The sequence below is a fragment of the Danio aesculapii genome, chromosome 6 (assembly GCF_903798145.1).
Source record: "Danio aesculapii chromosome 6, fDanAes4.1, whole genome shotgun sequence".
Taxonomy (NCBI): Eukaryota; Metazoa; Chordata; class Actinopteri; order Cypriniformes; family Danionidae; genus Danio; species Danio aesculapii.
This window is the reverse complement of record NC_079440.1, coordinates 8,113,708-8,185,796: the sequence shown is the minus strand read 5'-3', so window position 1 is coordinate 8,185,796 and position 72,089 is coordinate 8,113,708.

The following is a 72,089-nucleotide window of genomic DNA, read 5'->3' as shown; positions in this document are numbered from 1 at the left end:
TTAATTAAAGGGCACATACAGTATGATGAAAATCAACTTTTGTAAGCTGTTTGGACAGAACTGTGTGTAGGTATAGTGTGTCCACTCTCATATTGGAGTGATATAAACACAACAAGTTTCTTTTTTTTATTTCCTGATGCTAAAATAGGACCCAAAATCCCAGTGATTTTGAGCCCAACCGCAACGTGATACAGGAGTGCGATTTTCCCAATCACTGATTTGATAGACAGGCATCATGTTTCTATAATAACATGTATACCCTGTCCACAGAACATTTTATTGCAAAGAAACTGGGATTAAAAAATCTGTTCCAACTCTCTTTTTTATAAGTTTTATAAGTTAATAAGTTAAACAGAGCATGTTTGTAATAAAGACAGCTTCATCCATCTCGATCACTGACTGCTGTTTATCTGATGTAACGAATTGGAAGCAGACAAGCACGTGGTAATGGTGGGCGAGGAGAAGCAGCTCATTTGCATTTAAAGCTACAGGCTACAAAAACAGCTACACTGTACTCAGACACCAAAATGGGCAGATTCTGGAGGCTAAAATAAATAATCTGTGTAAAAAAAATGAGTATTTTGAGCTGAAACTTTACAGACACATTCTGGAGACAACAAAGGCTTGTTTTAAATCTTGTAAAAGAAGTAAAATAGGTTACTCGCTTCAAATGTATCACTCGATTAAACGGCCATTATCAGTGGTTATCAGCTGATAGATATGGGCCAGTAGGGGTTATCATCATGTTATCCATCCACGTGCCTATTTGAACCCACATGGACCCAAGATTCTCACATAAATCAGTCAAGTTTGGTGATGGAAAAAGTCACGGTTTGGTGTTACATTCAGTATGGGGGGTGTGCAAGAGATCTGCAGAGTGGATGGCAACATCAACAGCCTGAGGTATCAAGACATTTGTGCTGCCCATTACATTACAAACCACAGGAAAGGGCAAATTCTTCAGCAGGATAGCGCTCCTTCTCATACTTCAACCTCCACATCAAAGTTCCTGAAAGCAAAGAAGGTCAAGGTGCTCCAAGATTGGCCAGAAAAAAAAACAACTAAAGTAAAACCTTGCATTACCCAAAGAGGAGCAACGTTCTAGCAAACCATTTGAAATATAAGAACATTAATGATTGCAGCATTAATTCCAGAGTCTGACATCAGAGAACAAACAGGACAAAACCTACATCTCAAATTAGTCTCATTCCTGTTGATAAAGCTATCCCATGATCCCCGCGAGCGCCATGTGTTCTGACAGAGTGGATGTGGATCTAAGCTCTCAGCGAGCGGAGGTCAGTGTGCTTGTTTAGCTCTACATTATCACCCGGCTCTGCTAATGAGATGAATGATCCGTCCTGGAGTGTCTGTCCTCTGATAACACGGCGGTGGAGGTTTTTTTTTTTGGGAAAGGAGTGTGCTTGCAGACATCTGCCTTGGTGATCTCACTCATTAGAAGGGGACAGAAGATCAGGCCGTGACCAGCCCTGCCAGCCTCTCCAGTGGGCCGTGAAAGGACGAGGACAAGGATAGCATGGAGAGCACATAAGCCCAAGTCTATAACATTTGAAGTGAGAGCACTGAGAGTTGCTCCACTGAATAAAATGACATTTTATGGGTTGGGAGTGGCATAGCTGCTTGATGGAAACACATATACAAGACATGCCTTTTCAAAACATTGCTACTTTTAAAAAGCCATACAGTATGATTCTTTGTGATATTTTCCTTTAGTGTGCAGTGCATTTGTTAGTAAATGTATACAATTTGCAAAGTAACACTGTACAAAAATAAATAACATAACACTAATATTATAACATAATAATAAAAACATAATAATAATAATTTCTATGTTCACCAGATCTTCAAAATATATCTTCAATCAAGAAATTATTGAATACAAAAATAAAAGAATGAAGAAAGCATGTCACCGTTTGTTCAAGTAATTCAGATAGAAAGACTAGTGACTAGTAAAACATCTTCTGAAACTCGTTAATACTCGTGTGTAAAAAAACAATAAATCGGTATTTGTTTCAAATACAAGCACTCAAAATTTGTAATGATGTAAAAAGTGTAGAAGTGTACTGAAAGAAGTAACCCAGAGCTACATTTTAACAGATTGTTTACATTGGCTGTTTAAATAACTAAACAAAATGAGTAAACAAAATAAACAAATAAACAACCAAATAATTAAATGAATATTATTAATATTATACACTGTTCATCTAGTCCTCAAAAATATTTTCAGTAATTATATTATTTTAGTTGGGCCAAACTTTTGAAATATTAAAATACAGACTGAATTTGTGTTTATTGTTCCAACCCCCATTATTTAGTCTAATTTAATTTATTAAATAAATAAACAAAAAAATAAACAAACAAATAAATAAAAATAAATTAGTTAATTAAAACTAATGAATTAATTAATCAATTAAGCAAGCAAGCCCTAGAGTATGAATATTTTCGGGCTTGACTACAGTACATACATATAAATATACCATGTATGTATGTACTGTAGCCTCTCACATTTATAATAATAATAATAATAATAATAATAATAATAATAATAATAATAATAATAATTATTATTATTATTATTATTATTATTATTATTATTATTATTATTATTATTATTATTATTATTAATATATTATTATTATTATTATTATTATTATTATGATTATTATTATTATTATTATTATTATAAACTCTTCACCCAATCTTCAATAATATGTTCACTTATTATTTTTTAGTTGGAGCAAACTTTTAAAATATTATAATACAGAATAAATATGTTTATAAATCCAATCACCATTATTTAATCCAATAATTTAATCAAATTTAATTGAATAAATAAACAAACAAATAAGCAAACACATAAATAAAAATAAATTAATTTATTAAAATAAATAAATTAATTAATCAATTAAGCAAGCAAGCAAGCCCTAGAGTATGAATATTTTCGGGCTTGACTACAGTACATACATATACCATGTATGTATGTATGTATGTATGTACTGTAGTCTCTCACATTTATAATAATAATAATAATAATAATAATAATAATAATAATAATAATAATAATAATAGTAATAACAATAATAATAATGATAATAATAATAATAATAATAATAATAATAACAACAATAATAATAATAATTAATAATAATAATAATAAAAATAATAATATTTATTAGTATTATTATCATTATTATTATTATTATTATTATTATTATTATTATTATTATTATTATTATTATTATTATTATTATTATTATTATTATTATTATATTCTGTTCACCCAATCTTCAATAATATGTTCACTTATTATTTTTTAGTTGGAGCAAACTTTTAAAATATTATAATACAGAATAAATGTGTTTATAAATCCAATCACCATTATTTAATCAAATAATTTAATCAAATTTAATTTAATAAATAAACAAACAAATAAGCAAACACATAAATGAATACAAATACATAAAAAATAAATAAATAAACAGCAAATAAATAAACGCATAAATAAATAAACGCATAAATAAATAAATAAATAAATAAATAAATAAATAAATAAATAAATAAATAAATAAATAAATAAATAGTTTCCTCAAAATTGACTATTCAAATAATTTAAATATTGTCTGAGTTTGTATTTATTAGTCCAATGGACATTAGGTCTACTGAATGTTGACTGGATTTGTATATAACCTTGCGTGTGGCTAGAGTCAATATGCAAAACACAGTACATTTTTCTGTGAGATCAGACTTAATATTATTAGTTCAACAGGGTCGTCATCATGTTTTTAATAGTTACAAAGTAAAAAAAAAAATAATAATAACAATACTAAATAGCCAATCTGACTGCACTGAACTCTGTAGAAACTGGAACACAACTATGGGTGTTTTTCCCAAACTTTACCCAAGTACAATGTTTTATAGAAGAAACTATCTAGCTATGACTAACCAACCTGTGCCACACATACAGTACATTTTTTAAAACCACATTGGTTTGAACTGTCATTATTGACATTAAACAGATGGTAAAGTGACAACTTCTAATTAAAAATCCTGACATCAAAATAATGTCAGATTACTTCAATAAACAATTACTTCGGTAAAGAACAAGGCATCTAAGGATTGCTTCTCTACTTTCCTCTCTGTGATAATAAAATAATAATAATAAAAAAAATAATAATAATACAGGTTCTATTACATCAAAACAGAGTTCCACTGTGGTACTAAAACATGCACACTTCAAAACGGACACTAACAACCTAAAAGACTCAGAATTAAAATTGCATATGTATAGAATAAAATGTATAATTTGTACTGGATGTTAATGTGCTTCTTTTGCTCATGTCATATTAAACAAATCTATGCATAATCACAGGTAGAGAGCTGCAATTCTTGGTTTCAGTAAATGCTCCTTTTAGACCAGTGAGAAAGTTTTGAGTTTTCAAACTTACAGTATGCACATCAAGCCCTTTTATCCCAATAGATCAAAGAAAATCAGATTCTTCGTGATATGACCTCTTTAATAATGTATGAATGTCAAAACATCAAAACAAGGGGATTTTCAAGGAAACATTTCACAAAAACACTTAGACTGGTAATATATTAAGAAACAAAGAGCATTGTGACAAATAAAAAATTAAGATACAAGTTGCGGAATAAATCATTCTGAAAAAAAGAGAAAGTATTTAAAAAAAAGTTTCTTAAACATTTATAACAGTATGATAGGATTCTTGAGCAGTAAACAACCATATTAGATTCAAGGGTCACGTCTTGTTTAGAATTTAGATTTACCATTACAGAAATATATTTCACTTTACAATATAAAATAATATTAAGTCATTCAAAGTTTGTCACAAACATGTCTTGAACCCTGGTTGAACCGCTGCGCCACAGGTACAGTTGTGTTGGACCCAAACGAAACATTCAAAATAGGGATCCAGAAAACTAGTATTTATTAAGAAAAAAAAAGTCAACTTAGATTCTTTTCAGATGAGAAACACAAAAGGATTTAACAGCATAATAAACACACAAAGAATACTCCACAATGGGAGAAAACTAAGGATGACGTCAAACTGAACTTTCGAAACAATGTAGAGATCCTAAAGCACAAGTGTTTGGAAACAGTGCACCAAAGCATGATCCGAAACACCTAGGTAAGTCACGTGACTAAGGTTATTAGAAACACCAGGTCACATGACTAAAGCGATTCAAAACATCGGCCATTTCAGAAGCATTTCGAGACCTGCTTGATTTAACAGGGTCGGAAAAAAAAGTAACTGCTGCAAAGGTCTTGAGTTCGAATACCGACTTGTACACATATTATACATATATTTTTTTTATTTATAAGCATAATTTTTATTTATTCATATATATAATCTTTTTATTTATTTATTTATTAATATATATTTTTTTACTTTTCTATTCATTTTATTAATATATATATATATATATATATATATATATATATATATATATATATATATATATATATATATATATATATATATATATATATATATATATATATATATATATATATATTTTTTTTTTTTTTTTTTTTTACCAAAACAAGACAATTTATATACAAAGTGTTCATTCGGATGTCAGACCAATGTTTTATAACAAAACACGTCACAAGAACAGAGCATTTAAAACTAACATCTATAGCTGCATCACCCTGGATTCTGGAACTCTCACCGCTCCACTAAATCACTTGCAACCTCAATTCTACAATGTGAAGTATAAATCCTCGAAATGTATAAACAAGCATATATAGAACATAATTCACATACAACTAGCGATCTTATGATCATAAATTTCACATGCTCTCGCACGTGAATGTGCCAAACGCGCTAGATGAACTTAACCCCGTCATTTCTGAATGTCCTTCTAATAGCGTATAAGCGCCAAATCACTCGATCATTAAATACTGACATGAGAACGATTGTCCTTTAGATCAGAATGTGTACTCACAGTTCGTTTCTAGACGCACACAATTGCACACAAAGGCACATAGGATGATAGGATGTAGCGCTTCTCTACATATCTCTGCTTTTTGCTGCGTCATGAGGATGATAGACAGGTATGTCAAGTCCCGCCTCTCCAACATTTGCTCCTTTGTTTTTTCCAGCTTCTCCTTTGTTTTTTCACGATTCACTCTCGCGTTTGTCTGTTTCTGAAAGGATTGGATGTCAGAAGCACTTCAATAATCTGCGCACATTATTATCATCAGCTCAAGAAGTTCATTATTTAAAAAATAGATGCGCAGCGAGTTCTCTGGAGAAAGTGAAACCGTTTTAGGCGGTCTCGTAAAACAAAAACAGGACACGGCAGATTTTGTTCTTCTTGGCTTTGTGTCCGTTCATCAAGACGACGACAAGGTTTGTTTGAGCTCAGGTTGACCATGGCTCGTTATTATATGTATATATTATTACGGTGTAACGTCTCGACTTTGTTTTAACAAAAAAAAAAGGTGTTTTTTTGTTTTCATAATCCTGGCTTGTTGCAGGAGCGAGTGACGTATCGCTGTAAACCAATAGTGCTCAGCTGCACGTCTCAACCTTTTGGTACGCTTTTATTGTGCTAGGCACCCTTTTGAAAGGATATCCAAAAAGTGGTACGGTACAGTTAAATTACAGGTACCTTTTGACAGTGGAAACGGCCATAAAAGCGTACCGAGCCGTATCATATCGTACCACTCAGTGGAAACGGGCCATAAGTGTAGCAAGGTCCACTACATATTGGACCAGGTCCACTAGGTCATCGTGATACAGATTGCAGCAAAGACATCTTGAGGAGGATGTTGACAAAATCCTAATGGTGTGATCACGCTAGACGTGGATGAAGCAGCAAGCGCAAGTGATTTATTCAATGCAAAGACGTGATTTGACGCACTTAACATTTGAGTTGGAAAATCTTAACTTTAGTGGACATTCGCGCCACGTTAAGCAATCAGAAGCTTGCTCTAGTATGGGAGTGATTATGACATAGCGCCTGTTCCCCAAAGGAAAATCCTTTTGCTGACATCAGACAACAACTCAACAAACTGGGCTCGGCTCAGTTTTAAGCACCGGTGAAAGCTTTCATCACCCAGGCACAGTTTCTGGAGGAGTTGATGAACTCACAGAGCTGGGTGCACTTCTGAAAGGATCTGGACTTAAACATGGCGCCGAATGAATCTACATTGTTTTTCAGCCTTCCTAAAGCAAATAAAGCTACACTCTCAATAAAATTCATGTAGTAGAGTAAACTAAAAATGTTCATGTGTCTATTTCGTAGACTGTAAAAGATATGGACGTATTATCCGTGATGTCACCCATAGGTTTATAAAGAACCCAAAAAAGCTACTAGTAGGCATGGCCAACTGTCGCCATTTTGTTCTCGCGTCGTTGCACCAATCGGGGGATACCAAACAAGGGCAAAGAAGCAGAGCGTGAGCAGAGCTACAGACACATGCTAACATTTTGCTTAGAGACTGGCTTTCCTATGGGGGAAATGCTTAATACTTAATTACCTGCGACTCGTTTGTGTTCTGACCACATGTGCTTGGTTGTGCACTATATCAATAAAGTGTTTAATTTTTAAAACACTGCTGTGATACATCGAGCATTGTTCTTGTGACGTTTGTCTACAGGAGGAAAACGTGAATTACTTCCAAACGCTTCAGATATAGTCTGTGTTAGTAAATGCAAGACTAATTATGAAATCCAGGCCTAACACTGTATGACAATGCTTCAGATGACTGTTCTAGAGTCAGATTCTGGAGTACATTACAGGTTTAAAGAAAAATATAAATGATCTTAAATAAAACAAATCCATTTATAGAGATGGTATACAAGTGTATAATTTCACTCACCTGGGAAATGGAGGCCACGTGAACGTTTTGTGAGCACAATTAAGTGCACACAGCATCCCATATCATCTGATAATTGTAAGAAATAATTCCAAAAGGCAACTGACTGTGTAAAGCCACATAAAACACAATGAATATGCCGAGATCAGCGGCTAATCAGACGGAATCAGCTGAGGTGAAGTGATGGTGACCAGCAAGACCTAGCTGTCACTCAAGTAGCCACGCCCTTAATTATGCAGACCTAATAAACCTTAATATAAAGGAAACGGATGAGTTATAAAAAAATTCACCCCCCTCACCTTTTTTTCTGCTGTAAAGTTGGCCATTTTAACAGTGGGCTCAATAGAAATGTGCTCCATATGGAGCCAGAACTTGCGGAATTTCAATGAATTGCAGTCTCAATTACTTCCATATAGGCTTCCTAAGGGAGAGCAGGAGGTTGCCACTTGGTCTATTTATGCTCAATGTATTCGTCTGGTGTAAGCACAGCATAATACACTTTTATAATAGTATTTCTTACTCTATTTCTGATTAAATAAATGCTGTTTTACTGAGTGTATAAAACATATTCATATGAAATAAATCTTACCAGCCTCAAACCTTTGAATGGTAGTGCATACATGGAACGTTTTTAACTAGAGGATATATATTCCCATGTACAGATGTACTCAAGGTCATTATATCAATAATGCAGCTCTGCATAATTCATCAGTGGACTTTATTCCAAAAGGGATATCAAATCATAATCCTGTTAAATCTTTTACTTTCGGAAACTTTGCACATTCCGAAATGGTTGTAATCTTAACTTTCTGCAGAGTGTTGTGATGAAAAGTGTGAGTAAAAGTGGATGAAGAAATAACGCAAATAAAAGGCCCCTTTCGTCTTATCAGAAGGACAGATGAAAGCACTTCACAGACAAGAATGTACTTTTAATGGCCTTCAACATTTGTTGTTGATTGCAGGAGTTTGCTGAACTCATCCACTTTTAGTTTCAAAGTAACGCCAACTAACAAACAACTCTTTTGCTGCACCTCCTCCAATTATCTGCTAATATCCAGATGACACATTAACGACCATAACTTGTTAATATGCATTCCCCGGTGAACTAATGCACGAAACGCTCATTTGAAAACCAACAGAAGGGTGAGATATAAGTTATTGCAATATTTCATACAGTTTGAGATTCACCCTGAGGCAAAACTCATGTGAAGGAAGCAGATTTCCTTTTCCTCTCAAATTTCTCTCTCTCCTTCTTTCTTTTTTGGCTCTCTTATCATCTTTTCAAGCATGCCAAGTGAACTGTCGGACCGCAGATTTCTCTGTGATAGAGATCTCTTGGGAGACACGCAGAGGGGGGAAAAAATGTTACAAAAATAAAGCAACAGAAGGATGGGGAATCCAGAGGGACGGAAGTAAGAAATGTGGACAAATGAATGTGTTACCCGACACGGCCTTGGCATCGCTCAGAGAGCCCTCCAGCCACACTACAGCAGTCATGAACATCCCTCCATGCCTCGCAATTCCTTTCCTTTTTTTTTCTTCCTCTCCCCCGTTCTCCCTTCTGTCTCTGTATATCCTTCGTCTGGTTGTAAACTTTCCCTCAGCACCCGAAACAGCTTGTTATCTAAACTGCTGTTCTGTTAGACAGAGCTCACTTATTACAGTTAAAATCTTAATGACCCAAGTTTAGCATTTCTGGCTGAATTTTCCAGACGTTGTTTGAGGGCAGTGTGATATCAGATAGGGCTTCGCTTGACTGCTCATTTTAAAGCAGTGGAGGAGTTGGCGGGTTACTGTTTATCTCATGTAAATGACTCAGCCGATGCTGTGCTGCAGAGAAAGCGTATGTGCAGCTTAGATGCTGCAGTGAGAAACAAACTTGTGCATATTCTCCACTGCCAGATTCATGCTGCGTGCGTTGTCAGAACTGGAGACCAACAATAAGGATCTCCTGGTGGCTCGAGGCCAGTGTGAATGAGTTTTTACATCTTGCAAACTTAATATTTACAGACTCTGATGATTTAAATATGTTATCAGAACAGACATATGGATGAACAACATGTCGGATAGGTTAATGAATTCATCCATTAACCCAGACGGATGTATATATATATATATATATATATATATATATATATATATATATATATATATATATATATATATATATATATATATATATATATATATATATATATATATATATATATACATATTTTTTATTATTATTAAAAAATATGGATAGATGCATGGATGGATCATTGGTTAAAATGAATAGATGAATGGACAAATAGATGGATGGATTTATGGATGGATGGATGGATGGATGGATGGGTGCACAAAAGGATGTAGGTAAAGATGTATGGATAGATGCATGGATGGTTCATTGGTTAAATTGATAGATGGAGGGATGGATGGATGCACAAAAGGGTATAGGGAAAATGTATGGATAGATGCATGAATTGTTCATTGTTAAATGAATGGATGAATGGACAAATGGATGGATGAATAGATGGATGGATGCACAAATGCATAGAGGGATGAATGGATAAATATATGAATTGATGCATGGATGGGTTATTGGTTGAATGAATGGATGGAGTGATGAATAAATGGACAGATGGATGGATGGATGGATGGATGCACAAAAGCATGGAGGGATAAATAGACAAATGTATGGATAGATGCATGGATGGTTCGTTGGTTGAATGAATGGGTGGAGTGATGAATGGATGAACAAATGGTTGGATGGATGCACAAAAGCATGGAGGGATGAATAGACAAATGTATGGATAGATGCATGGATGGTTCATTGGTTGAATAAATGGATGGAGTGATGAATGAATGGACAAATTGATAGATGGATAGATGCACAAAGGGATGGAGAGATGAATGGTAAAATGTATGGATAAATGCATGGCTGGTTCATTGGTTGATTGAATGGATGGAGTGATGAACGACTGGACAAACGGATGGATGGATGGATGGATGGATGGATGGACGGATGGAGGGTTGAATGGACAAATATATGGATAAATGAATGCAAGGATGGTTCATTGGTTGAATGAATGGATGGAGTTATGAATGAATGGACAAATGTGTTGATGGATGGATGGATGGATGGATGGATGGATGGATGGATGGATGGATGGATGGATGGATGGATGGATGGATGGATGGATGGATGGATGGATGGATGGATGGATGAACCGATGGATGGACAAACTGGTGAACAGAAGGATGGGAAGATGATTGGAAAAAAGTATGGATATATGCATTAATGGTTCATTAGTTAAATGAATGGATGAAGTAATATATGAATGGACAAATTGATGGATGGATGGACGGGTGGATGGATGGATGAATGCAAAAAGGGATGGAGGGATGAATGAACACATTTATGCATAGATGCTTCATTGGTTGAATCAATGGATGTAGTAAATAATGAATGGACAAATGGATCAACAGTTGTCTGGATGGATGAGTGGACAAAGACATGAACAGATAAACAAACGGATGGATGGATGGATGGATGGATGGATAGATAGATAGATCTCCCTGATGTACTTTTTAAGAAACACGTTCATTCCCACGACAAACTCTCTCCAAAAAACTCTTTCTCAGACCACAACATTGTTTAAAGTAACAGAATTGAGTGATCCGCAGCCCTCCCTCGCAACAAGAACTTCTACATCTTCGCAGCAGCCAATAACGCTCTTCATCCATCCTTTCTTTCATGTTTCACATTCAATCCCTTAAGTGTTTATTACCACGTTACTCTTCAGACGCTCATTTTCAAGATGGATCTGATCAATGTGAGGCACGGTGCCAAAAAACGAGCCCGGAGTGGACCAGGACCCAGATTTGGCTTCAACCTCTAAACTATTGATCGCTTCAGTGTGCGGGCTGACAGCAGCGAGTCATCTGTTGTGCCGGCCGAGCGAAGTTTGACGTTTTGTCAGTTATTACTTCTGCTTGCCCGTCCAGAGCTGTGAATCTACGATGTCACGAGAAAGCCAAGCACCCCACACAAAAAGTGTAATGAACATCAGCAGGACTCTTCATCATCTACCTAGAGATTGATGGACTTTAAGCTGCCCTCCAGAGACCCTTTTTTAGGAGGTACTACTCTTAGAAGGCAAGGAGAAGAGCATAGTGAATGCAAAATAAATATTTTACTAGGTTAAAGAATACAAAAATATATGATTGTTTTCCTGGGCCTGCAAGAAAAAAGTCTATACACTACAGTGCCACGGGCTGAAATCAATGTCTCGGTGGAGACCTTTAAAGTGGATTATACTGATAATAATGAACAGGTTTTAAAGTTTCATAGAAATCTAGTGATTGTGAAACTGTCCATAATGATTCTCTTAAAGTTTGCCATATATTTTGTTGTTAAAGTCTGTTATTGTGTGTTTAGTACCTGTTATATTGTGTGCTGTAGAGCTGCAGGCAGGGCAGATTGAAAACAACATCATCTTCTTTTAAACCTTCATTTGCCTTCATTTCACCTCTCCAGATGGTCCATTAACTCCTGTGTAAATGTAAATGTTTAGCCTAATGCAGCTATAAGCTTTTATAATCCATGCTCGCTTTTTTTGACGTGAACCCTGCTGGAGAAAAAGTGATTTCACAGGAGCGTTTGGAGCCACTATAAAAGTCCAACTTTAAAAGGTGTCGTAAGTGAAACAACAAGAACCCAAAGCCACTAAGGCCCAATCCCAATTCTACCCGTTAGCCCTTTCTCTTCCCCCTACCCCTCGTTTTGCGCATTCATGTAAAGGGGTAGGGGTGTCCCAATTTTCTTTAGCTTAGAGGCATAGGGCTAAGGGCTAAGGGGAAGGGGTAGATGGCCCTTCGATAGGAAATTTTTAGGACCACACTCGAAACCAAGGGGTAGGAAAATTTCCCAGAATACACCAGCCACAACGGTAGTATAGCTGCACCCGGAAGTAAGGAGATGTACAAATTAGTATTTTTTGTCATTATTATGAATTTTTACAACAAACAAACACGTTTTAATATATTCATAACCGCGTTCATGTTTTACCGTCATGCTTAAAAAAAAAAAAAAAAATAATAATAATAATAATTTCTCTATCTATAATCCATAATAATAACTCCTGTATAGCAGTCCCACAACATTCTGTCACTCGATGACACTCGAATCCCCTGTCAGAAAAGTTTAGTGGGGGGAATGATCATTTTACAGTGTCTGCTATAATGTTAATGTTGTTTTCGTGTGTTTACATTGATGAATATGTCCACTGTGTAAATGTCTAGTATAGTTACGATCTTACGATCTTTTCTTATATCTGATCATATGATGACGTATGCAAGAGTTTTAGTGCTGTGCCAATTCTTAGGGGGAAATTTTTAAGCCCTTCCCCTTTACACTCGGTTTTAAGGGCCAAGGGGAAGGGGTAGGGGTACAAAAATAGAATTGGGATTGAGCCTAAATCATCCAACACAGGCTCATTGTGAAAACGTACACAAATTGTGTAGCCAGAGTCAGGGGTGCAAAAAGGTGAATGGGAGGGCACCATTTTGCCAAAATAATTTTTTAAATTATGATTATTAAAAGTTTTTGTTAAAAATGTTTATTTAGCATTTTACACTAGTATAATATTGCATTTTGTTAACCCCCCTGTTGACCAGTTGATTGATCCGTTGCACTTGGATATTATTGTGTTGCTCGGTTATGTTCAAAATGGAGAGAAGAATGAAGAGACGTGGAGTTCAAAATAGAAAAAGAAAAAAAAGAACAAATAATGCCTTAAAATGAAAACGGCCATGACAAATAGGAAAATAGGAGATTGTAAGCTTAACCCACACTATTATTACTGTTGTGACTCACAACATGGAAACAAAAACAGTCCGAATATGAATGTTGAAAATCAGGCCCCATAGTGTCTCAGTCATTTAGAACTGGCTCGAGGGCTTATACCATCAGGATAACAGAGAGCCAATTAATGACTATTAATTATAATTATTAATTATATTATATTAATCGATAATATATTATTTATATATTATATTATATATTTATTTATTATATTATAATATTAATAATTATAATTAATAGACTATCTTCACGAATACTTTGTGCGCAGATGTTCGAGAGATCCTGTACCAAATTTGGTAAATGATTTAATCACTTAACAATGGTGAAGTATACAAATATGAAATATACTTCACTTGAAGTGTTACAACTAAGGCAGATGCACCTCTGAATAATATGCCATAGTTTTCCTCATATACTATGTTTATTGCAACCATTGCAACCAATCAAATTAATTAATGTGTTTTTAACCGTCATAGCAGATGAAACCTTCTGTGTGTGTCTGAAATGTATGATGTGTAGGGTTAAACGAAAGCTAGTGGCATTTGCAATACATTGGTGAAAATGAAAAACTAGCAGTACAAATAGTATTCGTCTTGTAACATTTGATGTAAGAGAGTTACAAAATTGCAAGAGATTTCACCACGTGAAATTAACAAACAATCTGTTAATGATTGACCCTTGGATCAATGGTACAGGGCGTGGCTCCGCCCTTTATGGCAACCGCTCATTGGAAAACAGTGCCATGGGAATTGACCAAATCAGGTCACTTAAAAACACCCTGCAGCACCTTGTTGCATTAGCTTGCTAGTGCTAGCTGTGCTCTCTGCCCCCTTTCTCCCTGCTCAGACACCGTTGCCGCCACAAACTTTCGGGAACACCCAAACAACAAGAACGTCCGCAAATTGACTCTCAGCATCACCTCGGTAACCCAAGATGACTGCCACTCACAAGCAAGTGAATACCAAAGATTTCACTGAAGCAAGTCACCACCCAATCAGGAGCACCGTGCTTCCCCGAGGCCAGCTCGGCGAGGGAAACTGAAGACTTCAGCAAAAGTGCTAGTAACACAAACCAACGTTGTCTCTTGCTTATTTGGTGCAGATTGATCTTAAGCAGTTAAACCAATACTGTGTTATGTTATTATCGTGGCCACGGAAATAATATAAACAAGATTGGTAAGATACGATGTCCTCTATTTGCTGAAAAAAATGGTAGGTAAAGTGTGAATCTTTTAATCTGATTCAGTCTGACTCAATTGAGTCGAATCAAGTGATTAAAGTTACAATTTTCATTTAAACATTAACAACAACTGTATTTGGCAATTAATATGTGCAACATTTGGTGATTCTCAGACTCTGACAAAAAAAAAGTGCAGACTGTGCAATTAGCAACATGCAGACAAGCTAGTTAAGACTTACTAAAAGTGAGGAAATGAGAAAGTAATTTGTTATGGAAATACAATGAGGATTTATCTAATAAATGTGAAAAAAAAGACAATCAGTTTCATTACAGAGCTGTGCTCCTGTAGAAAAGACTTCTGCTCATAAGCATACATAACCCTTGCACGAAAAAAAATGAACAAAATAAGAAAAAAATCAAAATATATTTGTGTATTTTGTATAGTCTTAACTAAGGTGTTTCACATAAACTTTATTAACAAATACACAACAGTACTATTTATGAAAGGGGTCTCGAACTCAAATTGGCGGGGGGCCATATCAGTGACTGACAATTAATAGGTGGGTATCAAAGCACTTTTTTGTTTCTTGTTGTACATATTAAAGGGGTAGTTTAAATTGCTATGAAAATACTACAATTTAATAATAGGCATAATGATAATAATCATTATGTCCCAATCAATTGTTGCTAAACCAAAAGTTTAACAGATAGCTTAAGACAGTAGAGAAGAGTTTGGGTAACTTTGTTGACTTTACTGGCAATTGTTCTTCTCAAAATCCAATTTTTTTTTTTATAAAACTACAACAAAGGGGGAAATATATTTACATTTACTTTAACATGTTCAATTCAGCCAGCAGTAAAATGTTACTAATGCACATTTTTATGCAAATCTTTATGCATATTAGGAAAATATATTAATAAAACCATTCAAATCGAATGTTAGCAAAAATGATATTTACACCACCAGATTAACGTGTAAGCCATGAAGAAGTGTTTGTACAACAAAATACAGGTGGTTTAAAACTGATTATAATCAAATCACCCTTAAATATTTACAAAAATAGAGCATAGTAAAAATAGAGCACTTACGGACATTTATTTCAACGTTTCAATCGACCCCAGAAATAATCTGCATGTGTATTACTCTCAACCGCACGCTGAGACAAATCGAAAGTAACCCAACTATATAGTACATTACCGTAAATGTCCAGAAAAATATATGATTTGTTGGGCCAAATCTCGTTATATTTTTGACTTCATTTGCGGGCCAGAAGGAGGAAGAGGGGGGCCACAAATGGCCTGCGGGCCGGCAGCTTAAGACCCCCGATTTATGATCTATATTTAAAGATTACAGAATGCTGATTAAGAAAGTTTTAGTTGACCAAAGTTTTAGTAGTTTCATTTTGTTCACCTGAAATGCTGAGATAATAGCAAAAACCAACAACAAATCCGTCAAACCAGAGATGTCTTGGGTCTTGTATATTGACTTAATAATCCTAAAGAGATCTAAATATACTGTAAAACATGGGTCAAATTATTCAACTGATCTGTTCATAATTATGTCAGTCAACCCAATATCCATTTTAAACTTCTAAATAGAGTTACTGCCCAGCAGGCACACAATTCATTCATTCATTCATTTTCCTTTTCTTAGTCCCTTCATTCATCAGGGGTCGCCACAATAAACTGGCAACTTATCCAGCAAATGTTTTACACAGTGGATGCCCTTCCAGCTGCAACCCTGTACTAGGAAACACCCATACACACTCATTCACACGCATAAACTATGGCAAATTTAGTTTATTCAATTCACCTATACCACATGTCTTTGGACTGTGGGGGAAACAAGAGCACCTAGAGGAAAACCACGACAACATGAACCAGCTCGAATCAGCGACCTTCTTACTGAGGGGCAATCGTGTTACCCACTGTGACACCGTATCACCTGCACACAAAGTCAAAAGACATTAATAGTAGGGTAGATTTAGGTCATGACATCAGGTGACCAAAATGTAATGTCTAGCCAGCGTCTAAGGACAACGTTATTTTGACATCCAATAATGACGTCAAATGCACTTGATATTTAACTGATTTTACTTCGGAAAGTGACCAAAATCCAACATCAAGCCAACATCTTAAATCAACATCATATTGGTGTCAAATTCTGCCATGGATTTGTCAGGTATGGCATCCAAAATTTTACGTCTGATAGACGTCATAATGGTAACGTCCACATAACGTCAAGATGTAACATCATTAGACTTTGATATTTGGTTGATTTCAGGTTTAACGTTGTACATTGATGTCGGACTGACATTGGGACATTACCTGATTTTCATTTCCATACAAAATGCAACGTCCCCATGACGGTGGGGTACACGTCAACCTGACGTCATGTTGACGTCTTGTGCCTGCTGGGTTTATTTTCAAAGCACTAATCACTCAAGACTAGTCTCCCCATAACTGAACAAACCTCTAAATATAATAAAGCCAATGAGAGACAACAATGTATTACAATATAACTAAACTGTCTCATTTCAATTAGTCCAAATTATTAATGGATTAAACAAAATGAATAACAAATGAAACATAAAATAACATATGCAGAGCACATGATCTTCAATAGCACACATATCCAGAAGTCAACACACTAATGTGCTTATTACCTTTACATAACTCCCATTTTATTTAGTTTATCATGCTTTAACAGGTTTTCCCCAAAGCAAACCTTCCTCTGACAATACCCTTCATCATCAGAAGAGAAATATGTATTTTTTCACAGTTTTCACCAGTGCAGCAAATCTTAACACAAGCTCAATATAAGAAATTTAACAGCTTCTGTTTGTGTTTGAAGAGAAATAGATAGTGTGAGAGGGAGTGTGTGTGTGTTGGTGCTGTCTGTTTCTCTAAATGTTTCATGTGTTATTCGATCTCCAGCAAAGCATATAGTCATGAGGGGGTGAGAAGGAATTACTGCAAATCCAACTCTGCGCTGCAAAAAGAGCCGGAGCCCATGGAGACTGAATTAACCTAATCAGACAGCCAGCGATCCACCCCTCCAAATTTTATGCTACATCAAACCATAAAATGCGCAATAGAACGGATCACAGAAAGCAAAGAAAGCAACAAAAGCCCTTGCTTACATTCACAAACCCCTGCAACCCTTCTAGAACACTGCGAACAGCCTCCATGCGGAGCTTTAGATGTTCACTTAATGCCACACAGCACAAATCGTTTTTAGCGTATAAATAATGTGCCTGCTAGGCCAAAATTTACATTCGGAGATTTTTATTTTTTTAGTCTGCAGTCCACTTGTGATGCAAAGAGTAAGCAAGATGTTGAGGAGATACAAGAGTAACTTTCAAATATATATTTTCCACATAAAAATAGCTTTTATAGTAATAATGTCAAAATATTACTACTATCTAAAACTGCATTTTAAAATGATATTTATTGCTCTGAATTTTCATCAGTATTTTGAGTTAAGTGATTCTTCTGAAATCATTGGTTATTAGCAAATGTATTTTAATTGTTAATAAAAAAATATTTTTTTTGTTAAATAAATAAATAAATAAATAAATAAATAAATATTTATCTATAAATATTTAGTGACCAGAAATGTCTTTACTGACACTATCGATGTGCTGCATTGCTGATTTAAACATTAATTTTATTAAAATCATAAAAAATTACATATAAATCTCAAATTAGTATTGACCTCAACAAATCATATTGATATTTATTCACTCAGTCATAAAAAATAAAAATAATAAATTTAAATAAAACAAAATTAAATAAAATTTAATTAATTAATTAATAATAAATAAATAAATATAGGATGCCTAAATGTCTTTATTGACACTACCAATTTGCTGTATTTCTGATTTAAACATATTAACTTTAATAAAATAAATTATAAAATAATAACAAATAAATAACATTTCAATGAAATTTATAAAAAAAAAATGTAATCTTCCTGATCTCAAATTGGTATGTACCTCAAAAATTAATTTTGAAATTCATTCATTCTTAAAAAAAAATAAATACATTTTTACTTATTTAATTATAATTATTTAGCGACCCTAAATGTCTTTTCTGACACTATCAATTGGCTGATTGCTGATTTGAACATATTATTTTATAAAAATCATAGAAAATAACATTTAAATCTTCCTGACTTCGAATTGGTTTTGACCTCAAAAATTCATATAGATAATCATTCATTCATTCATATAAATAAAAAATAAATAAATAAATAAATGAATAAATGAATGAATTAATTAATTAATATTCATTGACCCCAATTGTCTTGATATTCATTCATTCATAAAAATAAAATTCCTTTAATTGGTTTATTTATAAATACCTTAGTGACCCTAAATGTCTTTACTGACACTATCAATTTGCTGTATTGCTGATTTACGAACTCAAATTGACCTTAAAAATGTATATTGATATTCATTCATTCATAAAAATAAACAAATAAATAAATAAATAAAAAATAAATAAATAAATAAAAATAAATAAAAAATAAATAAAATAATAATAATAATAAATAAATAAATAAATAAATAAATAAAAAAAAATAAATAAATAAATGCATACATACATACATACATACATACATATTTATAAATATTTTGTGACCCTAAATGTCTTTATTGACACTATCAATTTGCTGTATTGCTGATTTAAACATATAAATTTTAGTAAAATCATAAAAATTTTAATAAATAAACAAATAACTATTTAAGTGACCCCAAATGTCCTAATATTTATTGATTCATAAAAATAAAATAAAATTTCATTAAAAAATTAATCAAATTTCATACAAAAATAAATATTAATTACTTAATTAGTTTATTTATAAATATTTAGTGACCCTAAATGTCTTTACTGACACTATCAATTTGCTGTATTGCTGATTTACATACTCATTCATATAAATAAATACATACATACAGATTTATTTATAAATATTTAGTTACCCTAAATGTCTTTATTGACACTATCAATTTGCTGTATTGCTGATTTAAACATATTAATTTTAGTAAAATCATAAAAAAATTAAATAAATAAACATACAAATATCTATTTAAGTGACCCCTAGTGTACTAATATTCATTCATTCATAAAAATAAAAAAAAATCATAAAAAAATTTATAACATTTCATACAAAAATAAATATTAATCAAATAATTAGTTTATTTATAAATATTTAGTGACCCTAAATGTCTTTATTGACACTATCAATTTGCTGTATTGCTGATTTAAACATATTAATTTTAGTAAAATCATGAAAAACATTTAAATCTTCCTGACTTCAAGTTTACATCAAATATCTATATTGATATTCATTAATTTTTCTTTCGGCTTAGTCCCTTTAATAATCAGGGGTCGCCACAGCAGAATGAACTGCCAACTTATGCAGCACATGTTTTACGCAGCGGATGCCCTTCCATTCGCAACCCAACACTGGGAAACACCCACACAATTCACCTATAAATACATATTTATTTATAAATAAATATTTAGTGACCCTAAATTTCTTTACTGACACTATCACTTTGCTGTATTGCTCATTTAAACATATTAATTTTATGAAAATCATAAAAAAAATAACATTTAAATCTTCCTGACCTCAAATCGGTATTGACTTCAAAAATTGATATTGACATTCATTCATTCATTTCACTAGTAGCAGTGTTTTAATGATAGTGACATAGTGATAGTTTAAGAAATGTGACCACAATTGATCTGAGGTAAGGTAATCATGGCAATATTTAGGCACTACCGAATTAGACTGTAAGAGATACAAATTAAGAAAATGAAATGTATAGATGACAACAGCCACCACACATAGGCAATAAGGTAATTAAAACTACTAATACTGCACTAGGGGATAACGGTCAGCCAAAACGTTCTTCATTTCTGGCCACATTAGGAAGCTTTCGAGTCAAGGGACAGGATCTGTTGAGATGTGAAATTCCCTTCCACTTTTCTATTCCACACACGGAAAAAAAAAGACAGGTCTCTGGAGGAGAGACACACACTCTGCATTTAACGACAGTGGAACATTTACATTTTTTAATTGCTTTACCTGCACAAGTTACTTATGTAAATGGTTTTCTCTCAAAAAGCAACATAAAGAGTAACACTGTTGCTGTTTATTTATAGAGAATGTATGGTGACAGACTAAATGAATGCCACTTGAAGTGCCTATATTCACAAGCCACCTTTAATATATCGTATAATGTAGCTGTTTGCGAACGTAAAATGATTTCAAAGTTTCAAAGAGCATGATGAATGGAGTGCATTTCTCTAAAAAGAAATCTGTTTATGAACTACTTGAAATGAATCTATCAGTTTATGGCCTTCAGCGGCTGCTGAAGAACAATGTTTAATTTAACTCACACAAGATATAGCCAGTGTTGGGTAAAGTTACTTTTAAATTACTTACTTAAATTAAAGTTACTGTCCAAGCAAGTAATTGGGCTTGACAATCACCTGTAGGACACACTCCTCCTGTATTAATTCAATTCAATTCATCTTTATTTCTATACCATCACAGCAGCTGTTTAGGATACGTCCTGGTCCAAGATTTTGGAAACCTCGGGAATAATAAAAAAAAAAAGATAAGACTAACATAAGCGCAAATGCCATTCAAATTATGTCTTTTTGTTGTCTTTAAATTAGAGACTAAGCCGAAGGATCAGCACTGTGGGAGGCGTATGTTGCCTTAGTGTCCCACCAGTGCCAATATACAGCCATATCATACTGCTATGAGTGTGATATTGCGTTTATATAACAGTTCAACGGCCTAATTATGTCTATAAAAAAAGTAAATCAAACACAGAGTCTCAAAAATCCTTTTGTACAAGAAAATACTTTCTTCTGCCATTCAATCACATCTGCAGCTGAGGGTCAAAACAGCAGAAACCGTTGCTTAATAACGTGTCACTTTAGTATTTGATGATTCTATAGTGCAGTGTTTCTCAACCACGTTCCTGGAGGATCCACCAGCACATTTTCAATGTCTCCCTAACCAAACACACCCGATTCGGATTATTAGCACAGACTGAAAGACGTGTAATGGGTGTGACAGACAAAGGAGACATCCAAAACATGCAGTATTAGTGGCCCTCCAGGAATGTGGTTGGGAAACACTGCTCTAGTGTAGTATCTAAAGTGGTGACAAAACAAATTATTTTGTTCACATTTTAAGATTATAACATGAAATCCTCTCCTTTGAGACTTTCCCATTTCTTCTAATAAGGGGGTGTAAAGCAGCAGCTCATTTGCATTTAAAAGTACAGTGTGCGTTTTGCCTTTTATCCAAAAAAGTGGCCGATCAGTACAACTGATCAGTACAACTGATCGGCCAAAAGTACAACTGCAGCGCAACAGCAGTGTATAGAAGTATAACTGCAGTAAAATTAAGCAAAATTGCAATTCAATGAAGTATAAACACAGTTCAAATACAGTACAAAAAAGTTTAACAGCAGTATGAGCTGCAGTAAACTGGAGTAAAAACAAGTAAACTCTTTCTTTACTGCACTTGTGCTGCTGTAGTCTAATATGCCAATGGTGTGGTAAGAACTGTACTGCACTTGTGTTCCAAGGGGTTTGTTCTTCAACATCTTCCAAGAATATTTTTTACTTTTTTAGGGATGTTTTTTTTTTTTTTTGGATTCAGGTAATTTTGTAATTAGAATTAAAAGAGTTTATTTGCAAAAATGAATAATAAAAACAACTGTAGTGAACTGAACAGTACAACAGCAGTAGCTTATATACCAGGATACCAGGAAACCAGGATATACCAAATTTGCAGTATAATGAGGTATAAACACAGTTCAGCTACAATGTAATAAAGTTCAGCAGCAGTAAAATCTGCAGTACAACTGAAATAACATTAAATACACTGATAGGTCCAATATAGTGAAATGTTATATAATTTATTGCACTTAGGAACCTAAGTATTAAATTTGCGCCTTAGTTTTATTATTTATTGCAGTATTGTATATGCATTTCTGTAGTTAGGTATACTTCTGAAAAGTGCAATACAATATACTGTGGTACTTCAGCAATACAACTGAAGTACTAAAACCTCATTTGGAAACCATTTTCCACCGAGCAGGAAAAGTAGTAGTTGTACTGCAGAAGTACTTCAGTTGTATGACAATAGCGATATGGCAGTTGTACTGTAGTGGTACTTCAGTAGCAGTACTGCAATATAGTAGGTGTAGTACTTCAGTACCACTGCAGTAGCATGCATTCATTCATTTTCTTTTTGGCTTATTAATCTGGGGTCACCACAGCGAAATGAACCGCCAATTTATCCAGCATATGTTTTACGCAGCAGATGCCCTTCCAGCTGCAACCATCACTGGGAAACACGCATACACACTTATTCACACACATGCACTACGGACAATTTTAGCTTACCCAATTCACCTATAGCACATGTCTTTGGACTTTGGGTGAAACCGGAGCACCCGGAGGAAACCCACGCGATCACAGGGAGAACTTGCATACTCCACACAGAAACGCCAACTGACCCAGCCGAGGCTCGAACTAGCAATCTTTTTGATGTGAGGCGATCGTGCTACCCACAGCGCTACCATGATGCCGCATTGCAGTAGCAGTACTGCATTATTGTAGCTGTAGTACTTTAGTACCATTGCAGTAGTTGTACTGCATTATAGTAGTAGTATCACATCAGTACTATTGCAGTAGTTGTACTGCGTTATAGTAGTAGTATCACTTCAGTACTATTGCAGTAGATGTGCTGCAGTTGGTTGTATTGTAGTACTTCAGTTGTATTGCAGTAATACTGCAATATACCTAAATAATGTAGTTTTTTGTGCCCAAAAACGGCAATATTCCTTTAAAAACCTGCAGTATTCTTTAAAAAAACTGCAGTAATTTTTTGTGTGGGATTATACATGCCATAATAAGCTATCTGTAAGGGCGGTTTCACACCTGTTAATCGATTCATTTATTACGAAACAGGGATTAAAATTGTTACATTGTTGCTCTTTGCTCTTGGTGCAGTTCGCTTTAACACGGCAAAGGTTCTAAATGGACCAAAAGAGCTCAAACAGGTCAGGTGTGAGTAAGGTCAGGGGGGGGGGGGTGTTTGACAAAGTACACGCGACGTGACTGAAGAGCAAGGAGGGATGCGGTGGGGAGGGGTGAGAAGGGTGAGCGACGTATTTGAGGACCGAGAGGGAGACGCACGATTTCCGGGAGATTATCACTTGTTTGCGAGCATCTGGGAGGGAGACTCCCGAAACTTCCGGGAGACTTGGGATGTCTGGAATGACTTCCCGCCCTACTCATAATTCTCTCTTCATATAGCTGTATGCCTATTACATATCCATAAAACACTGTTATATACCCGGGTTTGGATCGTATTGCTTTCTCACTACAATCAATCCGCTCCAGAGTTCGTTTCAATCGAGCCGAGAACACCTCATTCAAGCGATCTCGGAGCGATTGTTTTTGTTTTGGCGCAGATCTGAGCGCGATTGCTGGATTCACATATGCCAAAAGAACCGTGCTAACTGGGCAAACGAGACAAAAGGCAAAAGTCTAGGTGTGAAAGCACCCTAAGATAACTTGACTGACACACCCTAGGGACACCACACATCAATATTACACACCTCCAAAAGGTGTCATCACATTACCATGTTTAATAATGCAATCCACCTCATATTTACAAAGGACCTACATGTTTCAAAAGACCAAAGAAAGTTCTGCCTTCTATAAAAAGATCCTCATATTTCACTCTGGCGTATTTGTGTACACATGGTATTTTGTGACATTTCATGTTCAACGTCCCAGCCTGGGCGGCCATCTTGAGCACAGCAGTCTGCTTGTTTACCAGTATTTTTGAGAGGCACCGTGGGGCGACTCCAGCCTGCCTATAAACCATTAGCGCTGAAAGGATGATGTATGGCCCCGGCTTCAGAGAGCAACTTCTGTATGCATTTCAATCCTCCCCAGATAGTCCCCCCGTTTAATTGTGCATTAAAGTCCATGCGTTGCGCCATTTGTTACTCACGTTGTTTACCGTCCTATTTGAGTTCTAATTAATCCGAAAAAACACAGAGCTCGACTTCATTAACTTGTGCAGCTCTGGCTCATCGGAGGTTAATTAGCATCGGAGGACAGGATGGCTCGCTGAAGCCCAGGAAGAGTTTGTTGACCGTCATCAGATAAAGAGAAATACCATTAGGCTCTTTATGATCTTGTGATAGCCGGATGAAATGAAAATGGCACATTGTTTTTTCGTTTTTTTCTCTTTGTTCTGGGAATCTCATGCTGTGACAGTTGAAGAAAGCTACGGAAATAAAAGGTGAGATCATATCTGTAATCAATGAAACGCATGGCTGACGTTGTTGTAATTATAACTTATCAGTGTATCGATGAAGAGATTATATTATAATGATGTGGCTTGTCAGTTCGCTTTTCAAAATAAAGGTTATGTTGCATCATAGTTGCTGCAGTTGTGCAGTAAACATGTTTATCTTTTATTTTTCTTAAGATTTTTTTTGTCTTGATTCTAGTCCAAATATCTAACAATTTAGATATTGATGAAAATATCCTTTGGAACCTGTTTAGACAGAAGTGTGTGTAGGTATAGTGTGTCAACACTCATATTGGAGTAATATAAAGACAATAAGTCTCTTTTTAAAATTTGCTGATGTTAAAATAGGATCCAAAATCCCTCCCTTTTTTGAGTTCCACCTCAATGACTACATTTACGTGGACACTAATAATTCATTTGTAATGCGATTAAGACAATACTCTGATTAAGAGTCTACCATGTAAACAGCGATTTTTGATTAATTTAATCAGATTAAGGTCATAATCGAACTAACGAGAAAATTACCGTCATATAGGGCTTTTTGCTGCGTTTTGCGACAGGATAGCTCACACACACACACGCACACGGCTGTTTGATACTCTTTGCACCTACCGAGTCACTGCAAACCACAGACACCTGCATCGTGAAACTTCCATTAAAACAACACTCTTCCAGCAGTTCATAGTTGCATCCAATATCTCGTTTGTCATGGAGGGCATGCCCGAATGAAAGTGCCAAACCGCAGTTAAACTCGACATATTAATAACGAAACATCCGAAATTACATGAAACTCTGGAGGAAATGCAGATAGCGTGGTGGCGCAATGATGTTAATCTAATTATGTGCTAAAACCAGCCTGATCTCACGAGAAAACGTAATTATTTTATGTTTTGTCAGTTTAGTGGCTAATTCGAACAAATTCGTACGAGTTCAGTCGTACGAAATTGTACAATTTTAAAAAGGAGGCGTGGCACCTAACTCCACCTCTAAACCCAACCATCATTGGGGGATGAGCAAATCGTACAAAATTGTACGAATTAGATTGTATGAATTCATACGAATTAGCCACTAAATTAAAAAGTTATGAATTGCCGTGAGATTGTGTTGGCTAAAACATGTAAAACGCGATCATGAAAGGAACATTAAAAAAGCAACTCATGTAAATGCCTTAATCTTATTATTGTCTTAATTAGATTAGATTCGATTACTGATGTCCATGTAAAGTAGTCACTGTGACGTAGGAGTGTGGTTTTCCCCGCCCACCGAATTGATTGACACGCATGTATTAACATGTCTCCGTAGTAACACGGATAATCATATCATCAAGTTAACACAAAACTAAAGTTTTCTATCTGGAGCTCCTTCACGGGACTCGAAACTTGTAAACACTTGCTCCAACAGGTTCACTCTCAACACCACCCACACTCATCAAAGCTACCAAACAGACCAATCACAGAGTTTGCGCTACGCGTCGTTTTGACATATAGTTACATTTTTTGAGAGGTGCACATCAGCCACGGTGAGGGCAGTAGTATAAATGCAGTAGTATAAATGCGTGCAGTAGTATAAATCAGCCTTAAATAGTGTAAGTATTGCGTTCACACTGAAAACTCTAAAAAGAATAAGTGCACTTTAAATCCTCAGATGATGCACTTATTCAACCGTTAAAATAAAGTGTGTAATGTTGGAGACTTCACGCACTCAACGACCGCTGCTTTGCTCATATATTGGAAGGGGCGGAGCTTTCGGGCACTGATGCTGGATTACTTTGTTTACTTTGGATTGTGAAAGCAAAAATCTCCTACGAGAGTGATTATACAGCCTCCAGATGGTGAATGTGGTTATACTCATGGCAGGTATTTTTAGGAAGTTTCAAAACGTCATCAAAAAAACGGATTGAATTTCCGCTTAGTGTTTTATTTAGGACTACGCTACATTCATATACTACACTGTTGAGTGTGTAAGCGCAGAAGTACATAGTGCTATGCCATTTGAGGGCACACTCTGACAGGCATGTAGGAACGATGGGCAGGGAGAACTAGCTCATTTGCATTAAAGGCACAGGCAAGAAAAACAGCAATGTGCTCAGAGCTAAAACTTCCAATATTCTGAAAGTTACAATAAAGAACCCAATGGATGTTTTGGTCTAAAACTTTACAGACAAATTCCGGAGACACAAAAGACTTAAATTAAATCTTGAAAAAGGGGCAAAACAGATGACCATTAAATCAAGAAGCCTTTTCTACAAAAGCAAAAAATACTGTCTTGTTTTAAGAAGTTTTTTCCTTAAACAAGCTAAATAATCTGCCAATGGGGTAAGCAAAAAACCTTCTGACATAAGAATATTTTGCTTAACCCATTAGCTTGTTTTAAAGGAAAACTCACATAATCTTGATATATTTTTTCCACCCACTTCAAATGTTATCACCCGATTGAATCAGCGTTATCAGTGGTTATCAGCTGACAGATATGGGCCAGTAGGGGACTTCTGCGCCTACTGTTAGGCTCTAAAGGCTGTTATCATCCATCCACATGGTTAATCAGCTATACCAATAGAGAAGACTCCAGATCCAGATCTGTTTTTACTGTGATGATTGGGTTTAGGGTTGGGGTAGTGGTATACGTAATTAAAATACAATTAATGGGAAATTTTATAAACAATATAAATAATTCTCGTTAACTTCCGGCAGCAGCTGTGTGTGAACTATAGCTGATTAACCATGTAGATGGATGATAACAGCTTTTTGAGCCTACCAGTAGGCGCAAAAGGCATCTACTTGCCATCTGATAACCACTGATAATGCCCATTCAATCGAGTGATAACATTCGAAATGGCTGTTATTTCTTAAAGCAAGACAAATATTCATTTTATATATATATATATATATATATATATATATATTTTTTTTTTTTTTTTTTTTTTTTTTTTTGCAGTGTGGGGTTTAGTACTACAAAAAGTCACAATTCTGAATTTAATTTGTGAATTTAAGTGGTATAACGGTATCGATGGCTTTGATCTTCAAAAGATGCAAGTTACAAACATCTGGGTGTTTTGCCCCGAGCTCTGGAAGAACATGCGAGTAAATTTTGTGTAAAACGAAGCAGCTGCACAAAAAATAAATCTCCAAGAAAATTATTGAATTAACTCCGAAGTTAACAGCTGCATAATCTCTGCAATAGGCCTCCGAAGACCTTTCCGTTCGCAGAAACTCTCCCAACAATTAATTATCTCTTCCTCCATTCCTGGCAGCCTCCCTTTACAGCAGTCTGAAATCCTACCGCTTATTTTAAAGATTAACGGTTAAATTCATCAGCAGTCTTTTCCGGCACACTTAAAATAAAGCACACTCAAACTTCATGAATATATTTGATCACCTCTTCAATGATAATTGTTAATAGTGTGGCTGACAGCCCCGAAGAGCGATTATGCTGAAGACCAAAAATGGATGTAAAGACTACATATAGTAACACAGTTAAATTGAATTGGGATTTTTTACTACCGCTGAAATAATTTCATACAACTGAAATAAGAGTAATTAGTTACAATCAATATTGTCAAAGACCTAAATATTTAGTGCTGTGAATTTACTCTGTATTACTGAGGGTAAAATCCAACACACACACACAAAAAACTTAAAAAGGGTTTTGTAAAATAGAGTAAGCGTACACTGAGCTGACTTTATCTGCAAGTTAAAGCGTGCAAATTAAAGATTATAATTCTTTAGGAGTGAGTCATTGACTACATTTACATGGACATCAGTAATCAAAATGTTTTGCCTTAATCTGAATAAGACAATAATATGATTAAGGTGTTTACGTTAGTTGCTTTTTGAATATTCCCTTCATGATCCCGTTTTACACGTTAAAGCACATTATAGTTTGATTAACGTCATTGCGTCACCAAAGTTCATGTCATTTCGGGTGTTTCTTTTTTAATTTGTCAACTGCAGTTCTGCAGTTTCACTTTCATTCGGGAATATTTCAAACATGCCCCATGTAACAAATGAGATATTGATGTGAGTATGAACTGCTGGAAGAGTGTTGTTTTAATGGAATTTGATTCCGTATGCCATATGGGGAAATAAAACTCTGCATTTCGTGATGCAGTTGTCTGTGGTCCTCCACTGACTTGGTAGGTGCAGAGAATAGTGTCAAACAGCCGTGTGTATGGAATATCCTGTCGCAAAATGCAGTGAAAATCCTACAAATCCTACACGACGGTAATAGTTTGATTACGGTGTTTACATGTCTGTAGTGAACTTCAGTAATGCGACTAAAATCGGCATACTCCACATGTCTTAATTCAATTTTCTGTTTAGTTCAATTATGACTGTAGTAGGATTAAGGTAATCAAAAATCGCTGTTTACATAGTAGATTCTTAATCAGAGCATTGTCTTAATCGTAGTAAAATCAGATTATTGGTGTATATGTAAACGTACTCATTGATTCATTTAACATTCAACCAATTTCTACAGAAATTCCGATTCACTCAGAAACTAAAACAAGAGACTGTCTACTGGAGTGAGTCATTAAATTATTCATTCAATCAATTAGATCAGAAATGCTCATTGTGTAAACAAGAGACTGCCTTTAGGAGCTAGTCAATGAATCCTTCACTCAATCAATTAGTTTAAAAATAAATGTAATTCTCCCAGAAACAAAAAAAAAAAAATAAATCTGCTATAATTGAATCACCAATAGTCACGTCAAATAAATAATTATTTTATAATAAATACAATAAATTTTCTATGATAATACATATTTATTTCTATTTTACTATTTCCCCGATTCACTCAGAAACAATTTATTTTATTTATTTGTTTATTTGGCAGGGACAGTGCACATTAATTAGTTTTGCTGCAAATGCACCAGAATTAGCCAGAAGGCTATTTTTCATCAGTTGTCCCCAGACAGATGTTAAAATTGTCACCCTAAAAAACAATACAAAAATTATACAATCAATCAAGCATAACTAAGAAGCGCTAAAATAGACATAGTTAAGTAGATCTTAATAAATACAATGTATATGACCACAAAACTAAAAACACCAACATTATGTATTGGAGATAAGAGTAGTTAAAACATATTAAAACTAAACAAGAGACTGTCTACTGGAGTGAGTCATTGAATTATTCACTCAACCAAACAGATTCAACTAACCTTTTTCTATTGTTTTTCACATTTCTATTTTACTACTTTCCCTGATTCATTCAGAAACTAACAAGAGACATTTTTGGAGCGAGTCATTAAAAGCATTGAATTAATCAGACAGCAATTATATAAAGAAGAGATTGACTTTAGGAGTTAGTCAAGGAATCATTCACTCAACTAATTAGTTTAAATAATGGTCAATCCCTCAAAAACAAATGAGTGACTCTTTACAAGTGAATCAATAAATAATTTGATTAAATAATTAATAATAAATAAACCTAGACTTTTATTTTTTAAATATTTTTTCAACTTTTTTTTTTGTTGAATTCATTTCAGTTCTAATAATAATAATAATAACAATAATAATAACAATTAAATAATATTAATTAATAATAATACATAATTCTGAAATGTTTTTTTTTTCATGTAGGTTGTAAGAGAAATATATATATATATATATATCTATATATATTTTTTTTTATTATTAATTTTTTCTAATACAGTTTTAAACTAGTCCTTTAAAATCATAAATAAATTATTAATATATGTAATTAATTACATATATTAATAAGTAAATGCGTTTACTAAATTGAACAGCTTTAAACACATTTAATTAATGTCATGACATTTAAAAAAAATCCAACTGCTATAAACTACTGCCAACAAAGAAGCAGTATAAAGTTTGGAGAGCAGCTCTGAGTTCAGCAATAAAAGCCTCTCAGCCGAACCCCTGGCTGGACTGTGTGCCGTCTAAACAAAATTTCATAATACCGCCACCGGTTTCTGAAGAATGATGCTTCTTTCCTGTGTGAAGGCATGAGAGCGGGAGCACCTCAATGATTACTTCACCACCTTTTCCATTTCTCACACAATCTGACCCCTGAGATGAATTTCGTTTTCGGTGAGAGAAAGAAAGCCAAATGCCACCTGGGCTGTGACCCTCTCTCGATGCGTATAGGTCACGGCCGACATTCTTTGTTGACATGTCAGCAACTGAGCTTTGGAAATGGCAGCACAAACAAGGCAGACGATGACATGTCTTCGTCCCCGGGCTCTTTGCCCCGTGTCTGGATTTTAGGATTCTGTCAGGCCACCTTGTAAGTAGGATAGTGGAATATGAATTGGAATACGAATAAAATGGCTTAAATTAAATGTGCTTTAGTAATTGTATAATACAATTTAGTGATGTTATACAGATGCTGAGAAGACGTACACTGTATTTTGTGATTCACAAGTGTTTTCCATTTATTTACGCTTGTGAATTGTATTATGGGATGTTGATCTCTGCTCTGTCGACTTTTAACGTTGAAAATTCAACTCTACAGTTTAACAAAGTGACTTGTATCGACATTTTAATGGTTCGAAATAATATAATATATAAGAAATAGTATATAGAGAAATAAGTAGCATAATAGAATAGAACAGAATAAAATAAAATAGAATATAATGCCTTTTATTGTCACAGTATACATATACATTGTACATTACATACATGCGTGATGAGATTAAGTGCATCTCACTACTCAGTGCAAACATGTCAATATATCCTTACAATACAACTGACACTAAACAACAAGTTACAGTGAAAATAACTGTAGACGATAAACAGTAGTGCAAAATAATCCCCTATTTTGCACTACTGATGGGGTAACAGATGGGGTAAGGTGAGGTGAAGTAAACAGTTCTGAGGTAGAACGAGAGATATATACAAGATGTAATATGTAAATGTAAGATGATACATGATATCACTTAAAACTATTGGAAAAGTTAATAAAAGTCACTTTCAAACTTTTATAGGGTAAAAGTTGTTGGAAGAAAGATCAATACTACTAATAATAACAACAACAACAACAACAACAACAACAACAACAATGATAATAATAACGATAATAATAATAATAATAATAATAATAATAACAACAACAACAATGATGAAAATAATAAAGATAATAATAATAATAATAATAATAATAATAATAATAATAATAACAATAACAACAACAATAATGATAATAACAACAACAACAATAACAATAATAATGATGATATAATAATAATAATAATAATAATAATAATAATAATGATGATGATGATGATGATGATGATGATGATGATAACAACAACAACAACAACAATAATAATAATAATAGTATTGATATTAATAACGATGATAATAATAATAATGTTAATAATAATAATATTAATAATAATAATAACAATAATAATAATAATAATATTGATAATAATAACGATAATAATAATAATAACGTTAATAATAATAATAATAAAAATAATATTGATAAGAACGATGATAATAATAATAATAATAATAATGATATTAATAATAACGACAATAAGAAAAACGATATTAATAATAACGACAATATTAATAATAATAACGATATTAATAATAACGATAATAATAATAATAATAATAATAATGATAATAATAATAATAATAATAATAACGATATTATTATTAATAATAATAATAAAAATATTAATAATAATAACATTAATAATAATAATAATATTGATAATAATAACGATAATAATAATAATAACAATATTAATAATAATAATAATAATAATAATAATAATAATAATAATAATAATAATAATAATAATAATATAAAAATAATAATAATAATAATTATTATTATTATTATTATAAGAGATGTCATTAAACACATTCATTAGATTAATTAGTATATTAATATTAATAGTATATTATTATAAACAGGCCCACACAGAATCTACACGCGCAGATTTCCGCAGATTTTTAGCTCATCATTAATTCTGTTTATTTACTTGTGTAAATGTGTGTAAATCTATATTTATTCAGTTTTTAAAAGATTACAGTAATATTATTGACTAATATGAAAATGTTCATCTGATTTATGTACAGTGCAGTGTGTTAAGGAATATTTCATGTCTTTTAGTAGAGATATTATATAAGAGACTTGCTTTGTTTACCACATAAAGTGAATCTAATTGGATTTGCAGTGTAAACATTAAATAAAAGATATTATTTATTATTTCAAATATTAAGGTTTTAGTTATGATACCCGCAAAATAATTCCGCAGAAATCCGCAGATTTTTACCAAAATTCTCTGCAGAAATAATAAAAAAAATATCCGCAGATTCCATCTGACTCTAGTTATAAGGGAAAAAAATTAAACAGTTAATGCCACTGTCACATCCCTAGACCTGCATCTCAGTTCATTAAAAAACAAGTTAACATTCTTCTATATTTTGCACAAATTATTGTCTGCTTTTGTTTATTGTTTCCCAATTAAATAAAGTAAATAAAGGATTACGATCAGATGGAATCTTTGAAAAAAATTTTAATATGTTTTACTTTCATTTCCTGTCTTATTTCTGTCTGTTTTTCTTTCTTTCTTCCTGTCTTCCTTCTTTCTTCCTCCTTTCTTCCTTCTTTCCGTCCTTCCTTCCATATTTCCTTCTGCCTTTTTTCCTTCGTCCTTTCTTTTTTATTCTTTCTTTCTTTCTTTCTTTCTCTCTTTCTTTCTTTCCTTCTGTCTGTCTGTCTGTCTGTCTGTCTGTCTGTCTGTCTTCCTTCCACCTTTCTTTTTTTCTTCCTTCTTTCCATCCTTCCTTCGATATTTCCTTGTCTTTTTACCTTTGTCCTTTCTTTATATTCCTTATTTTATTCTTTCTTTCTTTCTTTTTTTCTTTCCTTCTTCTTTCCTTCTTCTGTCCTTCCATACATATTTTTTCTTTCTTTCTTTCTTTCTTTCTTTCTTTCTTTCTTTCTTTCTTTCTTTCTTTCTTTCTTTCTTTCTTTCTTTCTTTCTTTCTTCTATATAACCTTCTGCCTTTATTCCTTCATTCTTTCTTTATATTCTGTCTTTCTTTCCTTTTTCCTTCCTTCATTTTTTCTTCTCTTTCTTTCTTTATTTCTTTCTTTCTTTCTTTCTTTCTTTCTTTCTTTCTTTCTTTCTTTCTTTCTTTCTTTTCTTTCTTCCATATAACCTTCTGCCTTTATTCCTTCATTCTTTCTTTATATTCTGTCTTTCTTTCCTTTTTCCTTCCTTCATTTTTCTTCTCTTTCTTTCTTTCTTTCTTTCTTTCTTTCTTTCTTTCTTTCTTTCTTTCTTTCTTTCTTTCTTTCTTTCTTTCTTTCTTTCTTTCTATTTTCCCTTCTTTCTGTCCTTCTTCCTTCTTTCCTTTCATATTTTCTTCTTTCTTTATTTTTTTTTATGATTTAAGGCTCTTTTTTCCATCAGTGTTTTTTTTTTTTTTTTTTTTTTTGTAATATCTGAAATGTTGTTCTCTGAATTTTGTCTTAAAACTCAGACACCAGCACCTTGGAAACAGGACGACTGTCAGACCGTTCTTCATTCCAGCCGTAATACAGAGCGCAAAATGCAGTGTGCTAAAACATTTTAAAAGCAGCAAATACCCAGCAGTGCTTTTCCGCCGAGTGGATGAATATGTGTCAGTCTGTCTTTCACTGCCAGTCACACTAAGTGGCACTGACAGTTGTCCTGAGCTGCTCACGGCTCCTTCTCTCTTCAAAACCTCTCCCTGTTTATCACTCTGCTTGAATGCATATTAATGGAGTATGCCCTATACCTGGCATTTCTAATGCATAAAGATGTGCTTCATAATTTACAGTCAGTGGAGTGGCCATATCCAGCGGAAAAAAAAGCCAAAGCAACTGCAGAGGCTCTCGCTTCCCACCCCTCCCCAGCTCCGTGCACCAGTTTATGGACTGCTCTGCAAATTGGCGAGGAAGCGAAGGATGATTCTGGGTAAAGATGAGAAAAGCACAACTCTGGCCTGATCTGCGTCAGCATTATATGTGTGTCACATGAATCTTTTAGGGGTTGGGTAAGAGAAGAGAGATTGCTGTGATACGATTTGTGGGAACATTCGCTTTGATTCCCAGATATTGTCAAATCAGGAGTATGCCGACACAGTCACGGACTGTAAAACAGATTCTACTGTCCATAGAGGAAGCCGTGTGTTGGCCACTACCAAGCCTTCTTTCAGTGTTTGTCCATCAAGTACTCACATGCCTATGCATTTGATTAATGAGTATTTGCCCCTGAACTTTCCATAAACCTAAATCCTGACATTTTCAGACAAGAGTTAAAGGTCAGTCTATACAAAGAGACTCCACACGACACTTTACGTTATATTTGCACAGACTTTACTTATTAAAATGTGTTCGTATTCTAGACTGAAGGGAACTTCACCCTTTACAGTGCACTTCTCTTCTGGAAAATGTTGCACCAGTGTTATGAAGAGCCTTCTGTATTATAGGTTATAGGGTTTGTTCTCTAAAAGGCTGGGTGAGAAGGCATACACCTACAACCCCAAATCAGAAAAAGTGGATCCTTTCCTGTCATTTAGACCTGCAACACATTCCAAAAAAGTCAGGACAAGAGCTAAATCTCTTTAAGAGGTTAAATAATGATGCAAATTGAAGCAGGTGATGTCAACGGGTGATTCTAATTATGATTTGGTACAAAAGCAGCATCCATGAAAGGTCTAGTCCTTTAGGAGCAAAGATGGGCCGAGGATGCCAACAAATGTTAGAAAATGATTGAAAATGTTTAAAAACAATGTTCCTCAATGAAAGATAGGATAAATTAGCATGAAATGCAAATGCCTAAAATAATTAAAGATTTAAAGAATCTGGAGGAATTTCAACGTGTAAAGGCCAAGGGGGCAAGCCTAAGCTGAACAACCGTGATCTTTGATCCTTCAGGCAGCACTGCATCAAGAATCCTCATTCATCTATAAGCGGTATGACCACATGGGCTCAGGACTACTTTGGCAAACCTTTGTCAAGTACCACAATACAAAGTTACATCCACAAGTGCCTGTTAAAATTAAAGTGTGTCAAAAGAAAGCCCTATGTTAACAATGTCCAGAAGCATCGTCGACTTCTCTGGGATTGGAGGCATCTGGTTTTTATCATCACACAGTGGAAACCATACCTGCCAACACTCCCGTTTTTCCTGGAAGTCTCTCGTATTTGAGACCAATCTCTTGCCCGTATTGTTCTGTCTCCCCGAATTCCTATTCCCCCCCACCCACTCCTCACCTTTCTGGCACAGTCCGGCTAGCTTTTTGTGCGTCTCCATGCGCACCGAACCCAACGCGCAACCATCTTCATACCCGCTCCTCACGCTTCAGTTCGCGTGCACTTCTCCCACTCCCCCTCCCCCAGCTCTTCACTTCGCGCACCCCAACTGGTCTCCAATAGAGAATGTGTGGACTCCGTACCCTGTACTCTGTACTGTCGTCCACCATAAGACTTGTTTGCAGGTAGAAAGGGACAAAATTACGCCTGAAATACTTCATCATTTGGCGTCTTCAGTCGTTAAACAGCTTTTGAGTGTTGTGAAAAGGAATGGCAACATTACAAAATGGTAAAGCTAGACAGATAGACAGCTAGATAAACAAACACACTAACAGCTAGACGGATGGACAGACTGACGGACAGACAGATAGATATATAGACAGAGACAGACAGACAGACAGACAGACGTATGGACAGACAGACGTATGGACAGCTAGACAGATGGACAGCTAGATAGACAGACAGATGGACAGCCAGATGGATGGACAAACAGACAGATAGATATATGGACAGAAGGGCTGACAGATATATAGACAGATAGATAGATAGATAGATAGATAGATAGATAGATAGATAGATAGATAGATAGATAGATAGATAGATAGATAGATAGATAGATAGATAGATAGATAGATAGATAGATAGATAGATGGACAGCTAGTCAGGCAGACAGCGAGCAAGGCAGACAGTTAGATAGACAACAGACGGACAGCTAGATGAATGGACAGATGGAGGACAGACATAGATATATAGACAGAAGGACATATAGACAGACAGACAGTAGATAAATAGATAGTAAGATAGTTAGATAGATAGATAGATAGATAGACAGACAGACAGACAGACAGACAGACAGATAGATAGACAGACAGACAGACAGACAGGCGGACAGACAGACAACTAAATAGACAAACAGACTGACAGCTAGATGGACAGACGGACAGATGGACGGACAGACAGATAGATATATAGACAGAAGGACAGACAGATTTATATATAGATGGATGGATGGATATATTTACATATGTACAGACAGATATAGATAGACAGACAGGATGACAGAGGGCATATTGATGCTCCTGTGTGACATACTGTATGTACATAAAATTGTATCTTTTTTTTTTATATGGCTTTACCTCTTAAAGACACTCTATCTTAACTCAGACATTCTCTCCAACGTGCAATTTGCATTGTGAAGGATGATATTATCAACACACGCGCACATATCAACACACGTCCAGCTCTGGGTCTTCCGGTGAAGCTGAAAGCAGCATCTCCCAGAGAATCCGCTAATTGACAGTTGAAAAGAAGCCTCAGAGTGTGAGCCGGCCATTGATTGATCGGGCAACATGAGGAGTTGCCTGCCGCTCTCCATTGTGTGACTGCTCAATCAGAGGGTCCGCCATGACGGGTGCCATCAATATGCATGAAGGTAGACTGTCACAGCTGTGCCGCACTCCCAAGTGGCGTGACACTCCCTGCCTCTCATTGTCTCTGCGTTTTTATTGTTCACTTTTTCTTTTCTCCTCACTCTCTCATTGTGTAATTTCTCCCTCTTTTGCTTGGGTATCACTGCAATGTCTGAGCCAGGGGCGGTACTTTGTTGCAAATACTCCAATTTTACTGTAATTTCAGACTCTAGCAAGCTCTAATAAGCAAAACACCCCCCCTGGAGGTATGTTTTGAACCACGTTTACAAAGAGTTGTTTTAATTTACCTTAATTTAATTCTCGTTATGCTGGTGGTTCTTCATAAGACCCTGCCTTTCGAACTAAAATGCTGAAAACAATGAGGTTTTGCATCAGATCACTCATCCACAGATATGTGCGTAAAGTCCATCTATTAGCCCAATGACAAACCTAACAGCATGGTCAAAGGTTTCTAGTGCTTCTTAAAGGCTCACGAAACACCAAAACACATTTTTTGAGATGTTGACAGTCATATATGTGTCCCATGCTGCTATAAGTGAAGTTTCATAAACTAATTTCGAGAGGAGCACTTGATATGATTGAGCACGTCTGGCCACTCATCTGTAATCAGTAATAATCCAATCAGAGTGATCCTAGTCTACTATAAATTGATCATTTTCTCCCTACTGCTCTATCTTCGTTTGGAAGAATCCCCCCTTCCACCCCATCTCCTCTTTTTCCTCCCTTTTCTAAAGGGGGAGCTCTCGAGACCTACCTGATCTCGGATCTCCTGATATGCTTATCGACCGGGCGGGAGCCCTGGGCTCAAATATCTCCGAGCTCACGGTTCTCTCCCAGGACAGCATGCCAAACCTGCTTTATATCTAAGTAGGGAACTCTTGAAACACTATTAGGACACATATATTTCACAAAAAAATGTGAAAACTGGTTGTTTTTGCAATATTTCGAGCAAATTCGTTCTTCCGGTTTGAAACTAATTTTTGAAGCTGCGTCACGATTAGATCTTAACGTATATTCCAGCGTGGAGACTGGCTGTCTGTACCTGGAAGTACCTTGTGACCAGTGGTGTAGTCCTAAAAAAAAAGGTGGTGTACTATTACCCACCCAACCCGCCCTGTGCTGTTTTATAATTTTACCTGAACGTTTCAGCGAGACATCATTCAGTTGACTTCGAAAAACTCACAAAATTTTCTCACAGCTGCTGTGGTCGTCAGGGGGCAGAGAATAGTGCAAAATATAAACAAAAATGCACCAATTGCAACGAATTAAGACGAGTTTAAAAAAACATTTGGTATACAGGTAAAGGGGATGCAAATACACGTAAATTAGGGAAGTCTAATTAGCAAAACAAGTGAGTATACCGAGGGTATACGTAATTATTGATCCTCAGAAATCGTAATACCCAAACAGCTAGTGGAAAAAAGTAGGCATACTGAGTATGCGTGCGCATAGTCCCGACTACACCACTGCTTATGACGTCTCTGAGTGTGCTGCATTCATTCATGAGAAAGACTTGATTCAAACCTATCAGCACGCTCTGTTGTGTATGCGGTGCAACTTCATTAATATGCATGACTGTTTTTACCTGATACAGTGTTCAGACGGCAGAGAGACACCACGTTGTGTTGCCTATATCCCTCGTACACTCATTTTCCCTGTCCTGTCTAGTTTATTCTGACTGTATCAAATAAACTTTTACTTGCATTTTTAGATCCTTCTCAGTATCTTATTACCCGTGACAAGTTTGGAGACACTGGTCATCAGTGTTGTGTTTATTAATGTGCTGCAACAAAGGTTTTGTTTTCATTTTCCCGCTATGAGAGCATGTGTGGATTACAGTGCACACGACGCGCGACAAAAATACGTGTCTAAGGAACATTTTTTTTCACCCGAGAGCTTTTCGCATCTGGAAATCTGGTGAAATTCTGATTTGCCGCTCCTCTCCTTTTAATAAAGACATGGCTCCAGTTGGTGTTGATGGTCCTGTCTCTACAGATTTGGTCAGTGTGCATGATCAGTACCCTTGTTTTGTTCATTTAGATGGCAAAGTTGGTTCGTAAGGTCAGAAGTACTCTTTCGGTGTTTAAAGACAGACCTTAGCCAAAATGATTTAGCTACTAATTTAACAGTACGTTAATATCACTACAATATTATGGACTGAAAGATCCGCTGTAAATGCTGCTCTCCGAGTGTAAACATGTAAACACCACAACCAAACTATTACCGCCGCATTTTGTGACAGTCTATACACACACGGCTTTCTGATGCTACCAACCCAGTGCATCTAAGTTACAGAGAAATGCGCACATTTTTTTTTATATGATGTGCGGTATCAAACATTCCACAGTCACTGTCTCCCCTGCGTCTGTGTGCTTGTTTTGCCGCTGTAAAATAACGTGTGAGACTGACTGGCTGCATAAAATATTGCATATTTGCTATTTAGCGTTGGCAGAAAATACCATGTGAAAGAGTAATGTGTCTCAGTTCACAGTACTCAGGAAAAATGCTGAGTTTTGTTTCTCTTATACGACGTGCGGTATCAGACATTCTGCAGTCACCGTCTTACCTGCGTCTGTGTTTGTTTTGCCTCGGTGAAAATCAGCGCGTGCCCAAATGGAAACTCCCATTTTTATCCAAATCCTTCCCTCTTTCCCTCCCCCGACACTCTGTCTCAGCAGGGTGTTTTCACACCTCTAGTTTGAAAAGTCAGGAAAGTGGGTGAGTCCAGTTTTGTTTAAGTGAGAGTGTCAGGGGAGGGAAAGAGGCAAGGTTTTGCATAAAAAAGTTTCCGTTTGGCATAAAAAAGTTTCCGCTTGGGCACGCACTGATTTTCACGGAGACAAAACAAACACAGACACAGGGGACAAAGACAGTGACTGTGTTTACATGGACATCAGTAATCAAATTATTTGCCAATTTATTAATTTGTGGACTTTAACTGCAGCTCGGCACTTTCACTTTCATTCAGGAACATTTCATGCATGCCCCCCCCCGTGACAAACAAGAGATTGGATGCGAGGAACTGCTGGAAGAGTGTAGTTTTAATAGAATGTTTGATACCGCATGCTGTATGGGAGAAAAAAAAACCTCTGCATTTCTCTGTAACTTAGATGCACTCAGTAGATAGCGTCAGAAAGCCGTGTGTGTTTAGACTATCCTGTCACAAAACACGGTGAAAATTCTACACGAAGGTAGTAGTTTGATTAAGGTGTTTACACTCAGTGAGCAGCATTTACAGCAGATCTTTCAGTCCATAATATTGTAGTGATTTTGACGTACTGTAAACTTACTAACTAAATCATTTTGACTAAGGTATGTCTAGAAACTGAAAGAGTACTGCTGATGATACGAACTAACTTTGCCATCTGAATAAACAAACAAAGACCACTGATCACACACTTACCAAATCTGTAGAGACAGGACAAACAACACCAACTGGAGCCGCATCTTTATTAAAAGGAGACGAGTGGCAAATCCGGATTTCACCATTTCCAGATACGAAAAGCTCTCGAGTAAAAAAATTTCAAACACAAATGTATTTCTGTAGCATGCATTGTAATCCACACATGTGAGTCCAGCTGCGCTCTCATAGCGGGGAAATGAAAACAAGACCTTCATTGCAGCACATTTATAAACGCAACACTGATGATCCGTGTCTCCAAACAATTCTTGTTCTTCCATTTGTATTGGAAACACAACATGGCTTCTTTCTGCCGTCCGAACACTGTAACAGGTAGCTTCGAAGCTCTCACGCATATTAATGAAGTTGCACCTCATTCACAATAGAGCGCGCTAATTGGATTGAACCAAGTCTTTCTCATATATTAATGCTGTGTAAGAGGCTAAATTATTATATGCGTTTGTTTACATGACAAAACATGTATTTTTGACTCAAGAAGGTCCATACTGGCTCCAAAGGCAGATACTGATAAGATCAGGGCCTGATGTGTGGACTTTGGGGGTTTTACGATGTGGTCACATGTTGATTGGTCAGTTTGAATGTCTCAGCATTATGGGCTTTAGTCACATGGTCAAGAAAGATACAAAATAGGTGGTAAAACGCTGCTCTGCTCTCTTTTCTTGTCCTGACCTGTCTTTTCCTGGTCTGCTTTCCTCCTCTGCTCCTCTCCTTCTCTGGAGTCTATCTTCTCTGACTCTACTGCAATCAGGCTAACTTCTAGGCCTGCTCTCTTTGTCTCTCTCTCCCTCCTCCTGTGTCTCCCCTTCTACCTCTGGTAACTTTAATTATACATTTAAGCTGGGTACAATTTATATCATATGTTTGATCATTTCATATTTGATCATTTTATACAGTTATTTATAACTAATTCAGTTGTAACGATAGAGAATTGTTGTCATTAAATAATTTCATTTTCATGTATTTGTGAATTACTTTTGATTTAACATCAACACTTAACTGTTCCATATTGCAATACAATCACATAATATCAACGCTCTCCCACATTTATAGCTATTAATACTGCCCATTCGGCAGAACTACAGTTCGAACCGCTGTGGTTAAAACCCAATCCTACAGCTGCACACTCAGAGATGTCACAATGTACTCGCCGGTACAGACTTCCACTCTCCAGGCTGGATTACACGCAAGGATCTAATCGCCGTGACGCAGCTTTAAAATTCGTTTTAAACCAGAAGAACGAATTTGCTCAGAATAACGCAAAAAAACCATTTTCACTTTTTTGTGAAATATATGTGTCCTAATAGTGCTTTTATCAATGTGGGACACAAAAATTACTGTCAACATCTCAAAAAAATGTGTGATCCTTTTAAAGAATTCTGTTATTTATTAGAATTTATTTATATTTGTTTTACAGCTTGGCGGTTCATTCTGCTGTTTTGACCCCAGATTAATAAAGGGACTAGACCAAAAAGAAAATGAATGAATGAATGAATGAATGAATGAATGAATGAATGAATGAATGAATGAATGAATGAATGAATGAAATTCCAAATTCAATCTGACTCCAATTTTAAGTGACCATCAAATTTAGACTGTATTTCTAACAATTACAGAATCAAAGAATAAAAAGCCAATTCAGAAATGAATTTGCGCCAAAAGCCCAAAGCCCACCTCTTCCAACCGGGCCAGGGCCGGACAACTGAACCGATTCAGGGGCATCTGTCTACCTGGTGACTTCAGTTTTGTTTCTAAATGGCTAACATGAATTTTAGTGAGAAAGTAGCTGTGCTTTATGTGCTTTAGGAATGCTGAAAAACAGCGGAGATTTGCTCAATATGCAGGAATAAAACCGCAGGATGTCCAATCCCGTCTTTGCATTGACTTAACATGGAAATCACTTGCGCTTCACACTTCATCCACGTCTGGTGTGAATGTACTATAATACTACAAATTAATAAAATACGATATCTAACTGTCAAATTTACAATATTCTTCTTTCTACGCCATAAGTCTCAAATTTCGATTCCTGGAGGGCTGCAGCTCTGCACAGTTTTGCTCCAACCCTAATCATACACAACTAATCCAACTAATCCAGATGTTCAAGACTACTACGCACTACTAGATTAGTTGAATTTGATTAGGGTTGGAGCAAAACTGTGCAGAGCTGCAACCCTCCAGGAATTGAGTTTGAGACCTATGTTCTACGGTTCTGATAACCACATCAGCTGTTTACCGTAATTTTACTCTTTAATTTTTTTTACAGTGTATGTGATCTGAAGCCCACATAACCAAGACTCTTACTCTGTAATAAGCTTCATCTCTATGCAATTTCATGCCCCCATTCTTCTCATGTCAGCTGTTGATTACAGCCACCCGACCAAATTCATGTTCTATTTGACTATCATACATAATGAATCAAGCTCAGACACTCGGTGCTGCAGTGCACTCTAGTGTCTTCTCCAAATCTCCCCCAATCTCCAGACCAAACCCCTGACAGCAGCTGACCTTTCATTTGATGAGCGGTTATGACAAGACCGTCCTCCTTGTCTGAGTCCTCCGGCATGTCCTGGCAAATGCCACCATGTTAATTGATTATGTGATTTCCTCTCACATATGCGTGATGGTTTTGATAGCTTAATGCGATGAAAGGATTTTCTTGGAAACGTCTGCAGACACGGAATGGTACTGTTATTACATCAGAGCCATTTTTGGTCAGTCTAACACAATCGGTAGTAGGGCTGCACGATATTGGAAAAACGAACATTGCAATATCTCAAGATATCACACTTAGCTGATGATTGCTAATAAAGCGTGTTTGGCATGCTGTCCCAGGTGGGAGCCCCGGGGTCAGAAACCTTCTGAGCTCAGGGCTCTCTCAGTTTTTAAAGGTCGAGAGGGCAGTTTGAGTTGAGGTAGGTCTCAAGAACTCCCCTGGTTTAGTTAGGGTCTAGGACAGATTGCAGGGATTTCTATGGAGTGATAAGCTGCTAACTAAAGCATTGGTAAGAGCCTGGTTGAGAGCTCATCCATAGTGCCAATTTGTTTAGTCAATTAACATCCCAGGTAGCAAAGAATTCTGACCCAGATTTGGCATAAAACTAGCACAGCAGGTATTTATTTGGCTCTGGCATACAGCATGTGGGTTTGACAGAGCACACAGCGTCCGATTTTCCCCAAAAAATACCTGAAATATTGATTCATCTGACCACAGTACTAGTTTCCACTGAGTGATGGTTCATCCCAGATGCCTCCAATGCCAGAGCAGTCGACAACGCTTCTGGACATTGTTAACATAGGGCCTCCTTTTGACACAGTATAGTTTTAACTGCCATTTGTGGATGTAACTATGTATTGTGGTACTTGGTTTGCCAAAGTAGTCCTAAAGCCATGTGGTGATGTCGCTTATAGATGAAAGAGGATTCTTGATGCTGTGCCGCCTGAAGGACCAGAGATCACGGTTGTTCAGCTGATCATTTTCTTTCTAAACACACAACGTCCATTTCTCCCAAAAAATACCTGAAACACTGATTAATCTGACCTACAAGCATTCGATCTGATCTACAAGCATAGATAAACTATACAAATCAAATACTAGGAACTACTAGGAAACTATATAAATCAAATAAACAGTGTTTTACTGTTTTCCGAGAAGTCCAACAGTATTCAGATATACAGAAATTGAATAATCAAATGTAAAGTAAAACCGCAGAGTCTTCATGGTATAAACAATTCAATCAAATTAATCATTATTAAAGTTATAACAATTACAATTTTTTAAAAAATCGTCATTCAATCACAGGCCTCAAAGACACATGCAAATGATCAATTATAATCCGGACTCAACATTGCATATCCTGACTATTACGAATGATCACATTGCGATATCGATACTGAAACGGTATATTGTGCAGCCCTATTCGGTAGTATTCTTTGCCTGTCATCCAGTTATTCTATCTAAAAAAAACAAGGATTCAGTCTTAATTGCTTCATCCTGACCAAAGCGTCTCATGCTGCATGAAGAGGGACCAAGACGAGTCCTGTTTACACAGAGCTTGTTAGACTGCGTCTCTCCTGGGCCTGGAACATCTGGCTCGACTCTAGAGCCAAGTATCATGCACAATCCGTCCCCCCCAGCAGAAGAAGCAGATCGCCAGACCCCTCTACCTCCTCTTACACCCCTGGGATTTGTTTCTGGGATTTAAACAGGTGTCTATCTGCAAGTGGCCGGTGTAACTGAGGGGCAATACCTGTCACTGCCTTTCAGAAGATCAGAAACAGGCTCTATGCAAGGACATTGATGCAGATGCTCGATTGCACATCTGAAAAAGGCAAGTTTTGGACTGCAGTCAATCAGAATTTTTCCGACTGTGAACACTATTAAGTGAAAGTGGTCAAATCAGAGCTGTAGGTGGCTGGACATGTCTATCTATTCAAATTAGTTACATTACTTTTTCGATTTTGTTATTTATTTTATGTTGGCATTTAAGTGTTATTTGTTAATTAATTTATTTATTTAAAGAAACATTTTAACTTCCTTCCTTTCCTTCCTTCTTTTCTTCCTCTTTTTCTTCATTTCCTCTTGCTCTCTTTCCTGCTGTCCTTCTTTTCTTCCTGCTTTCCTTTTTCCTTCCTGCTTTTCTTCTTTCCTTCTTTCTGTCTGTCTTTCTTTTTTCCTTCTCTCCTTCCTTTTTTCCTTTCTGACCTCCTTCCTCCCTTCCTTCCTCCCTCCCTCAATCCCTCGCTCCCTCCGTCCTTCCTTCTTTCCTTCCTTTTTTCCTTCCTTATTTTCTTCTCTCTTTCCCTTTTTTCTTTTCTGATTTCCCTTTGTCCGTCTTTTCTTTCTTGCCTTATTTCCTATTCTCCTTCATTTTTTCCTTTCTGATTTCCCTTTTCCTTCATTTTTTCCTCACTTCCTTTCTTTCCTTTCGTATTTGCTGCATTTTTTCATTCTCTCCTTTTCTCTTTTGATTTCATTTTTTCTTTCTTTCTTTCTTTCTTTCTTTTTTTTTTCTTCTTTCTATCCGTCTGTCCATCCATCTGTCTTCTCTCCTTCCTTCCATATTTCTATTTTTCCTTTCTGAATTCCTCTTTCCTTCCAGCTTTCCTTCTTTCTGTCCTTTTCTTTCCTGATTTCTTTCTGTCTTTTATCTTTCTTACTTTCTTTCTTTCCTTCCTTCCTTTCTATTTTTTCTTTCCAGGTTTCATTCCCCCCCCTTCTTTTCTTCCTGCTCTCCTTCTTTCGTTCCTGCTTTCTTTTTTTCCTTCCTTCTTTCCTTTTCTCCTTCCTTCTTTCCTTCCTGCTTTGCCTCCTTCCGTTCTTTTTTCAATCCTTCCTTTTTTTCCAGGTTTCATTTTTTCCTTCCTTCTTTTTTTCCTGCTTTTTTTCCTTCATTCTTTCCTTTTTCTTTCTTCTTTCCTTCCTTATTTCATTCCTGCTTTCCCTCCTTCCATCCTTTTTTCATTCCTTCCTTTCTTTCCAGGTTTTCTTTTTTCCTTCCTTCTTTCCTTCCTGATTTCCCTCCTTCCATCCTTTTTTCTTTCCTTCCTTTCTTCCTGCTCTCTCGCTTTCCTTTCTTTTTCTGTCCTTTTCCATCCTTCCTTCTTTTTTCCTGCTCTCCTTCCTTCCATCCTACCTTCTTTTTATTCTGCTCACCTGCTTTCCCTCCTTTTTCTGTCCTTTTCCCATCCCTCCTTTTCTTCCTGCTCTCCTTCTTTCCTTCCTGCTTTCCCTCCTTCTGTCCTTTTTTCCTTTCTTCTTTTCTTCCTTCAGTCCTTCTTTTCTTCCAGATTTCTTTTTTTTTTCCTGCTTTCCTGCCTTTGTCTGTGCTTTCTTCTATTCGTCCTTCTAACTTTCCTTCCGGGTTTCCTTTTTTCCTTATTTCTTTTCTTTCTGCTCTCCTTCCTCTTTCTGCCTTTTTTCATCCTTCCTTATTTTTTGTCCTTCTTTCTTTCTTTCTTGCTGGTTCGAGCTCTGGCTGGGTCAGTTGGCGTTTCTTTGTGGAGTTTCCGTGTTCTCCCTGTGTTGGCGTGGGTTTCCTCTGGGTGCTCTGGTTTCCCCACAGTCCAAAAGACATGCACTATAGGTGAGTTGAATAAGCTAAATTGGCGTGTATGAGTGTGAGAGTGTATAGGTGTTTCCCAGTAATGGGTTGTGGCTGGAAGGGCATCAGCAGCGTTAAACAAATGCTGGAGTTGGCAGTTCATTCCACTGTAGTGTCCCCTGATAAAACAAGTAACTAAGCCGAAGGAAAATGAATGAACAATTATAATTGTAGCTTGTTTTGTTTCAATAGTTTATTCATTTAAAATCTGATTACGTCTTTATTTTAATAACCACAATCATTTTCATGACCTGTTTTAGATTAAGTTAACAGCCAAAACTTGATTCAAATTCAGCAACTTGAGTAGAGTTTAAAAATCATTCTCAACCCAATTCTGAATGTTACCAAACCACATATCCTTTTCTCTTTCAGGCTAATAATGTCACAGTGGAGCAACAGCATAATATTACATCTGCTTGAATAACACAATCATTTAATGCTGGAATACACATTAAATATGTGCAATAGGACTGCGCACCTACAATATGTCGACGGATAATTTTCCACTCTGTGAGTTTACTTGCATTGAAAATGTGTTTGGCAAACATAAGCAACGTATTCTAATAAGATGATAATGTGTTGCATTTAAATTCGTAACAGATTGCTCCTGTTTTCTTTTCCTTTTTTTTGTGCGCACTATTGTAGGAGTTGTGTCCTTGTCTCAAGGGCACGTCCACCCCACAGTACAAGGTTTCTCCCTGAGCTTTATAGCATGTAATTTGCTGTGCTTTTTGATACGGGTCCTTTTTGATGGGCTTTTCAGCAGAAAACGGCCTGTTGTCCACCCAGCCCGAGGTGTCCTGAGGTAGCAGTTAGCTCTCTCTTTTTGTCCTCTCTCTCCCCATCTCTGTGTCTCGTCCTGTCTCCTGAGGGCTCTGACAGTGATCAAGTGTGGCTTTGCTAGACAGCGCTGATGATCAAAGGTGTCCAAGGTGACAATTCATCATGCTATCACCAAGCACGCCGATGACAAGTTGTTTTTCTGCAGGATCCATTCCTATAATTTTCAAACTGCAAAAACTTGTTACAGCACCGGCTATGGCCAAAGGGGCGTCAGGTGCTCGCTCCCGCTCTCTAAATATTCTCTGACTTCTGAAACTGACAGGCAGATGGACGGGCACCACATAAAACACACAAATATAATACCATCAATGGGAGTAGAAGCAACTCAAAAACAGCTACTATCAATTAATCATATATTCTCATGAACAGCAGTAACTACGAATATGTAGTGTAGTTCATACAATTAGATTGCAGAAAGTCTTGTAATTTGATAAAGTTTTAAAATTATCATAATTAGATTACAGTTAATTTTTCATAAATAATTCATACAATGGTAGTAAATGATCTGTAACTTAATAATTATACTGTGTCATATTGTTTACCATTGTTTAAATGTCATGTATAAATACATTTTGCAATCAGTACTTTTGGATTTGGGAACAAAAGCACCTTTCAAACAATTAACATGTATGAAAACAAATAAAAAATAATCCATATGTTGATGTTTAGGTCTTTTGTTTTGTTGTTGAATTTAATTTAAAGTAACTCGTTTTATTTGTTTATTTTATTTGTTTTTTATTCATTTGTTTGTTCATTCGTTTGTTCAACCATTCATTCCTTCATTTGTTCATTCCTTCATTCATTCCTTGAATCATTCATTCATTTGTTTATTCAATTGTCCGTTCCTTTGTTCATTCATTCCTTAATTCATCTGTTCATTCATTCATTTGTTCATTCATTAATTTGTTAATTCATTCATTCGCGCATTCATTTGTTTGTTTATTCAATTGTTTGTTCGTTTTTTCAATTAATCATTCGTTTCTTCATTCATTCGTTCCTTCAGTCATTCATTAATTTGTTCATTCATTCATTCATTCATTCATTCATAAACTGGAGTTCATTCATTTACTCATATTTGGAAAACGCCATGTAATGTAATGTTTAATACATCAGATGTTGCTGAAAAACATGTTTCTTTTTAATAATCATATACAAATCTGTTTTAGAAACAGGTCAGTCCAAGTGTAATCTAAAAGTAATCCAAAAAGAGTTACGATACATTACCTAATACCTATTATCAATACAGATTACATTACTAACTACACTTTCTTCAGGTAATTACCTTTTTTAAGCACTTAATCTTTATGCATTTCAGCTTCAAATGCCTTTGATACTGCTAAAAAGTTCTGAATATATCACAATCTGAATAATCACATTCAAATCCGTTTTAGAAACAGGTCAGTCCAAATGTAATCTAAAAGTAATCCAAAAAGCGTTATGATACATTACCTAATAAATTATATTAATACAGATTGCATCAAGGACAAATTTTTTCATGCAATTACTTTTCCAAGGCACATAAACTTTATGCATTTCAGCTTCAGATGCTTTTTGATTTTGCTGACAATACATCTGATCATATTGTATCTCTCCTTTTTAATAATCATATTCAAATCTGTAATAGAAACAAGTCAGTCCAAGTAATCTAAAAGTAATCCAAAAAGCATTATAATACATTATCTAATATGAATAAAGATTACATTATTGACTACTTTTTTTAATGTAATCACTTTTCCAAGGCACTTACATTACATAATACCTAATATCAATACAGATTTCATTACTAACTATATTTTCCCCATGTAATTACCTTTTTAAGGCACTTAATATTTATACATTTCAGCTACAAATGCAAAATCATGTTATCTTTTTTTGTAATAATCACAATCAAATTGGTTTTAGAAACAGGTCAGTCCAAATGTAATTTAAAAGTAATCCAAAGTGTTACGATACATTACCAAATATCTAACATTAATAGAGATTACATTAATAACTACATTTTCCCCCAGGTAATTAAATATTTACGTCACTTAATCTTTTTGCATTTCAGCTTCGAATGCATTTGATATTGCTAAAAAAAGATCTGAATATACTGTATTGTTCCTTTTTAATAATCACATTCAAATAAGTTTTAGAATCAGTTCAGTCCATATGTAATTAAAAACAATCCAATATAAGATATTATACATTACCTAATGTCAATACAGATTACATTACTGACTATATTTTCTAATGTAATTACCTTTCCAAGGCACATAAACTTCATGCATTTCAGCTTCAAATGCATTTGATGTACCTAAAAAAATCTAAATATATTTTATCTTTCCTTTTTAATGATTACATTCAAATCATTTATGTTTTAGAATCAAGTCAGTCCAAATGTAACCTAAAAGCAATCAAAAAAGAGTTACAGTACGATACATTACTTAATACCTATTATCAATACAGATTACATTACTAGCTATATTTTTTCCCCATGTAATTACCTTTCCAAGGCACATAAACTTTATGCATTTCAGCTTCAAATGCGTTTGGTGGTGCTGAAAAAGATCTGAATATATTTATCTTTCCTTTTTAATGATCACATTCAAATCTGTTTTAGAACAGGTCAGTCCAAATGCAATCTAAAGTAATCCAAAAAGCATTGTGATACATTACCCAATACCTAATATTAATACAGATTCCATTACGTATTAATATTTCATGCAATTACTTTTCCAAGGCACATAATCTTTATGCATTTCAGCTTCAAATGCTTTTGATATTGCTAAAAATGATCTGAATATACTGTATTGCTCCTTTTTTAATAATCACATTCAAACATGTTTTAGAATCAGGTCAGCCCATATGTAATCTAAAAGTAATCCAATATAAGATAGGATACATTACCTAATGTCAAAACAGATTACATTACTGACTATATTTTCCAATGTAATAACCTTTCCAAGGCACATAAACTTGAATTTCAGCTTCAAATGCATTTGATGTTCCTAAAAAAATCTGAATACTTTATCTTACCTTTCTAATGATCACATTCAAATTATTTATGTTTTAGAATCAAGTCAGTCCAAATGTAATCTAAAAGCAATCCAAAAAGAGTTACAGTACGATACATTACTCAATACCTATTATCAATACAGATTACATTACTAACTATATTTATTCCCCATGTAATTACCTTTCTAAGGCACATAAACTTTATGCATTTCAGCTTCAAATGCGTTTGGTATTGCTGAAAAAGATCTGAATATATTTTATCTTTTCTTTTTAATGATCACATTCAAATCTGTTTTAGAAACAGGTCAGTCCATATGTAATCTTAAAGTAATCCAGAAAGAGTTATGATACTTTACCTAATATGAATACAGATTACATTACTGACTTTGTCATGTAATTACTTTTCCAAAGCATTTAAACTTTATCCATTTCAGCTTTTTTGGTCATAAAATACTATTTACTAATATGCATTTGGAATTACTTTTAAAGTTTCAAAGCATCAGTCTTGTTCATAATGTGACTGATTAATTAAATGAAGGTCCCATCATTTAGGCTGAATATAACACTCTAGGATGCTTTATGGATTGTTTACAGCTCTGCCTCCTAAATATAGGTCAGGCTTCACTCTTTTTTCTTTCTCTCATCATCACTTTCCTATCTTTCATTGCCACAAATCCATACCGTCCAGAGTGGTGAAGTAATCTGACAGGTTGTAATGTGTTAAGGGAGCTTGTGCCAGTGTGTGTGTGCTCAAGGTCATACAGCACCAGTATATAGGGCACTGCACAGTAGGGACGGATGTGTACTACGGCAGACCCCAGCCCTTCCTGGGAAGTAAAACGGTACACCTGCTATCAACGTGATGAATTGTGTCTTAGAGCAGTAGGGCTTGACCAATCATAGGCGTCCGAGCTACTTTAACCGTGTAATAGGTGTGAACACGAGCATGTAGATTTGGGTTATGCTTTCAAAGTCACCGAAAATAATAATAAAAAGAAACACACACACATATGGTATCCCCCCCGCCCCCCTTGTAAACAGAAGTTCTTCAGTGAGAAAAGTTGGCTAGTTTAGACCTAACAACTCCAGAGTCCGAATTAAAATGACATAATTGCCAGAGGAGTAAGTAATATGAATAATAGATGCCGTGTCTGGCTGTAATTAGTGGTCAACAGCCTCACCCGCGGCAACAAGGCCTGTTACCATGCCAGAGGCTACAGCAATTACCATGCATTTATCTCTATGGTTGTGACATTCTGTGCTTATTGTCTAAGTCTCGAAAGGAGAGACACAGCATAAAAAAAAGAGCACAGCAGGAAAGTACAAGAAAGATGCACGAGAAAACTGGATGGCAACGAAAGTAAAACAGGGGCAGTGCAAAGAAGCCATATGGACCACACGAGTGTAGGAGTATTTAATATGACAGAGCTCCAAAATACGCACAAATGAGCAAATCAGTCTAATTAGACAAGTTTCAAGTAATTAAATCCTTCTATGTAAAAACAAAAAGGCACTTTCATGTCAAATGTTCAGCGCATGCTGTGACTCAACAGCCAATTATTTTGCATGAGAATGAAAGTTTTTCCTCGGCTTCCTGTTTTTCTTGATGCGCCAATACAAGTTTGGGAGATCCTGACACAATATAAAACAGCAGTCAGAAACCCTAGATGCAATCCGAAGCACAGTTCTTGCACTGAAACCGAAAACACTGATATATTTGGTAACAGGAATTGATACAAACCGGCACCTTTGGCCTTCCAAGACACCTCTCCTCCACAGGGTTCCACAGCACTCTGGAAAACATCATTTTGAAATGGGAAGTCTCCCATTTTCTTCTAGACTTTTTTTTTTTTACCATGCGCAGTGTTAACGCGATGACAGGATGAGAGATGGCAATGACGGTGACAGGTGCGAGAGAGAGCACAGGTGCCATTCTATGATACCGAAGCAGGATTTATGCCCGCTCTCGCACAGCAAGACGTCCAGCCCGAGCAGCTGCCGCAACCCTGCGCCGAGGAAAGCTAAGAGCTTTTAATTAGCCAGCCCCATTGCCATTAATTACCTCCAGGAGCCATTTGCCACGCCGCATCTTCGCGCACATCTCCGAGACGGTGCTTCCTGTTGCCTTCGAGTACCCCACCTCACATCAATCTGCTGCTTTATGACTGTGGGATTTACAGCTGCAGTCGTTCTTTCACAGTAGGAGAGGCACATGAAATTAGAAAGCAAAAGAAAATGAGGACGAGAAAGACAAGGGATGGTGAGATTTAATGACGTGACATACCCGCCATCCCGCGAAGTCTCCTGCGCACGAACTCGGCGGCCTCTGCACGCTCGTCTCTTCATTGCGGAGAGGCTTTATGCCAGAGATTAGTTTTCCGAACGACTTGCGGTGCAGTCGGTCCCAGGCTTTTCTCGAGGAAACAGGGTAGGATTCATTGCCCCAGCTAATTTAATTTCTCCCCATTGTACAAGCTGGATGATGAGGTCATCAGTCAGCACCGAAACCTCCGACAGTCACTGCCGCTGCCAACAACGTGATAAAGACAAGTAATAACGCTTAAGTTCCTCAGATTTATCCTTCAGAGAGCGAATATTATAATCTGCGAGCATAACTCACAACTGAAATATTTATATCTGCTTCCTTGCACTTCTGAGAGTGTGGAGATACTTCTGAACCACTGAATCCATTGCTCATTTGCTGAGCAAAAGCACTTTTTCAAGCCCTGTGCGTCAGGTACTTCGTACGTAATATGGAGCAATTATCATTTGTGTGCACTGGGCATCTAACTCCCCTTATAAATCTACAATATTTATTTTTACACGGTGTAAGGCCATTGACTTTGAGGCTAACACAAAAAAATAGTGTGCTGTCAGGATGCATGCTTTAGGGGCAACATGTTCGACAACTTTAACAGCAAGGTGACATGCTGAGAGAACAAATTGGCAATGGTTCCTTTTTAAAACTGACTTTTGTCAGCACATAAAGGGGTTCCTGCGAGGTATTCGCTTCCTCTCCTGGTATCAGCCCAAGTATGGAAGCTGGTGATACAAAGAGAGAAGTTTGGTGACCTTTTATGGATTCATGTCCAACCCTGGAGAGCAAACAAGTGCTGGATGTGCAGTAGGCACCTCGACTCCAGCCAAAGGACAAAGACATGTGGGATACAGATGACTCATCATCTCAGGTGAGTGGACAGACATGGCTACAGAAAATGAGAGGAGCTGTAAAGGGAATCGCATCTCTTGTATTGACTGATGCAAACTGTAAGGACACACTGGCTGGACAGTAACAACTAGATTTTTTCATTTTCTGAGAATCGCACGTGTAATACTTGGCACCATGATGCCATAGTGTCACTACAGAATTCTGGGTGTTTTTAGAGCAGTTTTTAGAGGTAGTTGTTTTGGTGTTCAGAGTGGTTGCTTCCCTATGAACAAAACCTATGCTAAATAATAAGAGTTCAGAACACAGATATGACATAAAGTAAGACTCAAACACCATTGTTTCCTCATTCTCATGTAAATGCCACGAATCCCAGTGAAAAACAGACCAATTGGAACAAAACACAGACTGTGACAATAGCCCATTTCACACAGTAGCTACATTTCCATCCACCTATTTTCATGCGCATTTTGGATATGTGCATAAAATAAATAAATAAACAAATAAACAAATAAATAAAAAAAATCGGTTGATGGAAACGCCAAGATGCGCATACATTTCGAAAATGTGCATAAAAATGTATGCGCATAACTGAGTAAGGTAAACTTTTTATTCGATAAGAAAAGATGCGCATAAACTATGATAGAAAAACACTTTTACAAAACAAATTCCAGTATGCGCATTAAAAAGGCTCATGGGATTTTGTTATGTGAGATCATTTGATGATAAAAATGCATGTGAATGGATAAACTCAGCAGGCTGAGCACATTGTAAAACATCTGAATGTTGTTGCGGTCAATTCTAAAAAGCCTGAACTATATCAGGATTAGTGTTATTATATTATTAATTATAATTATATAATTTTATTAATACTATATAATTATATAATTAATTATTAATAAATAACAATCTCATTGCTTCAATGCCACCAGTTCATTGAATGTCGCCATTGTCTTCTGAGGTGAAAGTCATTTATTAAAGAAGGAAAAGATTCACGCAGCTACTCCTACCGCTTCTCCTACCGCTGCAAAATCCATTTTTACTGTTGCTATTTGTTAAATCAAGAAGTGACGATTTTGTTCTGTTTGACTTGTTGGATAGAAATGCTATTTTATTTGCATGTCTTTTTTGTGATATTACTGTTTTGCACATGAACTTAATTAGCATTTTTGAATGGAAACATAGCTAGTGATACTAGTAAATATCCAGAAAATTTCCAGACCGACTTTACTGGTAAATTCAAAAAAGCGCTGTTCACACAGATAAGGACGTTTCTGAATTTTTCAGGAAAAGACCATTCACACATCTCTTCCAAAATACTGGTAAATTCTGACATCGTTCACCAGAAATGACTTCTAAACGACTACGCTTGCATTTGTAAACATAGAAGGGGTCGGGCTTTTGTTGATGGTTTCACTTTTATTTAAAGCTTTAGCATTCATGCAGCTGCTTATGTCCCAGAGACATCCAAAAAATCAGAGATGCTAATCGCAGCTAAAAGTTTACAAATTTGACAACATTACAAATTCTGCAGATGAATAAGTATCGTGGACAACTTCGGTGTTAACATAAGAAGAAACACTTTCGCATGTCGAGACAATATGTGTACATAATATATGTAAGTGCTGGCGTTCAACAGAGCACTCCTTCATGTGCACACGCGTCAAGCAACTGAAGCAGAGCTTGAAGGTAAACTAACAGCGGTTTATCATAAGCATTTTATCAATAACTTTTTACACAGTTGGCATTAAGAAGGAACAGAAACATTGTCTGCAGCTAAGTGTGTCTGGAAAATTATTCAAAGGCATTTATTTTCATAAACAGCGCGAATGTGAACGCGTCTGAGTGTTCTAATTGGTCGGATTAGATGCCTTACATTAGCATGTTCTAAACATGGACATGCTCTTTCCGGCAGCGTTCATACAGAGCAGCATTCTGGGAAATTGCTGGTAATGTTACAGGTTCTCTTTACGGAAAATTGCCGGAACAAATTTACCAGTATTTTCAAATAGGGCCTGTTCACACTTGATCCCTTTCCGATAAATTGCCAAAGATTTTCCAGAAACGTCTGTGTGAAAGCACCTAATATTAATATGATCAGACCAAGAGACCCAAACAGGACCAAAGCCCATCTTTTCTGAGGTCTCAATTGACTTATTTGGTGCACACCATGACTTGGATGGGATGATTCTAGTTTGTTCAAATGAACAGAACTAAGAGAAAAATTACACCAGATTTAATTTTAATCAAATTATAACAGACTTGAAGGAGTGGTCCACTCCGCTATATTTAAAATGTTTGTTTTAATGTAGCTGTGTGAACATAAACAGCATCTTTGAATGTAATATGGTCAAATTCAATGTAAAGGGAGACATTGGCTTTTACAAAGTTAGCAAAGCCTACAGCTAACAAATTTTGGGGACCACAAAAAAATACATTCGGGCTAATGAGATCACAAGCGCTTCAGGTTACATGCATTCACCACGTGCACACACCCTGCTCAGCGAAGTGGTATGGCCAGAGGCGCTGTAATGCTGTAATGTAGCAGAGAAAGCTAAAACGCCGTCCAAACGCTGCTATTTCCACAGAGCTTGTTCTGTTTCTATATTTGGGCTTACAGAAATGCTTATAATTTAATTTTAATTATGTTCCAGAGAATTATAAAAATATATATAGCTAGCATTTGACAAAGGATAGCTTCCACAATCTCTCCCAGTTCAGTGCTGAATTCAGTTAAAACTCCTTTAACCATAATAGACGAAGCTGAGGATTGTGAGCCACAACCTGTAAGTATTTTTATTTGTTCAAATTGATCTATTACATGCATAGTGCCTAGCGTTAACAGTATATTACAGCAAGGATGTAAACAACGATATAAACAACAGCAAATGCTGTTTGGCACCGCTAACATTTTAGCAACAAATTCATATTTATCCATCAATTCCCTCTAAACACCCACAGTCTTTACCAGCGCTGTAGTGTCTCTCTATGCCGCCGGTTTCCCTACATTCTACATCTCAAACAACAAACTCACAAAAGATATGAGAATGTTTTATATAAGTTACACATGCTTATTCCGAATGCATGTAAAAAGACACTTGTCAGATTTTATTTTGGAGAGCAGGTATGAGGTTCAGCTGTGACAGACAGTGTTTACACAGCGCAAAAGTGTGTGCTTGTATGGGGCGTGACAGCACATTATGTTAGCTGACCAATCAGAGCCTCTTGAAGGCGGACCTTTCAGAGAAACTAGGAAATATGACAGTTGTTTTCATGTTAGCCGAGTATTTGTATATAATCAAAGTAAGATATTTGAAAAAATAACGTGATTTTCTACAAATGAAGCATAAGCACACAATTCTTTGCATCTTGTAAACACAATTAAGCCTTAAAAATACACTCTGGACTACCCCTTTAATATCCAGAGATCCTTCTTTGTATGTGATATTCTAGTCTCCAGAGAGCCTATAGCTTATTGCCTGAATCATTTCATACCACATAAATACCTCAGTAGATGCAATAATGCATGTCTTTCAACTGACAACTAAAAAGCAGATATTCACTTATATCTCTAGTGTTATAAAACAAGCTGGGTAACTTCACCATTTGAGCATTTCCTCTTAGAAACATCCCTAAAGTTTCCTTTCTTACCAACCTCAGCTAAAAAGAAGCATGTTTATCGCAGAGCTCGCTGTATGGCTTGTATCTTAATGAGCTACATTTCTCTGGGAGATAACTTTGATGTAGCACTGCCATTTTCAAATGAGTTGTAATGAGCAACCCAGCTGGCTTCCAATTGCCATGCAAACATGCCGCCACAACATTAATACATTTCTACATCTGAAGTAGTGGGCATAAATCACAGATCGGGGGCATTAGCAGCGGCTAATTTCAACATGCGAACCATTCTTATCTCCTGAATGTGACCCCGCTTCCCACTGTAATGCCGCCGTCTCCTTCACAGCTGCTTGCTAATTCTTCACCTGTGGCCTATGTAATTGATTCCCCATCCCTCCGCTGTCAGGGGTCACGAAGTCACTTTTGTGCTTGTGGTTTGACTGTTGCTATCCATGACAAGAACTTAGTTTATTGACCAAAGAGAGAGAGAGAGAGAGAAAAGAATCACCAGATTTTTTTCCCCGTCAACGCATGACTTGGCCTGAGTAATTAGAGTGTCAAGAGTCGAAATGTCAGAGAGAAAGATAGAAATTCAATTTACCTCCTGCTCTGTTTCTCTGGTGTGGAACTATCACGGCTTCCCATGAGCAGCTCTGCTGAATTGCCGCTGTTTTATCGGTGCCGTCGGTAGGTGCTTCCTTTTAGCCAATAATAGATGTCTGCAACTGCTGTCAGCTGTGCATTAATGTTAAAGCTTGTTAGCAGCTTTTAACAACAGCATGGATTGTGTTTTGTGTGTAACAAAAGATTAAATCAAAAAGGCATGCTTGTGTGTGCATCTGAATGCGCGGCTCGTACAATGCGCAGCAGCGCTTCCTTTGAACTAAAGCAACTCAGGCATCTCCTAAAATAGCAATCTTCATTCTCTGGTTTAATTTTTTAATTTAAATTGTAATTTGCTGCCAGGCGCACTCACTTGCTTGCAAAATGTCATCATCATAGTTGTAATTCACTTATTGTTCTTCTCTTAGCCGATGCTTCCTCATTCAAAGCAACTTGCTGTACATTTGTATTACATCTCATGTCTCCTGACTCTCCTAGTTTCAAGTGAATGCAAGATCAAAACTTATTGTAAGACCACCGAGGACAATAGCTATAATTGTGTATGCAACTGGAAAGTTTTAAAGGGAGATTTACCCCATAATGTAAATTTACTCACCCTCAATCAAACCACCCTGGTTCCAAACCTTAGTCTTCTGTTGAACGCGAAAGAAGATATTTAGAAAAAAGCTGAAAACCTGTAACCAGGTTTGACTTCCATAGTAGGAAAAACAAAAACTATGGAAGTCAGTGGTTACGTTTCCAGCTTTTTTCAAAATATCCTATTTTGTGTTCAACAGGAGAAAGAAATCCATAAAGGTTTGAAACAAGTAAAAGGTGAGTAAATGATGACAAAAATTAAAATTGTGGGTGAACTATCCCTTTAATACGAGGACAGGAATGGCAAATGTAAGTTTATCGCCTTTGAATGTGGCATGGTTGTTGGTGCCAGACAGGCTGGTCTGAGTATTTCAGAAACTGCTGATTTACTGGGAATTTCACACACAACCATCTTTAAAGTTTACAGAGAATGGTCCAAAAATGAGAAAATATCCAGTGAATGGCAGTTCAAATGCCTTGTTGATGCCAGAGGTCAGAGGAGAATAGCCAGACTGGTTCGAGCTGATAGAAAGGCAACAGTAACTCAAATAACCACTCATTACAACTAAGCTATGCAGAGGAGCATCTCTGAATGCACAACACATCCAACCATGAGGCAGATGGGCTACAACAGCAGAAGACCAGACCGGGTGGCCACTCCTGTCAATTAAGAACATGAAGCTGAGGCTACAATTCGCATAGGCTCACCAAAATTGGACAATAGAAAATAGGAAAACGTTCTGATTTGTTGCCTGGTGTGTTGAGTCTCAATTTATGCTTCAACATTTGGACATAAAAGCATGGATCCATCCTGCCTTGTATCAATGGTTCAGACTGGTGGTGGTGTAATGGTGTGGGGGATATTTTTTTGGCACACTTTGGGCCCATTAGTACCGATTGAGCATCCTGTCAACGCCACAGTCTACCTGAGTATTGTTGCTGATCGTGTCCATCCCTTTATGACCACAGTGTACCCATCTTCTGATGACTATTTCAAGCAGGATAACGCACCATGTCTTAAAGCACGAATCATCTCAAACATGACAATGAGTTCACTGTACTCAAATGGCCTCCACAATCATCAGTATTCAATCCAATAGAGCTGCTTTGGGATGTGGTGGAATGGGAGATTCGCATCATGGATGTGCAGCCAACAAATCTGCAGCAACTGTGTAATGCTATTATGTCAATATGAACCAAAATTTCTGAGGGAAATTTCCAGTACCTTGTTGAATCTATGCCACGAAGGGTTAAGGCAGTTCTGAAGGCAAAAGTTCCACAGCCCGATACTAGTAATGCCTAATATCCCGGTACCTAATAAAGTAAGTGTGTATATATATATATATATATATATATATATATATATATATATATATATATATATATATATATATACATACTGTAGGTAGACAAGCAGCATAGCAAGTGGCATAACAGCATAATAAATTGTGTTTTGTGGTCATGAAATCACATTCTTTAGAAAAGGTTACAAAGTGCAAGTTTTTGAAAAGATAAACATTATTGTGTCTGTGTAAAGGAAACAACAACATAGTGCTATGAAAGCTTTGATGTAATATATACATCATATTATGTATCCAGTCTATACAGTAGCTATACAAAAGTCTTTGACAACCAAAACAGCAGCAACAGATTACGGGACTTGTTTGAGTTAGTAAGTGCATTTGTAAGTGCAAATAGTTTCTTTACAAAGAGATATTAACTACAGGCCTGGTATACTGGGATTTTTTAAAAGTTTCTTGACAACAATGTCATCTTTATGTGGAACTTTTCAAAAATGTATTTCCAGTTTTACAGATTTTTGTTGTTTAAATTCTCAGACTAGTCCGGTCCATCACTGAATCATTATTCGCTTCATGTGAACTTGATTAGCCAATTCATTGACCAGATTCAGCTTAAATGAATCATTCTTTCATTAATCAGAGACTGATGTTTTCTAAAATGAGCTCAAAGACCTTAAATACAGATCCATTAATGAATAAGGAGTTATATTTCAGCATCATACAAAATATCAGATTGGCTTCACAACCTTATATGTGTTACCCTGGAAAACAAACAGCATTTTTGGAAATAGCCCAATAGTTAAGACTGCAGCAACTGTGTAATGCTATCATGTCAATAGGATATTGACATGATAAATGATTTTTTTATATAGACAAAAATACAACCCAGGCTCATTCTGAAAATGTATCCCTAAATATTTTTTTTTTTTTTCTGGAAAGTGCCAAATACATCCCAGGTGTTTTTTTTTTTTTTGTGAATCCACTAGAGGCCGCTGTCAACTGACTGACTGACTGATCGACTGACCCTCCTTCCCTAAACCCAATAGTGTTTTCAAAAGCACCGAATGACCCACCCACCCACTTCCCTAAATCCAACTAACAGTGTTTTCAAAAACAATCCAAAAAAATAAAAGCCCTCGCGGCCACCTGATTTTTTACCACATTTTCAGATTTTACCATATTCTCACCCTGTTATTTTCTTGTTTATTTTAATTTTTTTGGCTTCTGTTTTTGTCTCACCTGCTTTCTGACACTAATCTTTGCCAGACCCAGTTGTAGTGGTCAACTTCTCTCTGCGTCTGAAGTCCACCAACGTACATGGCGAGCTAACTGGACACATTGGAAACAGCTGGAAAGAAGTCCAGGAGGTAAATGGTCAGCTTATAAGTGTGAAAAGGAACGGTGTCATACCACCTCGTAGTGTTCGTTTTAATGACAAAATGCAGCCATACATACTTCTGGCTACATAATTTGCAATCTCCAGAAATGTTTATAGGCCTACGTTTTCAGAATGAGCCTAAATGTTGACCTCAAAATATTATGCAATTCGAAGTGTGCCTCACACAAGTGAGTGAGCTTGACAAACCATCTGTAGAAATACTCTTCTCTCTTTATACACAAAAAACTCTTATTCCTTACTTTAGAACTCAATTCTCTGAGTACTAAAAATATTTTGTCTAATTAGCACTTGTATGTATTGCCTCTTTCTGTTGAATTGCTGAATGCCTCCTCAATTATAAATCATTTTGAACAAAAGCATCTGCTAAATGACTGAATGTAAATAAAAGTAAATATCATGTTCCATGAATATATTTGTAACCTCTAACTGCAAATATTCATTCATTCATTTTTTTTTTGGCTTAGTCCCTTTATTAATCAGGGTTCACCACAGGGAAAAGAACCGGCACCTTATCCAGCATATGTTTATATGCAGCAGATGCCCTTCCAGCTGCAACCCAACACTAGGAAACACCCATACACTCTTGCATTCATGCTCATACACTACGGCCACACTATGGACAATTTAGTTTAATCAATCATCTATTCACTTATGTCTTTGCATGTAGGGGAAACCGGAGCACCCTGAGGAAACCCACATGAACACAGGGAGAACATGCAAACTCCACACAGAAATGCCAACTGACCCAGTCAGAGTTCGAACCAGCAACTTTCTTGCTCTGAGGCAATCGCGCCACAGTGACGCCCATACTGCAAATATATAAAAACTCAATTTTGATTAGCATTATGCATTGCATACAACATTAAAAGCAACGTTCTCCTTATTTACAACTTTTGAACCCTGAGATTGTGTAACAAACCATATATAAATGAAATGCTTATTAATTCAAATTTCAGATGTTGTAAACTTAAATAAAAATCAATTCTAAATTGATCTAAATTATAAAAAAACAAACAAATAAAAAAATCTCTATTATTGGTTCCATCCAGGGCCACATTTTGGAATTTTTGGAGCACCCCCCATTTGACTTTCCTTGGAAAAAAGTTCATGATTTAGTAAAAAGTCACCATTTGTGTTATGATTCCTCACTAACTTCTGATTTCAGATATTCTCTGATGATATGTCGACTCTCTCCACCTCCACCCGTCAGACATGGATGAGCTCCGCACTTCCACACAGCCCTCCCCGCCCTCCATGCGTCTGCCTTTCACAAATCATACCCAGAGAGGTGTCTTCAATAAATTCTGTGCAGGGAACACCTGCTGATTTCCAAAATTGGATAATTATAAGGAAAATGAGTGAGCAGCAGTGGGCTGCGAGACGGCGTTGTTTCTAATGGTACCTATTAAATAACAGAGCGCATAAGCTCCCGGCTTTTTTATGCGCGCATCAGGACGACACCGCTGCCGATCTGTTTTTTGGACCGTAGCGATTCTGAATCAGCTATGCTACAGTTATTCCACCATAATAGAAGTCAGTACGCCTGATGAATATGTGGCCTTGGCTCCCCTAAACTAGCAATCATATCTAGGGGAGGAGAAAAAGATATATTCTCTGTTGTTGCCTTGACCGGGTGCCTTGTTTTCATTATTGGCAACACAGGCAAGGCTTAGGGGAATTAGCAGGCATGCCACAGTGGAGTGTATTTGTTCTATTCTTGTTTAAAGTAGGCTGTAGCATTGTTTTCCTTCCCTCTTGGGTTTTAGCGAGTTTTATCCGTGAGCCGTAGAGACAGATTGGGCCTGGCTACATCGCGGAATCGCACTTTGTCAGAACACGGCCCACAGGCATTGCTCAGCAATGTTAATACGGCTGTCGGAGAAGTTTGTAGAAAAGTCGTTACTTATTAATTGATTCATCAGAAGGAAAAGGCTTGTGGCAGATGAGGAGACTGTAGAGGAGGATAAATTTCCCCTGAGTGGTGGATAAAGAGTGCAAGGTGAGTGAGTGAGTGAGTGTGAGCGCGGTGGACGAAGGCTGTCGTACAGATAATGCTATTGTCGATTCTGAGCATGGATGGCATTCTCAACTCCATCTAAATGAGTTGTGAAGGTAAAGGTCTGTCTGTAATACTGAGACCTGCTGCACCACTCTTTGGGCGAAAACATGCCTTGAGCGGATCTGTGGAGGTTGCAAAAAAAGCAAGAATAGGCCCACTTACCACACCATTATACAACTGGCTTTGTGTAGAAACTGTCTTCTGCTTATTGAAAACAGTTAAAGTGCTTAAAAAAATATATATAAACAAATGAATTCTCATGTTCTCAGCAGAAACGGGGAAAGATTAGATAGACGAAGGTTTTATTCCAAGCTTCCCAATTTTATTAGCCTTATTTAAGTGGCCTATAAAATAAACGGCTTCAGTCTTTAGAAGGAGTCGTTCATGAATACATTACAAATTCAAAGCCACATCAGGTTCATGCTCACACAAGGCTACACTACACATGAATAACATGTTAAATACACATCCATGGATTTAAGTACTGTAGATTTAATTTCTTTAAGCTGGTTTAGCTTGCTCTCAGGCTGAATAGCTGAAAAATACTTAATTAAGTATTAAAACTAAACAAAATATAATATAATATAAGTAACTAATATTCTTAGTAGAGTAAGAATAAGATAATCAACCCAGGTTCATTAATGATACATACCCTTAAATAAATTTCTGAAGATCGCGAAATGCGTCCCAGAAGGGTTTTATTAACATGTTTTCAAATCTCACCATGTTCTCACCCTGCTATTTACCAGTTTATTTTATTTTTATGTTTTTGTTTTTCCTGCTTTCTGGAACTGTTCTTCGCTGGACTCGAACCCAGTCGTCACAGTCAACTTCTCTGCGTCTCAAGTTCACCAACGTACATGGTGAGCAACTGTGCAAACTGGTGACAGCGGAAAAGCTTTCCATATAGAGGTAAGCGGTCACCTGGTAGTACGAAAAGAAACTGAAGCTGTCGGCACTGTCATACATCCCCATAGCGTTCACTTTAACAATGAAATGCAGCCATACGTACCACTGGCTACATAATTCGCTCTCTCCAGAAATGTATATGGGTGTACGTTTTCACAAATAGCCTAAGTTTAAGTTAATACAGGGTGTCCGCGGGGTCTTAAAAAGTATTAAAAGTTGATAAATCAATTATGAGAAAATTAGGGCGCTTAAAATGTATTAAAAAGTCTTAACTGCATTTTTTTTTTCTTAAATTTTGTTCAAGGGTGGTCCAAAGTGTTTGACTCCAAAAAGCATAAAAATATTTATATTTTCCTCCTAATATTAACAACGGCGTGATCGATCCACGTGATTGGTTTGGGCTGGGACGCATCCAGCCAAGCTCCTTCGTCCGGGTGATGTCACGTAGTTTGCAACTAACAAGGTGATGTGACGTTCTCCACATGTAGTGAAACAATAAAGCAAAACAGACGGCAAAATGGGAAAATGTAAGTTTGCATACTCTTAGTTGGAGAAAGACGAGTTTAAACAGTGGCTGAAGCCTGTCGCTGAAAACAATCGCGTAATTTATTCTTTCAAGCTTTATTTCTTCCGAGCTTATCTGAGTTCTGTTGCATGGTTTTGCTCCATTGATTTATTTAACTACAACTGTTCATTAAGTTGAAGGTTTGATACTGATTAGAAGTTTGAAGTGTCGATGAGGTCTTAAAATATTCTGAGAAGGTCTTTAAAAAGTCTTAAAAAGGTATTGAAATTATACCTTAAGGATTCCTGCAAATACCCTGTAACAAAGTGATCCTCTTTCCACCAACAAACATCTAGTGTATTTACATAGTACTAGTTGTGCTTGTGTAGTTAGAAAGTAATCTTATTTAAAGAGTCATGAAACCCTTGACACAATTTTCTGAGATTTTAACAGATTTTTTTGAACATTAATTAAGACAGTATAAGCATTTGTTAACTTTTATAAGGAACAACTGGGTGATTCTGGGATTAAAAATTACATCATGTCAACATCACAGGTTGTGATGTCGCATAGATGACATGTTGGTGTCTCATTGTTTATTATTATGGAGTTTTCTCATCCTATGAGGAGACATTGCTTCCGAATTATAAAGCACTCTTTAAATATAAAGTTCTAAATATTCTCACATTGTGGTATGGACCACTGACATGTGCTCCCTCCCCTTTCTCCCCTGTTTTTCCTGCCATGCCCAATCCCTTACCTTTTGCTACGGCTATCCATGCCCATTTAAGTATTTTTATAATTAATTAATATTTTTTTTTCTGAGGTAGACTCGAACCGAAAGGAAGTTTCATGCCCATTTAAAGGAATAGTTCGCCCAAGAATAAAAATTCTGTCATTATTACTTGATGTGGGGGTCACAGTGGCTCAGTGATTAGCACTGTCACCTAACAGCAAGAAGGTCCCAGCTGGGCCAGTTGGCATTTCTGTGAGGAGTTTGCATGTTCTCCTTGTGTTGGCGTGGGTTTCCTACGGGTGCTCCGGTTCCCCCACAATCCATGTGCTATAAGTGAACTGAATAAACTAAATTGGCTGTAGTATATGAGTGCATGTGAATGAGCGTGTATGGGTGTTTCCCAAAACTGAGTTGCAGCTGGAAAAGTATCTGCTGCATAAAACATATGCTGAAATAGTTGGCGGTTCATTTCACTGTGGCAGTCAAAGAAAAATTAATATGAATATTACTTGAGTTTTTTTCCCACTGTGCTTCAGAAGACATTTATAAAACTCATTATCAAATGTTCTTCACTATAAGTATATGATTCCAATAATTTGTTTACAAATTACGTACATTGCTAATATGTGTAAGTTCTTAGCATTGAACTACACTATAAATCAGGCTTAATTATCAATAATAAGGTCCATAAACAAAATTTGAGTTAAATTAAATTTAGACACTTTTTGAAGAAATGTTTTCATCAAAATATAATGTTTTACCTACAGGGGAAAGGTGTAGTTGAGGATTGTTGTGATAATGTAGGTACAAAGGTCATTTATATCTCCCAAAATACATTATTAACATATTAACAGCTGAGAAGTAAACAAACATAGAAAATAGCTCAATGGTTAGCACTGTTGCCTCACAGCAAGAAAAGTGCTGGTTCGAGTCCTGGCTGGACCAGTTGTGGAGTTTGTATGTTCTCCCCATGTTCGTGTGGGTTTCCTCTGGGTGCTCCGGTGGCCTCCACCAGAGGCCACTTTGTGTGCTTTTTCAGATCTCAAATTTTTCTCATGAGTGCCATTTGCACCTGATGTTCTCGCGTGAATCCACCAGAGTCCACTGTCAACTGACTGACCGACTGAGTGATTGACAGAACCACCCTCCTCAATCCTTAGTTCTAAACCAATAGTTTTTTCAATAGCAGCGATTGATCCGCCCACCACATTCTTTTTACCACATTTTCAGATTTTACCACATTCTCACCCTGTTATTTACTTGTTTATTTTATTTTTGGCTTCTGTTTTAGTCTTTCTTGCTTTCTGGAATTGTTCTCTGCTGGACTTGAATCGCATTGTCATGGTCAACTTCTCTCTGCATCTAAAGTCCGTCGACGTGCTACTGGACAAACTGGTAAGAGCGGGAAAGCAGACTATACGGAGGTGAGTATGAAGTCAGTCTGGGGCCATATATACCTACAGAATAAAAGAAAGTTTTGCAAACAAAAATAAAGTATTGGGCAAAAATAAATAAAAAAATAAAAAAATAAATGCAAAAATTAATTTCTGAGAAATCTAAATTAATTTTGCTTACAAAAATAAAGAACTGCAAAGGGAAAATTAAGTTTTGAGAAATAAAAAATGAAATTTGCAAACAAATAAAAAAAATCAAGCATTGCAAAAAAAAAGCAAAAATTTGCAATAAAAAAACTATATATATATATATATATATATATATATATATATATATATATATATATATATATATATATATATATATATGCAAAACATTTTTTGTGCATGTTGCAAGGGAATTTGGGCGATTACAGCCCAAACATACTGGTAAGACCACCCTAGTGATACTGTGTCTCCAGGTGATGACGTCGCTTAAACGTCGTTTAAAAGTCCAAGCTCCCTTGACTCCGCCCCCTTGTCAAATCAGGGCCACAAAGCGAAATGCGCAGAAACATGAAGTACAAAGTGAAAGCTGCATTGCAAACTCACGGTTGACTGAAAAACAAATCAAAATGAGCATTGCAATTGACTGGACAGGTTTTGTAAAAGTGATGCTATAAAAATGTTTTGCAAATATATATTGTTTTTATTTTATTTTGCATCACTGCTTGACTTTTATTTGCAGTTCTTTTTGGTTTGCAAATTAAATTTTTCTTTCTAAAAAGTAAATTTTCCTTTTGCAGTTCTTTATTTTCGTAAGCAAAATTAATTTTATTTCTCAAAAATTTATTTTTGCTTTGCGATTTTTGGAGATTTGCATTTATTAATATATATATATATATATTTTTTTTTTTTGCTTAATACTTTATTTTTTTGTTTGCTAAACTTTTTTTTATTTTGCATGTATATATGGCCCTAGATTGAAGTATATATGGCCCTAGATTGAAGTATATATGGCCCTAGATTGAAGTATATATGGCCCTAGATTTAATGCTGGTAAGCGTGAAAAGGAACGCCGTCATACCGCCTCATAGCGTTCATTTTAAAGACGAAATGCAGCCATACATACTACATAATTTGTGATGTCCAGACGGGCTACGTTTTTAGAATGAGCCTAAGTTTGTAAGTTCTGAAACTTGGGTATTTAGATATCCACAAATAGGTTCTAATTTACAAATGTAAATTCAAACCAACTTTAAAACTACCTTTATAAACTAAACCCCTTGTGACAACTTCCCCAAAAAGCCCCACACCGCAGTTTTGCATGAGGTCACAGCACCTTCTATAGGATGTCTTATGGGAACCTTTTTCCATTGGTCTCTAATAAAGTGTATTTACGGTCCATTCATCTTTCAACTCCACAGCCTTAAATGCACTGCATGCGACAGGCCGGCTGCATCTGGGGGACCGAGACAGACTGATTCAGACCCTCCAGGAGACCAGGAGGCGAAACACAGCAGAACATGACTGACAGCCGTGTGAAAGCATGACTCGGCCGTCCTAACACAAATGCCTGTAATAGCTCACGGCAGCACCTCTCCGGCTGGAACGCACACGGACACACCTCCCCTGCTAATTCCTCTCACTTCCTGTTCTCACTAGCCACCTCTAATTCCCACAGTCCTCCTCTCTCCCTTCAGCCGCCTTCATTTTACTATTGGTTAATTTATCACGAGAGCCAGACTCCGTGGCAGTATATCAGGTCGGGGAGAGTTACAGCTCAGACTCGGAGGTGAGATTTCCCAAAGGAAAGATTCCAGTGACACCCGGCTCTACTTTCCCCCGCTCTTCATTACTGCGAGTGTACACTTGGCTAGCGCCGCAGGCTATGGGGGGCAGACTGCACTATAAGATAAGGGAGCCCGATGCCGGCTCTGTTGCTGCGGATGTCTGCTGTCACTCTGATACCAGCAGCGGTCTTCTGGGAGCTGTGTGTCATTACAGATGCAGTGTTGTGTAATTAGGTAAGGAAGAGGTACAATCTCTCTCCACTTATAAGATTGGATAGCACCAGGAAAAAAATGAGGGAGAGGAAAAGCAGACTTGCTTGTAAAGCAGAAAAGGTACAGGTTGTTCTTACTTTGTATAACCCGGAGCACTAGCCTCAGCAGCACTATGCATTAGTAATCAAAGGAAGTTAAGTCAGCGCGCTGAATGAAAACCGCTGCTCTTATTTATGCACTAATCAAAGTGATTGACAGGTGTGTGACTGTGTGTCAATCTGAAAACTACCAAACGGCTGTTCACACTGCAGAGAGCGATAATTATATTAGTGTCTACACCAATGCGCAATAGCATTCTGTGTATTGTGAGCGCGTGGTACAGTTATGTCTTCTGCTGCTTTAAATGCTCAGGCTTTTCAAAGGTGCTAGTTTCTGATTGGCTGTCATTGTGTTTCTCACACAGGAGAAGGCAAAATGGTTTCCCAACAATATCATTCATCTGCTTCTATTGTCATAGCTGTGGAGTGCATTGTCTTATTCTCATAAAACTAAAATGATTACTGAAACTTAAATCATAATTAATATTATTGATTAATTGGCTAATTGATTGATCGACTGATTTATTGAATGATTGATTGTTTAATTGATTGATTACATGATTGATCGATTGAAGATTTATCTAATTAATTGATTGACTGATTTATTGGCTGATTGATTGGCTCAACTATTGATTAATTGATTGATTACATGATCAATTTATTGATTGGTTAATTGATTGATTGACTTATTGATTTGGATGATTGGCTGAGTGAATGTCTGATTGATTGATTGATTGATTGATTGATTGATTGATTGATTGATTGATTGAATGGCTGATTGATTGAATAATTGATTAATTACATGATTGATTGTTTGATTAATTGGTTGATTTGCTGGTTGATTGATGGATTGATTACATGATTGATTGGCTGATTAACTGATTGATTATTTTATTGATTTGCTGATTGATTGTTTGATTCACTGATTGGCTGATTGATTGGCTGATTGAATGGCTGATTTATTGATTGATTGGTTACTTGATTGAATGATTGATTTATTGATTAAGTGATTGCTTGGTTAATTGACTGATTATTTGATTGATTATCTGATTGACTGACTGATTAATTGATTAGCTTATTGAGTGGATGATTGATTGACTGACTGTTTAATTAATTGATTGTTTGGCTGATTCATTCACCGATTGAACGGCTGATTGATTGACTGACTGACTGGTTGATTGATTGATTGGTTGATGTACTAAAGGGGCTTCATTTGACGGAGGTCAAATAAACAGAGACTGGAACTGTTCACACTGTCCCATTTCTGTTTTAAACACAATATATGACCCTGGACCACCAACTAACAGTTTTTAGATCATTAAAAATCTGAACAAAAAAAAAGTTTTCTATTGGTGTATAGTTTGTTTTGATATATTTAGCTACTATGAGTTAACTATTTGAAAATCTGAGAAGAAAAAAACAACTAAATATTGAGAAAAGCTCCTTTGAAATTGGGCCAAATTAAAATAATAATCAAAGATTTGATTTTGAGTCCCAAGATGTTCGAAGTCCAGAAAAGGAACCAAAAATCGTTATCAAAATTTATGAAATGACTTCAGTGGTTCAACTGTATTCATACAATGTTCCAAAAACACTTTTCCTGGGACCATTACTATGTATAGAGGATCAGGGCCGTGCACAGGGGAGTGGCCCGGTGGCTCTTCACTTTGCGATCGCCCCCACCCCCCGCTCTTCACTCACTTTGCGAACGCCCCAACGCCCCTAACCCCCTCCCCCCGCTTCACTTCATGATCGCGTTGAGCAACTGCCCCTGTAAGGGTCTGTGCACGAGCCTGTAGAGGATGCCAGAGAACTGACCATTGGATTCCATCTAAAATATCTTAATTTGTGTTCAGAAAGATAAACGAAAGTCTCTGGAGATTGAAATGACATAAGAGTGTGTAATTAACAAATTCTTGTGAGGTCGACGAACCAGGAAGGCTTGCGATGGGTTTTGATAGATGATAATGCAAGAAAAACCTCAAAATGATGCCACTACTCGCTGATATAAAGTTCAACGTGATGGATTGTTTGCAGTACAAGACTGAAAAACAACCCAAAATCCAGCAAAGTTGCAATAATCAAAAATAAAAACAAATAAACAGCAAAAAACGAAAATGAGATAAATGTACAACCACACTAAATATATGCATGTCATGATTTTGCCAAATATGATGTAACATCTATGTTGATCCTGGAACATAATTTTTGTTCGAAAATGTAATCCATATATATATTGCCTACCCCAAAACCCAACCAAATTATTCTCAAATTTTGAGAGGAATAATGGATAACAATCATGTAGAAGTGTATAAACAGTGAGCCTAAACTTAACATAAATGGTAAACATATCCCTAAATTTTGATTGGCTGATTGGAACGCTGTGCCAGGATCCA